Genomic DNA, 71820 nt, shown 5'->3' on the forward strand with positions numbered 1-71820 from the left:
GTCAGGGATGCTCTGAATCTGGCAAGGTCGCTCTAGTATTTTGTCCAAGTTGGATGGACCGTCCCTATTGCCTTTGAACGGCTTCTTCCACTGACCGGGTTTGGAGCCACTGAATCCAACATTTACTATTGTGTCCTCTGTTTCTTCTTATTGTTTTGATGGTTGTTTTTGTTGCACCGTGTCCTGCCATTGCCATCCCTGGCCTCAGAAGTGTCGGTGTTGCTAGTACTGTTGCTTCTACGAGCCAACCAGCTATCTTCGCCCGCACAAAAGCGCGTCATAAGTGCGGTAAGAGCCGCCATAGTCTTTGGCTTTTCCTGGCCAAGGTGTTGGGTGAGCCATTCCTCATGGACGCTATGCTTAAATGCCGCTAAGGCTTCGGCATCCAGACAGTCCATGATTTGGTTCTTTTTAATTAAGAACTGATTCCAAAGTTTGCAAACTGACTTTCCGGGTTGCTGGATTATGTGGCTCAAGTCATTAGCATCCGGTGGCTGGACATAGGTGCCCTGAAAGTTGGCCTGAAAAGCATCATCTAGGTCTTCCCAGCTTCCAATGGAGCTCTCTGGGAGGCTGTTCAACCAGTGTCATGCTGGTCGTTTCAGTTTTAGAGGGAGGTATTTAATGGCGTGGAGATCATCTCCGCGAGCCATGTGAATGTAGAGAAGAAAATCTTCAATCCATACGGCGGGATCCGTCGTGCCATCGTATTGCTCGATGTTCACGGGTTTGAACCCTTCCAGGAATTGGTGTTGCATTACCTCGTCGGTAAAGCACATGGGGTGTGCGACGCCTCTGTATCGGGCGACATCGTGACAGAGTTTGGACGACATATGTGTTCGGTGCTGACCCTAGAGTTGATTATGTCTATCGTGCTAGGCTTGATGGCCTTCATCTCGTGTGGGGGCATGTCCTCTTGATCCATAAATTGACCTGGTCTGGCCGACTCTATTGGTCAGGTCCTAGCGTGGGTTGTATGTGTAGCCTGGAGCTGTTGTCTCCTTGCCTCTATGGTGAGGGGGTGCGGGCCGGTGTTCGGCATAATTAGTCATTTTGTCCCATCCACGTGGTGGTCGGTCCTATTGATCAGCCTGATTGTATTTTGACGGTATTGGCGCAAGAGCCTCATCATCGAATTGTGGCAGTAGCCTGCATTTTGGGTAACTCTTTGCCAGGAACTCAAAGCCATATCCTTCTCGGTGATTGGGACCTTAGTCCATCTATCATTGAGCGTGTCCTGTTCGGCTTTAATCTGCCGATGTTTCTTTTTCAGGCTTCGCGTGGTGGCGATGAGCTGTCACTTGAAGCGTTCTTGTTCGAGGGGTTCCTCTGGGATGATGAAATCTTCGTCACTAAGGCTAACGTCCTCTTCGGAGACAGGTAAGTAGTCACTATCTTCCGAGTCTGTGTGATCGGCGAGTTCTTTGGGGCTGAATTGACACTCTTCCCTTTCATCTTGCTTGAACGCAGGCTCCACAGGGTTTTCGGGGTCTTCGGCATTGTACAGAGTGTCATTGTCTCTGGTGCCGGTGTTGCGTTCCCTTTCTCGACGCGATCGTGAGCGATGCTGCTGACGTCGGTGTTTTGGTGGTTCATCGACGGGCTTATCCTCATCTGGATCTTGAGTGCCATCGTCGTTCTTCTTTTAAGAGGTGTCCACCATGTATACATCGTAAGTAGAAGTGGCCGTCCAACGCCCGGTGATGGCCGGGTTTTGACCTGGTTCGGCCTCGACATCATCGTCCATGCCATCGATGTCTTCAGAAGCGTAGTCTAGCATGTCTGTTGAATTCTCGACAGTGGCTATTAAGTGGGTGGTGGGTGGGACGTAAAATTCCCTAGTCTCAGCCACCAGTTTGAACTGGGCGTAGTTTGGAGGTGACACCTCCGTGATGGTGAGAGATTGCATTAAGTCTAGCACCTCATTTAAGAGCGAGAGTTGGACAGACGTCTGGGGATCTGTGGAACTAGATTCAGCGATAACCGCTAGACCGATCTCGAAGGGCACAGACCGCAAGAGTTCGGAGTTGGTGCCCAACGGGGAGTCTGGCTTCTCAATGATGGGGGAGTCCCGTTTGATTCTGGATCCGTCGATGGCGTAGTTGCCTCTGGGTCTCCGGCTAGAAGCTCCACGATGGGAGTGAGTCCGGCAGGGTTCACCCTCCCGTCTTCAGACGAAGGGGTCTGCTCCGGATCTAAGGCCGAGGCGGACACGAGCGTCAACCCCTGGATGGGATCTGATAGTAGATCCGGGGGGGCTCCTTCGTGTGTGTGGGGAGCGGCAGCCGAGGCCATGAACCCCTCGAAGATCAGGTCTCCTTGGATATCGACGATGTAGTTCAAGCTTCCAAACCTGATCTGGTGACCAGGGGCATAGCTGTTAACCTGCTCAAGGTGACCGGTCGAGTTGGCATGTAGCACGAAGCTGCCAAACACCAAGAGTTGGCCAGGGAGTAAGGTCTCCTCGGAAATAGTGTCATCGTTGATGACAAGGCGAGTCATCGATCCTTCTGTCGACAACACAGCCGAACTCTCAATGAAAGCACCAATGTCGGTGTCAAAACCGGCAGATCTCGGGTAGGGGTCCGAAGATGTCTGCTTGATTATATTCGATGTGTATAGGGATTACAAGAGTTGATCTACCTCGAGATCGTAATGGCCAAACCCTAGCTGTCTAGCCTATGGTTGTTCTGATAGCCTCTACGGAGTAAATCCTCCGGTTTATATATATACGCCGGAGGGGCCTAGGGTTGTACAGAGTCGGTTTACAAGGGAAGGAAATAGTACAAACGGACACCAAATTTGTCGTCCACGCATATAGGAGTCCTATCCGGACACAGGGGTAGTATTTTGTTTTATCTTCACGGTCCATCAGTCCGGCCCATATCGAATAGACCGGACACCCAAGGACCCCCTACTCTAGGACTCCATCAGTGGTGTTTTTGCATTGTTGCCTTATTGAAGACATTGCTCATATTTGCCCCAACTTTTATTTTCAAGTGTAAATTAAGGATTTAACCTTTGGTAGTTAGATTCGATGAAAACGACACTTGACCGTTGTTCCCTTTCTGAAGGCATTGCTATTGGAGAGAATTTCTCATTGTCTTTGTAATGTCAAGAGATGGTTGGTGCAGATGATCGTTGTTGTAGTTTGTTGACCGCTGTTTTGATCGCTTCGGAGTTTTTTTTCCACCTAGGTAAAGTTTCAGTCTTGCATGACTTTGCTCCTTTTTGCGCTGAATTTTTAATCATGTAGGGTCTGGTGTGTTCTTATTATTTTTGTATTCTGATAACCCACAAGTATAGAGGATCGCAACAGTTTTCGAGGGTAGAGTATTCAACCCAAATTTATTGATTTGACACAAGGGGAGCCAAAGAATATTCTCAAGTATTAACAACTGAGTTGTCAATTCAACCACACCTGAAAGACTTAATATCTGCAGCAAAGTATTTAGTAGCAAAGTAATATGGAAGTAACGGTAATGGTGGCAAAAGTGATAGTATTAGTTTTGTAGTGATTGTAACGGTAGCAGAAGTAACAGTAGCAGTTTTATAGCAAGCGTAACAGTGGCAATGGAAAAGTAACTAAGCAAAGATCAATATGTGAAAAGCTCATAGGCAATGGATCAGTGATGGATAATTATGTTGGATGTGATTCCTCATGCAATAGTTATAACATAGCGTGACACAAAACTAGCTCCAGTTCATCAATGTAATGTAGGCATGTATTCCGAATATAATCATACATGCTTATGGAAAAGAACTTGCATGACATCTTCTGTCCTACCCTCCCGTGGCAGCGGGGTCCTATTGGAAACTAAGGGATATTAAGGCCTCCTTTTAATAGAGTACCGGAACAAAGCATTAGCACTTAGTGAATACATGAACTCCTCAAACTACGGTCATCAACAGGAGTGGTCCCGATTATTGTCACTTCGGGGTTACCGAATCATAACACATAGTAGGTGACTATTGACTTGCAAACTAGGATCAAGAACTCATATATATTCATGGAAACATAATAGGTTCAGATCTGAAATCATGGCACTCGGGACCTAGTGACAAGCATTAAGCATAGCAAAGTCATAGCAACATCAATCTCAGAACATAATGGATACTAGGGATCAAACCCTAACAAAAATAACTCAATTACATGATAAATCTCATCCAACCCATCACCATCCAGCAAGCCTATGATGGAATTACTCACGCACGGCGGTGAGCATCATGAAATTGGTGATGGAGGAAGGTTGATGATGACGATGGCGACGGATTCCCCTCTCCGGAGCCCCGAACGGACTCCAGATCAGCCCTCCCGAGAAAGATTAGGGCTTGGCGGCGGCTCCGTATCGTAAAACGTGATGAATCCTTCTCCCTGATTTTTTTCTCCCCAAACATGAATATATAGAGTTGGGAGTTGAGGTCGGTGGAGCCTCAGGGGGCCCACGAGACAGGGGGCGCGCCCCCACCCTCGTGGACAGGGTGTGGGCCCCTTGACGTTGATTCTTTCGCTAGTATTTTTATATATTCCAAAAATATTCTCCGTGAAGTTTCATGTCATTCTGAGAACTTTTATTTTTGCACAAAAATAACACCATGGCGATTCTGCTGAAAATAGCGTCAGCCCGGGTTAGTTCCATTCAAATCATGCAAGTTAGAGTCCAAAACAAGGTCAAAAGTGTTCGGAAAAGTAGATACGATGGAGACGTATCAACTCCCCCAAGCTTAAACCTTTGCTTGTCCTCAACCAATTCAGTTGACAAACTGAAAGTGATAAAGAAAAACTTTTACAAACTCTGTTTGATCTTGTTGTTGTAAATATGTAGAGCCAGCATTCAAGTTTTCAGCAAAGATTATAAACTAACCATATTCACAATAACATTTAGGTCTCATGTTTACTCATATCAATGGCATAATCAACTAGCGAGCAATAATAGTAAATCTCGGATGACAACACTTCCTCAAAACAATCATAATATGATATAACAAGATGGTATCTCGCTAGCCCTTTCTGAGACCGCAAAACATAAATGCGGAGCACCTCTGAAGATCAAGGACTGACTAAACATTGTAATTCATGGTAAAAGAGATCCAGTCACAGTCATACTCAATGTAAACTAACAGTAATGCATGCAAATGACAATGGTGCTCTCCAACTGGTGCTTTTTAATAAGAGGATGATGACTCAACATAAAAGTAAATAGATATGCCCTTCTCAGAGGGAAGCAGAGATTTGTAGAGGTGCCAGAGCTCGATTTTGAAATAGAGATGAATAATATTTTGAGTGGTATACTTTCATTGTCAACATAACAACCGAGAGATCTCGATATCTTCCATGCTACACACCTTATAGGCAGTTCCCAAACAAAATGGTAAAGTTTATACTCCCCCTACCACCAACAAACATCAATCGATGGCTTGTCTGAAACAACGGGTGCCTCCAACTAACAACAATCCTGGAGGAGTTTTGTTTGCAATTATTTTAATTTAAGCATGGGACTGGGCATCCCGGTTACCACCATTTTCTCGCGAATGAGGAGCGGAGTCCACTCCTCTTGAGAATAACCCACCTAGCATGGAAGATATAGACAGCCCTAGTTGATACATGAGCTATTCGAGCATACAAAGCAGAATTTCATTTGAAGGTTTAGAGTTTGGCACATACAAATTTACTTGGAATGGCAGGTAGATACCACATATAGGAAGGTATGGTGGACTCATATGGAATAACTTTTGGGGTTTATGGAAGTGGATGCACAAGCAGTATTCCCGCTTAGTACAAGTGAAGGCTAGAAAGAGACTGGGAAGCGACCAGCTAGAGAGCGACAACAGTCATGATCATGCATTAAAATTAATCAACACTGAGTGCAAGCATGAGTAGGATATAATTCACCATGAACATAAATATCGTGGAGGCCATGTTGATTTTGTTTCAACTACATGCGTGAACATGTGCCAAGTCAAACCACTCGAATCGTTCAAAGGAGGATACCACCCTATCATACCGCATCACAACCAGTGTAATAGCATGTTGGCATGCAAGGTAAACCATTATAAACTCCTAGCAAATTAAGCATGGCATGGGCAACTATAATCTCTAATTGTCATTGCAAACATGTTTCATTCATAATAGGCTGAATCAGGAACGATGAACTAATCATATTTACAAAAACAAGATAGGTCAAGTTCATACCAGCTTTTCTCATAGCAATCAGTTCATCATATATCATCATTATTGCCTTTCACTTGCACGACCGAACGGTGTGGATAATAATAATAGTGCATGTGCATTGGACTAAGCTGGAATCTGCAAGCATTCAATACAAGGGAGAAGACAAGGTAATGTGTGCTCTTTGTTAGATCAACAATAATGCATACGAGAGCCACTCAACATTTTCATCATGGTCTTCTCCTCTCGACCCCCAAAGAAAAGAAAAGAAACAAAACTATTTACACGGGAAAGCTCCCAACAAGCAAAAGAAGAACGAGAAATATTTTGGGGTTTTCTTTTAATTATTACTACTACACGCATGGAAAGTAAACTAGCAAAAAGCTACAACTAATTTTTTTGGTTTTTATTAAGGTTTTCAAACACACAAGAAGAACGCTTAAAAGAAGTTAAACTAGCATGGATAGTACAATGAAAAAGTATGAGCACCGACAACTGGAATGATTGTGTGAACATGAATGTAATATCGGTGAGAAATATGTACTCCCCCAAGCTTAGGCCATTGGCCTAAGTTGGTCTAGAGCCATGGGTCAAAGCTGCCCTATCCGGTGTACGGAGGAGTGTCCTATGGGTGCCCCTGGTTGGCAATCTCCTCCGGATCCCACTGATAAACAGACTACCGATAAGGGTCAAGGGGTGGCTCCGGCTCAGGCTCTAGAGCTGATGTGAGGCTCCAGTATGCATGAACAGCCTCTGGCAACACGAGGTATGTGCCTGAAAATATGTTAAACAAAGAGGGAGCAGGCAAGGTAATAATGTCATAGTAGTTTTTATCAAATATCAATCTATACTTAAGCATCTTCTTCTTATCCTTAACAATAAAATCATGTGCTACCACACTCTTATAATCTAGAAAAATAGGGAGCAACAACTTTTCCTCTTTCTCATAATGCCTAATAGGTATGTTAAAGTGTGCAGCAAGGCGCGAAGCAAAGATGCCTCCAAAGATGGGACCCTTTGTGCGGTTCAAATTTAACCATTTAGCAACAACAGCGCCTAAATAGAAAGTGGTATCACGAAACAAAGCATGGCGCAAAATGACAATATCATGAGCACTGAGATTTCCACTGTTCCCGCGGCCAATTAAGCATCTACTAGCAAATATTGCAAAGTAACGTAGAACAGGAGAATGTATGCTAGTAATTCTTGCATCGGAAACTTTCCTCGTTTCCCCCACAACAATCATATCAATAAACCCCTCCACATCATTACGATGTGGTTCCTCTATGCTGCCCGCAAAGGGTATCTTACAGACCCGACAAAAATCATATAATGACATCTCCTTAACCTCATCATATAAATGAAATTCCACTGAAGGTGGTGATTTCTTAGCATGAAAGTAAAAAATTTGCACGAAAATATTAGTGAGGAGATACTATTCACGCTGGTCACGGAGGAAGTCGATGAGGCCTGCATTATCAGCCAAATAATAGAAGTCCTCATATATCCCGGCTGCTTTCAAGAACTCATCACAAGGCCATTCGCACGGCCGAACCTCCGCAGTGCGAGGGAGATTATATTTGGGCTTCTTATTCTCTTCACTTTGCTTATTCTTCGAGCTTCGGCTCGAAGAGCCCCTCAACAATCTCTTCATCATTTCCTCTGAAAAAATCCTGAAATTTTTAGTGACTCAAAATAAAAGTGAAGCAAACTTAACGAGATTGATAGCAACTACTCCTACAAGTGCCTAGAGGCCATATCATGCATTAAAACTACTTTTGACCACACAAATTTGACATGTAATCTCAAGAACAGGGTCACCTAAGCAGCAAAAATTTGCAATAAATAAAGCACTAGAACAAAAACTAATTGGACCATTGGAGGAGTCGCATACCGAAGAACAATTCCCCAAAGCAGGTTTGTGAATGGAGCTTTGAGCAAGGAGATCGAAAATGGCAGCAAGATGAGCTAGAACTCGGGTTTGAGCTGGTGGATGATTTTTTCTGGAGGAAGACGGAGTGTGTGGGTGCAAGAATAAGTGGAGGGGGGCCACGTGGGGTCCATGAGCCAGCGGGCGCGCCCTGCACCCTCGTGGCCAGGTAGTGAGGCCCCTGTTGTGTTCTCAGTGCCAATAATTCTTAAATATTCTAGAAAAAATTATACAAAATTTTCAAGGCATTTGGAGAACTTTTATTTTCGGGGTATTTTTTTATTGCAAGGATAATTCAGAAAACAGACAGAAAATACTATTTTTGCTTTATTTAGTCTAAATAACAGAAAGTAAAAAGAGGGTACAGAGAGTTGTGCTTTCTAACTTCATCCATCTCATGCTCATCAAAAGGAATCCACTAACAAGGTTGATCAAGTCTTGTCAACAAACTCTTTTCAAATAACATGAAACCGGAGAATTTTTGAATAACACTAAGTTACCTCAATGGGATATGCACATCCCCAACAATAAGAATATCTTATTTATTCTTGACAGTAGGAAGAGGAAATTTAAAACCTCCAATAGTAATTGTTGGGATTTTTCCAATAGAATTTATACTGTGGACTTAAGGTTGTTTCCTCGGAAAGTGTACCATATGCTCATTACCACTAACATGAAAAGTGACATTGCCTTTGTTACAATCAATAACAGCCCATGCAGTATTCAAAAAGGGTCTACCAAGAATAATAGACATACTATCGTCCTCGGGAATATCCAGAATAACAAAGTTCGTTAAAATAGTAACGTTTGCAACCACAACAAGCACATCCTCACAAATACTGACAGGTATAGCAGTTGATTTATCATCTATTTGTAAAGATATTTCAGTAGGTGTCAACTTATTCAAATCAAGTCTACGATATAAAGAGAGAGGCATAACACTAACACCGGCTCCAAGATCACATAAAGCAGTTTTAACGTAGTTTCTTTTAATGGAGCATGGTATAGTTGGTACTCCGGGATCTCCTAATTTCTTTGGTATTCCACCTTTAAAAGTATAATTAGCAAGCATCGTGGAAATTTCAGCTTCTGGTATATTTCTTTTATTTGTAACAATATCTTTCATGTACTTAGCATAAGGATTCATTTTAAGCATATCAGTCAAACACATACGCAAAAAGATAGGTCTAATCATTTCAGCAAAGCGCTCAAAATCCTCATCATCCTTTTCCTTGGATGGTTTAGGAGGGAAAGGCATGGGTTTCTGAACCCATGGTTCTCTTTCTTTACCGTGCTTCCTAGCAACAAAGTCTCTCTAATCATAACATTGATTCTTTGATTGTGGGTTATCAAGATCAACAACAGGTTCAATCTCTACATCATTGTTATTGCTAGGTTGAGCATCAACATGAACATCATCATTAACATTATCACTAGGTTCATGTTCATTACCAGATTGTGTTTCAGCATCAAAAATAGAAATATCATTGGGCTCAAGTGTGTCAATAACAGGTTCACTAGAAGCATGCAAAGTCCTATCATTTTTCTTTTTCTTCTTATTAGAAGAACTAGGTGCATCAACATCAATTCTCTGAGAATCTTGCTCAATTCTCTTAGGGTGGCCCTCAGGATATAAAGGTTCCTGAGTCATTTTACCCCCTCTAGTCACAACTCTAACAGAATTATCATTTTTCTTATTATCCAATTCATTGAGCAAATCATTTTGAGCTTTAAGCACTTGTTCTGCTTGAGTGGTAACCATAGAAGCATGTTTACTAATAAGTTTAAGTTCACCTTTAACTCTAGACATATAATCACTCGAGTGTTCAATCATATAAGCATTACGTTTCAATTGTCTACCAACATAAGCATTGAAGTCTTCTTGCTTAACCATAAAATTATCAAACTCATCCAAGCATTGGCTAGCAAACTTAGTAGATGGGATTTCACCCTTATCAAATCTATAGAAGAATTTACCTTTTTCTACCTATGCCAGGTTATCAAGACCATGTATTTCTTCAATAGGTGGTAAATTCTTAACATCTTCAGCTTTAATACCTTTTATTTCATAGATTTCTTTGCCTCTTGCATATCTTCAGGACTGAGAGATAGAATACCCCTTTTCTTCGGAGTCGGCTTAGGAGTTGGTTTAGGAAGTGTCGAATCATTTTCATTACTCAACATGTTATTCAATAGAAATTCAGCTTGTTCAACAGTTATTTCCCTGCAAACACAACCAGCACAACTATCCAGGTGGTCTCTGAAAGTATTGGTTAGTCCATTATAAAAGATATCAAGTATTTCATTTTTCTTGAGAGGATGATTAGGCAAAGCATTAAGTAATCGAAGAAGCCTCCCCCAAGCTTGTGGGGGACTTTCTTCTTCAATTTGCACAAAATTTTATATTTCCCTTAAGGCAGCTTGTTTCTTATGAGCGGGAAAATATTTAGCAGAGAAGTAGTAAATCATATCTTGGGGACTACGCACACAACCAGGATCAAGAGAATTAAACCATATTTTAGCATCACCCTTTAATGAGAACGGAAATAACTTAAGGATAAAGTAATAGTGAGTTTTCTCATGATTAGTGAACAGGGTAGATTCAACTGAAGTAATTAACTCAGGATCGATAGAGAAATCATAATCCTTATCGGAAATACAGATAGGTGAAGTAGCAAAAGCAGGGTCATATTTCATTCTAGCATTCAAAGACTTTTCTTTCAGCTTAACTAACAGTTTCTTAAGATCATATCTATCATTGCAAGCTAAAAAGTCTCTAGCAGTTTCTTCATCCATAACATAACCCTCAGGCACAACAGGCAATTCATATCTAGGGGGAGAATCTTCATCATCACTTTCATCAATATTATCAGTTTTAATAATTTCATTCTCTCTAACCCTAGCAAGTTGTTCATCAAGAAATTCACCTAGTGGCACAGTATTATCAAGCATAGAAGTAGTTTCATCATAAGCATCATGCAAAGCAGAAGTGGCATCATCGATAACATGCGACATATCAGAATGAATAGCAGGAGTAGGTGTCGCAAGTTTACTCATAACAGAAGGTGAATCAAGTGCAGAGCTAGATGGCAGTTCCTTACCTCCCTCGTAGTTGAGGGATAAATCTTGGTTCTTTCATCTTTCAATTTCTTCATCGTGATCAACAGATATAAATCCCAAGTGACTCAAAGAATAGAGCTATTCTCCCCGGCAACGACACCAGAAAATAGTCTTGATAACCCACAAGTATAGGGGATCACAACAATTTTCAAGGGTAGAGTATTCAACCCAAATTTATTGATTCGACACAACGGAATCCAAAGAATATTCTCAAGTATTAACAGTTGAGTTGTCAATTCAACCGCACCTGAAAGACTTAATATCTACAACATAGTATTTAGTAGCAAAGTAATATGGAAGCAACGGTAACGGTGGAAAAAGTAACAGTATTGGTTTTGTAGTGATAGTAATAGTGGCAACAGAAAAGTAACTAAGCAAAGATCAATATGTGAAAAGCTAGTAGGCAATGGATCAGTGATGGATGATTATGTTGGATGCGATTCTTCATGCAACAGTTATAACATAGGGTGACACAGAACTAGCTCCAGTTTATCAATGTAATGTAGGCATGTATTCCAAATATAATCATACGTGCTTATGGAAAGGAACTTGCATGACATCTTTTCTCCTACCCTCCCGTGGCAGCGGGGTCCTATTGGAAACTAAGGGATATTAAGGCCTCCTTTTAATAGAGTACCCGAACAAAGCATTAGCACTTAGTGAATACATGAACTCGCCAAACTATGGTCATCTCCGGGAGTGGTCCCGATTATTGTCACTTCGGGGTTACCGGATCATAACACATAGTAGGTGACTATTGACTTGCAAAATAGGATCAAGAACTCACATATATTCATGGAAACATAAGAGGTTCAGATCTGAAATCATGGCACTCGGGCCCTAGTGAAAAGCATTAAGCATAGCAAAGTCATAGCAACATCAATCTCAGAACATAATGGATACTAGGGATCAAACCCTAACAAAACTAACTCAATTACATGATAAATCTCATCCAACCCATCACCGTCCAGCAAGCCTACGATGGAATTACTCACGCACGGCGGTGGGCATCATGAAATTGGTGATGGAGAATGGTTGATGATGACGATGGAGACGGATCCCCCTCTCCAGAGCCCCGAACGGACTCCAGATCGGCCCTCCCGAGAGAGATTAGGGCTTGGCGGTAGCTCCGTATCGTAAAACGCGATGAATCCTTCTCCCTGATTTTTTTCTCCCCGAACATGAATATATAGAGTTGGAGTTGAGGTCGGTGGAGCCTCACGGGGCCCATGAGACAGGGGGCGCGCCCTAGGGGGGTGGGAGCGCCCCCCACCCTCGTGGACAGGGTGTGGGCCCCCTGACATTGATTCTTTTGCCAGTATTTTTTATATATTTCAAAAATATTCTCCGTGAAGTTTCAGGTCATTCTGAGAACTTTTATTTCTGCACAAAAATAACACCATGGCAATTCTGCTGAAAACAACGTCAGTCCCGGTTAGTTCCATTCAAATAATGCAAGTTAGAGTCCAAAATAAGGTCAAAAGTGTTTGGAAAAGTAGATACGATGGAGACGTATCATATTCTTTTGTGCAACATTTTGAGTCAATAAAATCCGTCCTTTATCAAAATAAAAAACAATGGTATTTTTTAAATTGATTTATTTTTTAACCATGACAATCATTTCCTGTCTCCTACCAAAATTGTTAAATCTCGTGAATTTCAAGCAAAATTTCGAAAGTTTTCTCCCATGCAAACAAAGAGAGCATGTATGAAGTGTCAGTTTGGCCAACCCTAGCTTTCCTGTCCATCACAACTAGATTGTAAGTGCGGCTTGCCGCACCCCCGCACCCCTACAGGGTGCGGTCATACTGAACCTGGTAGGAAATACAGCTTGCCACACCCCTGCCGGGTGCAGCCATATCCAACCTGATAACAAAGAAACTTGAGGATTGCATATAAAATAGAACATAGCAAGATATAGGTTACATAAAAGCACCATCCATGAACCGACCCAAAAAAATATAGACATTTATAATGCCTCAGTTTTGATGGGAACTTAACCAAAAGAGGTATAGATAGTTATATAACAATAATGGTCCAGTACAAATAATTTTAGTTACATGCCACATGTCAACCCAATCAGGACCAACCCCAGATAGCTCAGTAGTACACCATATAAATTTCAGGATAGAAAGGTGTGAAGGCGATGACACATAAAAGGAACTCCATGGCCATTGATATACCTCAAAGAAAGCAATAACACATCATATGATCCCCATTTAGAAAGTCAAGAGGAAAGTGCAAAAGACTTCATGCGAGTCATTTCTACAGAAGAATTTGCACTAAGGTTCAAATAGCTGTCGGTGGAGGACGTCATTCTAGCTCATTGTATAATACAACATGAGAGGGTCATCGGTGTAGAGGCAAATGATTCCCAACAGCAATCGACATGGAGATCCTTCCGTCAGTAATCAAGTCAACAGTGAGATGCATGTGGAAAAAGCATCCAAGTATAGATGTTCACTTTGCTGAATAAAAAAACATATGCCTAGGTATTTTTATGTGAAGTGCAATATAAACTTCAAAGTATCCAGAGCTTGAAACTGATCTCAAAAGCCGAAACAATGCGAAGATGATTATCTCTCCATGGGAATTGAGCAAGGATATAGTCACAACATACTCTTTGCAGAGTTCTATGATTCCGCTGTCCAACTATTGTAGCTTTAACAATGGTGGAAGAATTAGCTAAATGTGCTTCCTCCTATTCATCAAAAATAAAAAATGCTACTCCCCAACCCAACACACAATCCCCTGTCAGACAACAAGCTTAATTTCAGTAGCCTAACTGGGCAGTTTAATTCATGCATACTCTGTAGATCTTAAGAAACTAGGCAATAAACATGGAACTCGAACGCGATCCTTAATCGCAGTTGTCAATTTACCTAAAAGCAAAAACACTCCCACTTGAGCTAAGTAGTATGGTTGCGCCCGCGGGAGGCGGGGGTTCTGGACGATGAGGTTAAGTTGTCAGTCTAAAACTGTCTCTCATGCGAAGAAACAATACATGCAAACTAAAGGGAAATAACGAAGAAGGTGCACAACATATAGAAGTGGTACACAACACAAGGCAAAGATTATATATTAAACATAGAAGATTCTTCTAGTAGCAGGGGTAGAGGAGAATATTAGACTTATTTGATTAAGCTTTAAAGAGGGAGTGGGCCATAAATTCTTCAATCAAAAATCGCCAATATATCAAATACAGTTTGGAGGCTTTCCCAAGACATCGATTATCTTGCTATATAAACACTGGAACAGAGCAAGCACAAACCAAGGTAGAGAAAAATGAAAAATAGATATGCTACCTGCAGGCTGCGGTAGCTGTAGCATGGGGATGATCACAGAGCTTAGAGCAAGTTTCTTGTTGCAAAATAAGAGAGCATATTCCTAAAACACACAATCGATGCTATTCATTCCCATCCAGTCGTGTATGTATCTGTTTTTCACTATGCGGTTTGACACACTGAGACTTCGCCTCCAATTCAAGCATAAGCACATGACAAATTGTATAGTGAACCTGACTTTGATTTTCTGAAACCTGTAGCCTTGAATATTTGAATAAGAGAACATAAAGAAACAACTCTACTGAGTAATCTTATATGGAGATCATATTATATTTCTAGAGAAGTACGAAATGGATTGTGGAGGGATAACTTCAACATGCAAATAGTAGCCCTTTGAGCAAAGATTCTAGAATCTCTTGAAACAATTACGTTAGTCTGGTGTATGCGTATAGCTTACCTTAGCGACGGGAGGAAGAGACAGTTAGAACTGCGCATGATTGCTCTCCTTCTTCCAACCTTCCTCTTCAGCTTGCCTCCTCTTTTTGTAAGCAGTGCCCTGGTCATGGGGAGAAAAAAGTAAGCATTTACTGCAATAACCTATGTAAATTTCTTCAGTCCAAAGAACAAACAAATGTTATCTTCTTCATATGCTTATAGAAGTTGAGGAACATGTTTAGAGCCGTCGGAAATAGAAACAAATATATTTGGACTATATCCAGTTGTAAATAGGAGGACTGGTAGCTACCACAATTTTCTAAATCTAGCAACATAGAAAAGGACCAGCCACCACTTGTATGTTACCGCTGAGTAAATCTAAAAGTTTTTAATATAGAAGGTTCAGGCACATTTTCACACATCATTTTGGCCATATGTAACCTGCACTAATGCAAAGAGCATAGATATTGCAATACCGAACCTGTTGCCAGACCGGATGGCGGTGAGGATGCTGGCATCCACCCGACAAATGTTTCTATGAATCTTCTACATCAGCGGCTTGACCACCAATAATGACACCTCTGCCAAGCCACAAGAAAACAAAAGCCATGATAAATCCCTGAACAGCGAAGCTCGAAAAGAGTGCATTGCAATTACATGGAAACGAGAAACAGATGGAGCTAGTATCAATTTCAGGAATATTTTTGCAACAACGTGTAGTCATGCACAACACTACCAATTCTAAGATGCCTATGGTGTCCAGAGATTCATCCACTTTGATCAAACAAAGACAATATTGCAAGGCAGAAGATGAGGTGATGACTGCAAAACTTAACCAAGGTTTAACTACGGAAGGAGGAGCGAGACAGATATATGCTGAGTAAGTGAATTTGGTATTTCATAAATTACACAAAAATATGTAATAACTCATGCTGCCTGTCAATGTAAGGTACTGCATGCCTTTCATTTGCTTCATATGAACTGGCCAACTCCACACACAAAATGGAAAAACCAATACAAACATTAGACTTGGTAAGCCACAGCACAAGCCAAAAAATGTAAAATATTACAGAACACACAGGAGATGATAATATAATTGGACAGAAAGCTACGGAGCACACATTTGTATCATATAGTATAAGCTACAGCGGTGCAATCCATAAGAGCTTTAGTTGTGAACAACAAAAATTAGCCACTACTAGGAAAAGGCTTATTAGTGGCGCACCTGTTTTGGCCATTAATGGCGCACTGCAGGTGCGCCACTATCATCACGCCACTAGTAACATATACTAATGGCGCACCCCTGGTGCGCCATTAGTATACCATACTATAGTGGCGCACCAGGCAGGGCGCCATTAGTAAGTCACACGGTGCGCCATTAGTATGCCTCCCAGGGGGGCATATATATTTACCTTGTGCTCTGGGTTACTAATGGCGCACTAACAGATAATGCGCCACTAGTATTTTATAGCACTGCGCCACTAATGTGATGTTTGGTGCGCCACTAGTATGAATATTAGGAATTTTTTTTATTTTCTGATATTTGCACAGGTTACAAAATATATTACTGCATAGAATATAGACAGCACAACATATAAACAGCAGATTCATCAAATACAATAGAAGATTAGTCTCCGAATTCAAAAGACCGAATAAAGTTAGAACATTACAAGTCTCGAGACCGCGAGTAGCGAGTTTGTCGAAAGTAATACTGCATTCGGAGATAATTGAGAGATGTGTTCTCTCTTATCTCCGTGCTACTCCTACTGCTATGCCTAAACATGACTTAGATTGAACTGAGGCAACATGTGGTGCATGTCGAAAGTAATACTAATCCTAACTTGATCAAGTTTGGATTGTACTACTTTCAACATGCACCACATGCATGTTGCCTTCACTTCAATCCAATCAATGTTCATTTCACCCGCAGATATATAATAACTCTTCATGCTTGCATCATGAATCATCATAATAACAAGTCCTACTAATCATCATCATACAACTTCTACTCGTTATTAATAACAAGTCATACGATCATCATCCTCATAGTCATCGAACCAACCCTACTTAAATGTTCTTAGCACATGATCATCAGTATTAGGTAGGACCTAAATACCCTCTTTAAGGTAAAATAGCATAAAACAAAATAGACCCTGACTCTCCATTATGGAGAGTGGAGATCATCCTGTCTCCAATTCTTGCGCTTCGCTTCCTTTTGCTTCCAAGAACCTCCTTACGATTGTCCATACATTTTTTCCATCCTTTGATTTGCATGTCTCCACTTCTTTTAGAAATCTGGTATGGACAGTTGAGATTCGTAGGATGACCTGGCTGTATGTTCAAAATATTAAGACTATCTTTCTGATACATCAAATGAGGCACACAATTCTCTGGATTATTTGTTGAAAAACATAGTAATAACTTCATAGTTAGCAATGATGTACTAGTTTTAGAAGTATGCAAAAGTTGCATGGATGTCGTAATAGTAAAAAATCTTACCAGGGTATCTCCATGGTAGTTATCGTAGTTCAACACATGCACTAGTACCACGCATTGACCATAATGTTGAGGAGTTTGATTGTAGATATTGTAATTCTCAATGTCAATACAAAATCCGACCAGATGATTTTTCTCCTTGTAAGTTAATTCGGAGCCATCGGTGTCGGTGTCAAAACCGGCGGATCTCGGGTAGGGGGTCCCGAACTATGCGTCTAAGGCGGATGGTAACATGAGGCAGGGGACACGATGTTTTACCCAGGTTCGGGCCCTCTTGATGGAGGTAAAACCCTACGTCCTGCTTGATTTATTCTTGATGACATGAGTATTACAAGAGTTGATCTACCACGAGATCGGAGAGGCTAAACCCTAGAAGCTAGCCTATGGTATGATTGTATGTTGTCCTACGGACTAAAACCCTCCGGTTTATATAGACACCGGAGAGGGTTAGGGTTACACAAGGTCGGTTACAAAGGAGGAGATATCCATATCCGTACTGCCTAGCTTGCCTTCCACGCCAAGTAGAGTCCCATCCGGCCCCGTGACAAAGTCTTCAATCTTGTATCTTCATAGTCCAACAGTCTGGCCAAAGGATATAGTCCGGCTGTCCGGAGACCCCCTAATCCAGGACTCCCTCAGTAGCCCCTGAACCAGGCTTCAATGACGATGAGTCTGGCGTGCAGTGTTGTCTTCGGCATTGCAAGGCGGGTTCCTCCTCCGAATACATCACGGAAGAATTTGAATACAAGGATAGTGTCCGACCCTGCAAAATAAGTTCCACATACCACCGTAGAGAGAATATTTTTTCCACAAATCTAATTTGCTGACTTGTTTTGGCAATACGACATTATGCCATGGCCTGGTGATTATTCGAACCATTTCCTTTAACTAGCCCCGCACATAACACGAGGCAGTTTTTTGACACGTCTTGTCAAAGCAGAGATCGTGTCCCCCTTATTACGGGATTCTCATCAATACGGGCGTGGGTAACCCAACCGCGCCATCGATTACGGTGCTTGGGGGATAAGCGAGTTTTACCAGGCTAGTGGGGGTGCATAGTTTCGGCCGCCCTTATAAAGGGACAAGGTTTAACCTTTTTCTACCCATGCCTTCTTCCTCCTTGCTCATCCACTCTTGCGCACTCGAGCTCCAACGCCCAAGTCCACATCTTTCTCCTCAACCTTCTCCAAACATGTCCGGAGCGGGAGGCAAGTGGATGGCTTCCTCCGTTACGGAGGGACACATCAAAAAGCTACGCGGAGCCGGATACCTAGCCGTGAATATCGCGCATCGGCTGCCCGCTGCAGGGCAGATCGTCCCTACCCCGGAACCTCATGAGAGGGTAGTTTTCCTCCACCACTTCCTCCGCGGACTGGGGTTTCCCCTCCATCCATTCGTCTATGGTCTCATGTTCTACTATGGGCTGGACTTCCATGATCTGGCCCCGAACTTCGTCCTCAACATTTCGGCGTTCATCATCGTGTGTGAGGCTTTCCTCCGCATCCGGCCCCACTTCAGCCTGTGGTTAAAGACCTTCAATATCAAGCCGAAGGTGGTGGGCGGCCAACAAGCAGAATACGGTGGAGCCATGGTGGGCAAGATGCCCAACGTTATATGGCTTGAAGGCTCCTTCATGGAGACCATAAAGGGGTGGCAATCGGCGTGGTTCTACATCACCGAGCCGCGCGACACCAAATGGGTGGCTGCCCCCAAGTTTCGATCTGGATTCCCCACATGGCTCACTTCCTGGAAAGAGAAGGGCTTGTCGTGGGGTTCATCAGTGGAGCTGGACGGACTCCAGAAATGTATCCTGAACATGGCAAGCAAGAAGGTCAAGCTTGTCAACATAGTACAGGTCATGCTCGTCCGCCGGATCCTCCCGTGCCAACAACGGGACTTCAACTTGTGGGAGTTCGACCCGGCCCAGCACCAGAATCTAAGAGAGCTCTTCGACACGACGCATAAGGACGTCTGGAAGGTGCTGTTCAAGGGCGCAGAGGTCCCTCCCTCTCTCACCGAGGACCGCGGGCTAAGCGCGAAGCATCGAGCGCATTCGGTGAGTTCTATACATCCGGTAGGATGTTTTATTTCCCCTAGCTTAATCATGCACGGGGTCTGATCTCCATGCATTCGACAGGACTGGGTGGACACGTTGGGGCAAATTAACTGTCCGGCCCCTCTGCCCGAAGACACTTCGGACGCTCTCCTTACGAAGATGCTGACTCCGGCCCCTTATAAGGTGCCGGAGAAGACCAAGAAGGCCAAGGGAACCCGAAAGAGTTCCCGACGCCAGGCGTCATTGGACTTATCGTCCAATAACTCCATGACGCACTCCTCCCCCGAAGACGAGGAGGGAGATGAAGATGCTCCCCCTCCAGTCGGGGGAGACAAGAAAAGGAAGGCCGCCCCTACTGGGGGGCGAAGGGTCCAAGAAGGGAAGGACTCTCCTTCCGGATTACTCCACCACCGCCGCCGAAGGCGAAGACGAGTGGCTGCTCAGGGCCAAGCCCCTGGCGAAGTCGTAAGTATTCGGATACCAGAGTAACTCATAGCATTCCTTTGTCACACTGCTTCTCCTAATGCCGAATTATGATTATGCAGACCGCCACGAGCCCGTATCGATGTATCATCGGACGGCTCCCTGGGCTCGTCGGATATGGATAGAGATCCACTTCCGACCGCCACCTCCCATTGCCTTACGGACAATGCCGAGGTATTGTCTCAAGAGGCACCGGGTCAAGGGGAGACAGTCCCGGAGGCGCCTCAAGGCGACCTTCCGGACTCCGGGAGCAGAGGGAGCAAGGCTCCCGAGGGCTCCGAGTTTGGCCCTCAGCCGAACACCGCGCCAGAACATCCAATGGTTCCGGACTCAGGCAGGCGGCCTCCTTCCAAAAGGGGGCAAGACGCCTGTGCCGGGGACCTCTGTCCAACCAGAGGCACCGGACAATCTGCTGGGAGCACTTCACAGCGCTTCCATCGACGAAGAGCACCGCACTATTATGAGTGCGGTGGTCCAGAAGGTTCAGTCCGCCAAGAGCGGATTGACTGAAGCCTGTGCCAGCCTTCTAACAGGCTTTGAGGTAAGTGTTTGAAATATAGGAAAAATATTACCGCATAGACAGTAGCCCCTGATGCTCTGTTTGGTGTTCAAAAAGAAAAGCCGAATAGAGGATCAAACAATATCGCAGGAGTCTAACACAAGTATGTCTACATGCGTATGCAGTCTTCGCTGTTGGCCGCTGCCGCACAGACTGTGGAGGTTGCCGCATTGAAGCAGGACCTCGAGGGGTCCAAGAAAGAGCTCGGCCTTGCCAAGAGGTAGCTCGAGGAGAACAAGGGTAAGTAATACCCTGTCTATAGATATGTATATATAAAAGAAGATGCGGTTGCAAAATGACAGGATCATCGTGATTTTGTCAGGGGCCACGACCGAGGTGGCGACCCTGAAGCAAGCACTATCCGAGGCCGAAAACAAAGCGGCCAAGGAGTGCACCGAGCAGGAAAGGCATGAGGCACGAGTGGGCGAGGTGCAGCAAGAGCTCCAAGCTCTCGTGATGAAGCACGAGGCGTTGGAGCTTGACTTGAAGACGCGAGAGTCTGAGCTTGCCGCGGCTCTCGAGAGCGCAAGGAGTGCCAAGGCCGAAACCCAAAAGGCCCTCCAGGAGATTGATGCGGTGAAGAAGATAGCGGCAGGTAAGGCATTCTATATGCAAAGCAAGCATGTGAAAGTAAATTACTTGTTACTTACCCGAATCCGAAGCTCTCCAGGAGCATTCACAGATTTTCCCCGCAGCATGTCGGATGCCGCAACGTTTTACCAGGTCGAGGAGGGAAGCTCATCGGAGAAGTTGTTCTGGGCCCAATATACTGGGACCGAACATCCAGTGCCTATGAGCGACCAGCTAAAGCAGCTGGTCGAGCTACACAAGGCGGCCGAACAGGCCATGAAGGGCTTTATAGTCCGGCTATGGCCTGGCGACGCCCTTCCGAACAACTACTTCGGCCTAGTGACGCGGCTTGTGGATGCCTGCCCATGGCTAGAAGTCGTCAAGCGGTCCGACTACATCGAAGGTGCACGCCGGGCTTTCGCCCGTGTGAAGGTGCAATGGGTCAAGCTAGACGTCGTGAAGCTGATCAAGGAAGGGCCACCGCAGGGCAAGGAGCATCGCCACCCCGAGATGTACTATGAGGGTGTCCTGAAGGGTGCCCGTCTCGTAGCGGACGAGTGTGCAAAAGATGTAATATTTGAATGAACTTGCTCGTGTAATCCTGTATTATGAAAACTTGTTCATAAGCGCTATGCAACGCTTGTTTGAATTTAAAATATTACCTTCTGTTCGGTTGTTTATCAAATCTGAGAGATGGCTAGTCGTCGGCTTCTGCCCCCATGCCACGAGTGCTGGGGTGTTCGGGATAAACCTGAGCACTCCTGTTCCCATTTTTGGGTCCTTCGAGGGAGGTGCTCAGCACAACGAACAAGGAAATCGGACTATAATGCATTATCACTCTCACTTAGCCATAGAATTCTATAATTTTAAATTTCGGCGAAGCCCCTAGTATTCGGAAGGCCGAATCTGGGGCGTGATACACGCCTTAATCCGGACAGGGCTGACTCCTCGCTCTAAGCGGCATAAGTCTTTAAGGACTCGAAAACCACTCGAACAGCGACCAGTCTCTCGCCTTATCATGATAGTCAGTTTTAGCTTTCTCTGCTGAGGTGCTTAGCCCAGCAGAACTGGGCACAATTGCAGTAGTTCTCCCAGTGCTACCTTAGCCGATATAGCGGAACGTAAGGTACCAAAACATGGGAGCCGGGCAAACCCAACTATTGACCAAAGACATGATTCGGAGCTGATGCATATAATGCTATAAGTTCGGAGTGCCGCACTTATGAAAGTGTTCAGACTTCTCACACCATATTATGGGGTACTTAAGCCCCTGGTGTATTGGCCGTACCAGAGTGTACGGGTGCTGGATGTCACAAATGAACATATATATATATATAAAGAAGAATGCAATAAAAGCCTTAATGCAGTGCATTGTTTATTAGAAAACGTGCGTTGGAGCAGAATGATACAGGTAGTGCGATAAGCAAAAAGTAGGACTATGTCCCCTCCAAGGGCAAGCTGAGGAATAATATTAAAGCAAGTATTTCACTCATTATTGTAATCCACCTAGGAGTTCCGTGGTGTGACGTAGCTTTCTGCCTCCTTGGATGCTGCATCATGTGTTCGGCAATCACGCTGCCGGACAGGGTTTCCAGGGATTGAAGTCCTGAAAGAGGAAAATAACAAAGCGGGAAGCCCCTAGTGTGGTTTAAGCCGCGACTTGGGGCATGCCACCGTCGTGCCCCCCTCCCCGCCTGTGCCCATGGTATTTTTAATGCGTAATTATGTACGTGTGGCATGGATTTCATCGTTTGGCTGGGACCGGGCTGGGGGCCGCATTGCTATGCGAGCTCGGAACGTGCCAGGCGGTCCTGTTGCCGATTACACCGGGCGCGCTTGAAGGTGTCCGGGTCCTTAAACGCCGAACTAGTGGATTGCCTTAAGAGGCTGCTTTGCGCCTCCACTACGAGGGCCGCAGTGTGCTCCTCCGTTTGGAGAGAGCGCTCTATGTTTCCATTAACTGTAATGACCCCCCGAGGTCCTAGCATCTTGAGCTTGAGGTATGCATAATGCGGTACCGCATTGAATCTCGCAAATGCGGTCCGCCCAAGCAGTGCATGATAGCCACCACGGAACGGGACTATATCGAAGATTAACTCTTCGCTTCGGAAGTTATCCGGGGATCCGAAGACCACTTCCAGTGTGACTGAGCCTGTGCAATGGGCCTCTACACCTGGTATGACACCTTTAAAGGTCGTTTTTGTGGGTTTGATCCTTAAGGGGTCTATACCCATTTTGCGTAATGTGTCCTGATAAAGCAGGTTCAGGCTGCTACCGCCATCCATAAGGACTCAAGTGAGGTGAAATCCATCAATTATTGGGTCTAGGACCAGTGCGGCAAATCTGCCATGACGGATACTAGTGGGGTGGTCCCTGTGATTGAAGGTGATCGGACAGGAGGACCATGGGTTGAACTTTGGGGTGACTGGCTCCAACGCATACACGTCCCTAAGCGCACGCTTCCGCTCCCTCTTGGGAATGTGGGTTGCATATCATGTTCACCGTCCGCACTTGTGGGGGGAACCTCTTCTGTCCTCCGGTGTTCGGCTGTCGGGGCTCTTCCTCGTCATCGCTATGTGGCCCCTTATTTTTGTTTTCGGCAATTAACTTGTCGGCCTGCTTGAACACCCAACAATCCCTGTTGGTGTGGTTGGCTGGCTTGTCTGGGGTGCCGTGTATTTGGCACGAGCGATCGAGTATACGGTCCAAACTGGACGGGCCCGGAGTGCTTCGTTTGAATGGCTTTTTCCGCTGACCGGGTTTAGAGCCTTTGAATCCGGCATTGACTGTCGTATCCTCAGTATTATCGTTGTTAATGCAGCGCTTATGTTTGTTGCGCCGTGACCTGCTATTGCCGTCCTTGGTATCCGACGTACCATGGTTCTTTCATATGTTATTACTGCGAGCCAGCCAGCTGTCTTCTCCCGCACAAAAGCGGGTCATGAGTGCCATGAGGGCTACCATAGATTTCGGCTTTTCCTGACCAAGGTGTTGAGCTAGCCATCGTCGCGGATGTTGTGCTTGAAAGCTGCTAGAGCCTCTGCATCCGGACAGTCGACGATTTGATTTTTCTTTGTTAGGAACCGTGTCCAGAATTGCCTGGCCGATTCCTCTGGCTGCTGAATTATGTGGCTCAAGTCATCGACATCTGGTGGTTGCACATAAGTGCCCTGAAAGTTGTTGAGGAATGCGGCTTCCAGATCTTCCCAACAGCCAATGGACTCTGCTGGCAAGTTGTTGAGCCAATGCCGAGCTGGTCCTTTAAGTTTGAGTGGGAGGTATTTGATTGCGTGTAGATCATCACCACGTGCCATGTGGATATGCAGGAGGAAATCCTCGATCCATACCGCAGGATCTGTTGTGTCGTCGTATGATTCTATATTTACGGGTTTGAAACCCTCTGAGATTTGATGATCCATTACTTCGTCTGTGAATCATAAGGGGTGTGCGGCGCCTCTGTACTGGGCTATATCGCAACGCAGGTCCAATGAGTCTTGCCCGCTGTGTTCGGCCCGGCCAGATTTACTTTTACTGTATCCGGCGTGACGTTTATCGTCTCGCGTAGCGGCGCGCCCTCATGATCCGTAGATCGATCTTGCATGTTTTGCTTTGTCCTCTAGTACGTCTCAAAGGTCTGGCGTATTTCCCCATGCCTTTTATTTGAATGGCGTCGGGGTGCAGGCTGAGCTTTTGGCTGGAATGCCTCTCTATCGCGGCCACGAGGTGGCCGATCAGCCGCGTCATACGCTTCTTCCTCCAGTCGGGGTAGCAACCTGCATTTTGGGTAACTCTTGGAGGGGCGTTCGAGTTTATATTCCTCGGCCACGAGGACTTCGGTCCATCTGTCAGCTAGCAGATCTTGATCAGCTTGAAGCTGCTGCTGCTTTTTTTTAAGGCTATTTGCCATGGCTATAAGCCGGCGCTTGAAGCGCTCTTGTTCGACGGGATCCTCTAGCACGATGAATTCGTCATCGTCGAGGCTTGCCTCGTCTTCGGAGGGAGGCATGTAATTGTCATCCTCCTCCTTTGCTGCTCTCTCAGGAGGGCTGGCCTCTCCATCCTCCTGCCCTAAATCGTGCTGGAGGGGATTATTGCCATCTTCGGCACTATCCGGAGTGCTATTATCTCCTGTGCCGGTATCACCGCTTTTGCTTTGGTGGGACTTAGAGCGGCGCCGCTGACGTGGGCGCTTAGGTTGCTTCTTGGAGGGGTCATCCTCCACTGTCTCGTCGCCATTGCCTTCTTTGGGTGTGTCCACCATGTATATATCGTATGATGAGGTGTCTTTCCAGTGCCCTATAGGCGCTGGTTCCTGTTCGTCTCCTGCATCGTCGTCCATACCGTCGATGTCTTCGGAGTCAAAGTTGAGCATGTCAGTCAAATCATCGACAGTGGCTATGAAGTGGGTGGTGGGTGGGCGTCGAATTTCTTCGTCGTCCGCATCCCAATCCTGCCGGTCATAATCCGGCCAGGACTCTCCTGATAAAGAGAGAGACCTTAGTGAATTTAGTATGTCGCCGAAGGGCGAGTGCTGAAAGATATCTGCGGTCGTGAACTCCCTGATCGGCGCCCAATCGGATTCGATTGGCGGGGGCACGGATGGTTCAGAGTTCGGAGGAGAGTCCGGCAATGTGGAGTCACGGGCCTCGCGAAGGATAAGGTTGGTGTTCGGCTCGACCGCCGTTGAGGCTGCAGCCTCCGCGGCGGGGTCTAGCCACCCGCCCTCGGTCGGCGCAGTTGGCTCCGAATTGAAGGTCGGAGTAGATGCGGGTGCGGCCTCCAGGGCACTGTTCGGCGGCAGAGCTAAATCATGCCCATCGTGACAGTGCAGCGCACCCGGCAAGGGCTCGAATCCATCGAAGATCAAGTCTCCGCGGATATCGGCTGTGTAGTTTAAGCTTCCAAACCTAACCTGATGGCCAGGGGCGTAGCTTTCAATCTGCTCCAGATGGCCAAGCAAATTGGCCCGCAGTGCAAAGCCGCCGAATACAAAAATCTGTCCGAGGAGAAAAGTCTCACCCTGGGCTGCATTGCTATCGATGATCGTAGGAGCCATCAAGCCTAACGGCGACGACACAGAGGAACTCTCAATGAAAGAACCAATGACGGTGTCAAAACCGGCGAATCTCGGGTAGGGGGACCCGAACTGTGCGTCTAAGGCGGATGGTAACAGGAGGTAGGGGACACGACGTTTTACCCAGGTTCGGGCCCTCTTGATGGAGGTAAAACCCTACGTCCTGCTTGATTTATTCTTGATGATATGAGTATTACAAGAGTTGATCTACCACGAGATCGGAGAGGCTAAACCCTAGAAGCTAGCCTATGGTATGATTGTCTGTTGTCCTACGGACTAAAACCCTCTGGTTTATATAGACACTGGAGAGGGTTAGGGTTACACAAGGTCGGTTACAAAGGAGGAGATATCCATATCCGTACTGCCTAGCTTGCCTTCCACGCCAAGTAGAGTCCCATCCGGACACGGGACGAAGTCTTCAATCTTGTATCTTCATAGTCCAATAGTCCGACCAAAGGATATAGTCCGGCTGTCTGGAGACCCCCTAATCCAAGACTCCCTCAATCGGTGTAGTGGGTTTTGTCTACCATCTCCCGCACATTCTTTGAAGAATGAAAATAAGCTGTCAATGGAAATAAGATGTCAACTATTTTGAACTGAACAATATAAATTAGTTAATAATTAACTATGTTTGAGAAACTCACATAGCGATAGAACTGGAGCCGTATCAATAAGGACCCAAATGTCCATATTGTCTTGGTCGATGTCAGGATCACCAAGATCCATGGTGACAAGCATACCCTCATCAAAACCATACATCTTGCAAAATGCTTCCCAATTTTTGCAACCAAAATGGGTTACCCTCCCAGAATTATACAGATTACTTCAAAATCCACATCATGATGAGTCCTGAGGTGAATTTTCTTTGTTTCATAATAACTTTCATGGTCTTCAAAATCCATCCTCTCCAAGACATAGCGTCTTGCATGGCATGGGATAAACTATACTCAAATTGTAAAAGATGAAAATTACACGTTGAAATAGTTGAAGTCATGCTTATTTATGAAAAAAACGCTTGTCGTCGTTGTGTACCGTTTCAACTTCGAAGGTCTCCTCGAGCTTAATGCTGAAGCGCCGATCATCGTCCAGGTGAGGCCTGTCGCACAGACCTCAATCGTCGTGGCAGCAGCCGCACACCCCCGGGAGATTTTTGTCGTCCGATGACGACATTTCCTATGTTCATAATTCAAAACTACATCATCTCTTGACATTAGTAATAACTATGAGTTGATATCACACTTCTATATGTATAACACAAGAGTCAGTTGATCCTACTTAATTAAGTACTAAGATACCCAGGCCCATGCATTAGTCGCAAGTACCCCATATGTCCTATTTTTAGCAAAGTCATGCTAAAATTCACGGAAAATTTCAGCATGACCTTTGCTGAAAATAGGACATATGGAGTACCTGAATTTGCCAGAACGGAAGTTAATCGACATTCCGGCAAACTCAAGGGCCTCTCGGGGTACCTGCAAAATCATTATCCCACCCCCACCCCGCTGCAACCCCACAACACCCCACAATATCATCATGACACGATGGTCGGAGACAAAACCCCCCAATATCATCACGACACGATGGTCGGAGACGAAACCCAGCAATATATCTTCTAGCCATGAAACCCTACCCTGATTCTCCTTTCTTCCTCTTTTTTCACTTAAACCTGCAAACATGTAGGGAAAGCAATTAATACAAGGCACAAAAATGGCATGCTATGTAGCCTTAATGCTATAGAACATATGAAATACATGCTTGCAATATATATGATATAAAATCCAATAATTATTTAATAAAAACAGTAGCTAAAAAAGTAGCAAGCAAGCAATTCATTTGACTAACTATTTAAGTGTTCTGGACTCCAACAACCACTTTGCAGACAAGCAGGAAAGTGGTTCTTCATCGATAGCTGAAAGTGGTTCTTCCTTGAGGGATGTGTGATCTATGATGGTGTTGTCTTTTTGCTTAATTGGCTTTGCTTAATCCTATGAGGAGGTGGTGGAATCCACTTGTTGTCTGGCTAAGGGGTTGAAGTTGGCACTGATTAGTGCTGAAGTTGGACTCTTTAAATTCAGAAAAGAAAAGGCACCACATAATATTGATGGACAGGGGAAAGCTTTGCAATTGCACCCACAAGTGTCAAGCACCAACTTAATAGCCACTCCTAGTAAATCCTTCCCATGACAGTACGACGCTCACTCTCGGTTTGACACATAATATTATTCTCCCGCATTAGCTAAAATGGCTAAAACAGAATACGATAATCCTAGTGTTCTCTTGTGGTGGTGGTGATATGCCCATATCATGCATTGGTGGGCAACGATGATTAGATTAAACTTTAACCAGGCACATACTTACAGGTGTTTGCTAATATGAAAAAGCAGTGGACCTTTGGGTACAAAGGAGTGGACCTGAACGGTGCAAACAAAAAGAAACTAATAAAAAAGATGAGTGTTGTGTTCCCGGGGGTGGAAGAACATGACGGGGCCAGCCGACGATTACTACCTCGATCAAAAAGTGATTATTACCCATGGAAATGGCACCAAATCCCTCCAGATCGTTAACAAGGGAGGATGCAGACAGGGGACTTCAATTAATCGAGCATCAGTAGCACAGCGGCGTAACCAGATGGAATGGAATCGGGTTGGAAGGGCAACTAGCAAGCAACAGGCAGAGCAGTAGTGTGGCGACAACAGAGAGCAGCATCAGCAGCGGGAAAGAGCAACGCCAAGGCAGCAGCAAGCAGCGACCAAGCAGCGAACATCAATAGCAGCAGTAGTGCAGTCAGCGGAGCAACAGCAGCAGCGGGGGCGGCGCGACAACAGTCAGCACGGGCGCACGCGAGCGACAACGGGCGGACGAGCACGGGCAAGGGATGGCCAGGGGCATGTAGGCGGATGCGTGCCCAAGGGCAGGAGCAGCGGGGAGGGTGTGCGCCGGGGCGCGGCAAAGGAGCCCGGGGCACACGGGCCGACTATGGGGTGAGCGCGAGGTCGACGGCGGTGGCTTACGGCGGCCTATGGAGGCGGATCGAGGGGGGGAACGGCTGAGGGACTCACCGCGGAGATCGTGGCAGGCTCGGTGAAGGCCGGGGTGGACCGGAGAGACGTTGGCGACCGCGAGATGGCGACGGCTAGAGGAAGAAGAAGGACTCCTCCTCCTAGTGCTCCGGCGGCGACTCCGGTGGCGGAGCGGGCGCGGGGGTCGTCGGGTGCGGGGGGCGTCGGCGGCGGTGGGAGAGCGGGCGCGGGGGGTTTGCTCGGCGGCGGTGGAGAGCGAGAGCGGGCGAGGGGGATCTAGCGAGGGGGAAAGGTTAGCAATGGCGCACCTCCTAGGGGTCCCTGGTGCGCCATTACTAACCTTTTTTGGATTTTTAGTTGCATCTAATATTTTTTAGAAAATGATGATCAAATTTGAAAACATTTATGAATGTGAAAAAATATCATCAAATTTGTTATTTGAAAATATTTATAAATATGAAAAAATATCACCAAATTTGTTATTTGAAAATATCATCAATTTTTTTTGGAATTTTAGTTCCATTCATTTGTGAATTGGTAAAACATTTTATGAATGTGAAAAAATATCATCAAATTTGAAAAAATATTCATGAATTCAAAAAGTGCCCATGAAATTTAAAAATATTCATGAGTACAAAAAATATTAATAAATTCAATACTTTTTGTGAGTTAGAAATTCAATATCAGAATAAACACATAAATAAATATTCATGAGGACTAGAATAGAAGAAATATCATTACTAGTTTCGTAAAACAAAAAATATATAATTGTTAGTTGTGGCGCACCTTGGTTGTGGTGCGCCATTACTAGTTTTGGAAAAAAAATTGTTAGTAATGGCGCACCTTGTGTGTGGTGCGCCATTACTAGTTAAAACTATTAATGTCGCACTGTGCGCTGGTGCGCCATTAATAGTTTTGGAAAAATAAAAAATAAAATTGGCTAGTAATGGCGTACCGTGTGTCTGGTGCGCTATTAGTAATGAGGACACTAATGACGCATCACATTCAGGGTGTGCCATTAATGTCCATATTGGTTATAGCTCTTTTCCTAGTAGCGAGCTCTCTGCAGTGAACAAAGCATCTAAATGAATATAAAGAAAGATGCAACCATGCCAATATTGTAATTGGTACATGCACCAAAGACACGATCAAGAAATAGATTGCCCACATTCATAATCATCATCTAATCCCAAACAGTGTACCAAAAGCTCAAGATTAAGACACAATTAGAAGAGAAAACCATAAGTATGTCCAAAACAAAAAATTGATGGAATACCTTGTAATATAACTATATTAAAAATACTTTTATGGTATTTTTATAGACTCCTATGGAGGCACTCGGTGTGTACTACTGTACTGCAGAATTAGGGATGAGCAGGCATGGTGCCCTCTGTTCTAGCCAAATTAGGGAGCTCACTTTTCTAGGCAAGTTAAGGAGATCACTGGGCCATGGTACTGCACTGCTGCTCAAGTGGTCGCAAAGGTGCATAGTCGAAGAAAGGACACGGCCAAGCACATCCCATGTCTAGCCCCATATCTGTGCAACATCAAATAGTCAGATTGAACACTTACAACTAGACTTGCTATAGTTGGTTCGAGCTAAATTTCAAATAAAAGATAAACAAATTACCAAGTAAATAACAGAGCACAAATATTTCATATATTAATCTTCCTTTCCAATCTAAATCATCATAAATTCGTCATACAAACATCCACCCCCCGTTCATCACGCAAACACTAACAACATCCATACAGTCTGTGAAGTACATCGTATAGTGGAGCTCACCCACAAATCTGCCCTATGGACCGGCACCTCTTCCTCCTCCTATTGAGCACCATGGAGACTGAGACGACATCCATCTCACTGCAGCATACAAGTATGTCAGTTGACAAAAAACAAAGTGAACACCAAGCAAGCAGATATTCACCGGGGCTTACCTTGAGGTCCTCGTCCTTGAGGTCCTCGTTGTCTCTGCATCCAATGCTCAAAGGAGGCATTCTGTGTTCCCCCACAACCAAACAACTTAGTGGCCGAGGCGAACTCGACCTCCAACCGTCCAGCGCAGCGTCCTCGGTGGCAACTTGGTGACTTGCGAGATGGCGGCATTAGGCACCAGATCCGGCGCCTAGAAGGGGAGGTGGATACGATGAGGGCCTGGGGTCGAGGAGCGGCGGCGGCTTCAGCCGCACGTGAATCGCCGACGCACAGCGCCAAGGAGGCGAGGAGGTGATGAATAGCACATCCAGGAGCACCAAGGGGCGGAGATGACCGGGGCAACGAGCAGGTGGCCGTCGGAGGCGAGGCCCACCTCCACCACCGAAAACCTGGCAAGGTACATCGATGGGGGCGACCACAGGAGGCGAGGAAAAGTAGATCGGCGAGTGAAGCTAGTAGAGCTCGTCGAGGAGTAGCCATGTGTGTGTTGGGTGGCGCCGCAGCTCACCGGAGCAGCCGGAATCGGCCGGCGATCAAGGCGGCAACAGTGGGGTTCGAGCGAGAGAAGTAGAGTACGAGAGAGGGAAAAGCTGGGCGAGCGAGAGAGTTTCGTGAGTGCGTTAGGCACGCCCCCTCTCTCCTCATCCAACCACGGGCAACCACGCACACGGGCAAAAGGTGGAAAGACGAAAATACCCTCGACGGGGTTACGAAATCACAGGCGGTGGCACAAGATCTTTTACTGTTGGAGGGCGACGACGGGGCACACAAGACACCATGCCAGCCACGGCAACAGATAGGTGCGGCCCACCAGGAATCGACCCCACGCATCAGCGAGGCAGCAAAGTAATTCCGGAGTAAACAAAACCATTAAGAAAAAACGGATGGAAGCTACTATTCATTGTAGCAGTGATCCGGTTTGATCCAACGGCCAGATCTCTCCCGAGCGAGATCATACGGCCAAGAACGCATCAAGACAAAGATCCGACGGCCAGGAATCCGGAGCGGTGAGGAGGCTGGGTGGCTCCTGCTATGCTTGTTTCTGGATTCACTCCCTACCTCCCCACTCCATTCCCCATTTCCCCATCCGTGCGAGTGCGCCGGCGGCCAGGAGCATTGCGGCCAAATCTGCCGTCCCGCTAGCCGCCGGCCATGGAGGCCGCCGCAGCGCCCGTGGCCAACCAGGGGGAATCCCATGGGACCGCAGCGAAGACGGCGCGGTGCGGCGACTCCGACGAGAGCGCCGCGGATTACATCAGCAGGGTCCCCGATGCCGTCCTCTGCACCATCATCTCCCTCCTCCCCACCAAGGACGGCGGCCGGACGCAGATCTTCTCCCGCCGATGGCGCCCCCTATGGGCCTCCGCGCCTCTCAACCTCGAGGTCCGCACCCGTCACCCCGGCCCCGGCGTCCCCATCCGCACCTCCTCCGTCTTCCCCGATGCCGCCTCCAAGGTAATCTCCAAGCATCCTGGCCCCGCCTGCCGATTCTGCTTCCACGGCCTCTGCCCCGGCGACCTCCACGACCAGGCGGAGACCTGGTTCCTCTCCCGAGCCCTCGCCAAGCTTCAGGAGCTCGATGTCGGCTACGCGTTCTGCGATGAACGTAATCCGGGGAGAAACCCGCTGCCGCCATCGGCGCTCCGCTCTGCGCCTACCCTCCTAGTTGCCAAGATCAGCTGTTGTGATTTGCCCCGAGAGATGGTGCCGTCCATGGGCTTTGACCTCCTCCAGCGTCTCTCCTTGATCTCCGTTTACATCTCAGTGGACGTCTTCCGTGGACTGCTCCCTGCTTGCCGTGCCTTGGAGAGCTTACACATGTCCAACGTTCTTGGTACGCGTTGCCTCCATGTTCGCTCGCCGACTCTTAGGAGTATATGCTTCCGTAACACCTCTGGTAGAGCAGAGCTGGTCATCGAGGATGTGCCTCGCCTTGTGAGGTTACTAATACCTTTTGGTTGCCGAGAAAACTGTGGTACTATCCGGGTAATTTCTGCGCCTAAATTGGAGATATTGGGCCCTTTGTTACCTGTCGTCTCCAAGCTCCTCCTAGTCTCCCAGGTAGCACCAGCAGCATCCTTGAACCTTGCATTTGGCATTCCTAGTTTCCTACACGGAGATAATTATTTTTCCATGTTCATTGTTGTTTTCTTCAGGGAGTAAGTTCAGCCGACTTGGCAAACTCGATGCACACCGTGAAGATTTTGGCTCTCAGGTGTTCTGGATATGAATTGGACGGAGTTCTTAATATCCTTAGGAGGTTCCCCTGTCTCGAGAAGCTCTATATCATTGTGAGTGCTCATCTTTGCTTGCTTTATAACTTCTTGACATTTTATTGACATCTTGTTTGTAACAGCTGAGACGCTTGACAGAATCTTAATATCCATTTTGCAGTTTCACAAACACTACGAGATGGATGCCAAAATCGAGCCTCAGTATGACCGACGACTATATCCAATTGAATGCCTTCAAACCCATCTCAAAACAGTGGTGTTTGAAACATTCGTGGGCCATGATAAACAGCTTGAGTTTGCCAAGTTCTTTGTTTTGAATGCAAAGGCGCTAAAAGAAATTGAATTTGAAGGAATATATGGTGCCAAAAACGATGTATCGCTGGCTTACCAACACACGCTGCTACGAGTGGAAAACAGAGCTTCTCGAGATGCCCAATTTGAATTCAGGAGCAGATATCGCAATACTGCGATTCATCTCCTCAGGCATATCCATGATTTGTCAGTGGCCGACCCCTTCGAACAGTTATAGACACGGTTGATGCCTGAAGATTGCGCTGTTCTTAGTGTCTTGTGCTTGTTTTGCAGGCAATGTTGATGTCAAATGATTGCACTGTCTTCCGCATAGACCTGCTCTTTTTTCTAGTCTAAGGTTCCTCTGTAATTCCAGTACCTTATGAAGTTGCTCCTGTTAAAACTGCAAGAGATGCTTTTAGATGCAAAAAGAATGCACTGTGGAAAATTTCTTATGTGGAGGGATGCAAATAATATGACTTTGAATTTGTACCTGGAGACAGCTGGTAAGCACAATTGTTTATGGCTTTGTTCTGCCAAAGCTGTGCTAGGAACACATCCCTGTGTCGGAAACTTCAATGTCTTATCAGTTATCATATAGAAAAGCGCGAGATGTTTGATTGCTGATTTAGTTTTCTTCGAGTGTTCATACAGAATCTGTTTGATTCTTACAAAGGTCAACCTACAGGCTAGGCCCCTATGCATTTTTAGCTAGGAAGGAGAGGTTTCTGTTATTTTCTATCAGGCTCAAGTTTATTGCTACTGATCCTCATCAGCCCTGGCCCCTGGGGGAGTCCAGGACTGAATGCTGCATCCTGGTAATTGATCTTTTATCCAAGAAACAGCATTAGATTGGGCTTAAGGACCTGCATCTTGGTAATTGATCCTCCTCGCTCCCCTCACCCCTGCCCAGCATCTTGGTATAGTCGCCTACTCGCCTGGTAGTTGATCTTTCATCCAAAGTCCGAGTTTACTGAAATGATTCGATTGCCATCTTTTACAAATTTGCAAAGTAAATTTACCCTTTCCTGTACCAAGAAACAGCATTGGATTGGGCTTAAGGACCTGAAGATGATGTTGGTTTTGGCAGATGGTTATCCTCGTGTCGTGTGACGCGCATCAACTTGTTTTTCTGCATTGCTGTTTGCCAAAAGAAAAGAGAAAGTTTTTTTTTTTTTTTTTTGCGTTGCTGACAGAGAGATTTAGTTTTTGTAGTTTTATTCTTGCAAGACTAGGCTTTTGCGGTAGCCTATTCTCTCAAGGGTCTTGCAAGTAGTGTTCCGATGAGATTGACTTGGAATTTGCTATGGGTAAAATTTGCCATCTTTCCCACAGGCTGAAAGAATTTGCAGGAAGCCTTGTCACCTACTGTGGAGCTATGGTGTTTTCAGAGCAAGTATATAGGGTGGAAAAAACATGTGGTGTTAGGCCATGTGGCTTTTGTTTCGCTCAACATTGCCTGTACCCTTAGTTCAGCAAAAGTGCATGACACAATCCGCGTGGTCAGAAACCGCCGTGGCTTGGAGCCGAAACGCCACAGGCTCTTCGGTGTCGAAACCACGGGCTCTTTGTGACGTTTAGACTGCCCATAATGGGATTAACTTCAACAGTAACTAGAGTCTAATTCGACAAATTTGCTTATGTGGCAATGATTTAATAAGAGGAGAGATGCTTTGAGTAACATATGTAGTTAGTCATGTTATGGGTAACATCACACATAACAAAACAAGATGAGTCTATAACCTGATAAATGAAGTGTTGGATAACACCACACATATGTTAGAGCATCTACAGCCGGACTTGGCAAATCCGGCCTCCTATATGTCCGTGGACACGCCCGGTCGGCCTGCGGACACTGACCGGGCACTCCCTATATCCGCGCCTCCACACCCGTGTATATCATATTTCATCTTCCGTATTCATACTAAACCATATTATTTATATCCGCGCCTCCACACCCGTGTATCTCATATTTCATCTTCCGTATTCATACTAAACCATACAAATAATAACTACGCAGATAATGAGCCGACATACAAATGCACATTCGGTTCATCAAAAGATCACAACCGGATCTTCAAAAGATAGCCAAAGTTCACATAATACGCATAATACAGTGGACAAGTTCAAACTACATCTAAAAACTTGAAATAAGACGGATGTTCACCACTTCCTCGCTGGCCCTTCGCCCTTCCGGTCGCCGGCGCAGTTGTAGGAGTCCGCGGCAGGAGGTGGGTCCCGATCTACTCCCATGTGAAATTTCGTGAAAAAATACCGAGGAACGTATTCGTGACAAAAGAGACAGAAAAAATCCTATGTATAGAAAAAAACTGTTTGGACAGATTTTTGTTCGGACAGTATTTCCTTCGCCACAGATACGTTTTCTGGTATTTTTACATAAAATTTCACACGGGAGTAGATTGAGAACCCAGGTTTGATATCCCCAAATTTCAGATTTTTTTTTGTATTCTTTACATTTAATATTGTCTAGGGGTGTGGAGCACCCAGAAGCTCCTATGTATTTTCCTATATGCATTTTACTACTTTAAGTTACTCCCCACTATGGATAGTTTTGAGCGTTGCTCGGAGCCGAAGGACGTATTTACTAAAACCATCACATTTGAGGATAGGGTAATAACTTGATATCACTTTTCACACAACTCACGAGCAAGTAACGAAGAGCACAACCATCAACTTTGCGCCTAACAAGTAACGGAGAGCACCGATCGCCTGATTTGCTCATGAAAACAACCGTTTTGACTTATTAGGCCCACCCGGCCACCCGCCGGGCTAACGTAGCTGACAGTGTAATACACCGAGGATGGTGTCACATCCCTGTGTTAGTCATGCATTAGGATTGGTTGAACATGTGCATCATGCTTAAATTCCCAGAAAACTGAAATGGGGATGACAGAACCCCCAGCACCCCCCCCTGAACAACTAGGGTTTATTAAAAACATTTTCAATGAACCTGAAATGCCCTTCTAAAAAGCCCACCCTTTTTGTTTTGGGTTAAAAACCTTTGACAAAAATGGTGCACATTTTTCTAGGACATCTTAAGGTCATTGATTAATTCTTATAGTATTTGCATTTGGGCATTTAAATGCTATAAAATATTTTAAATGCTCAAATAATCATAAACTGAAATGTTTGCTGTTGGATATATTCTAAGCAATAGCCATGATTAATTTTATGATTTTTGGAAATGCCCTGGCATTTTAATAAAGCCCTGAAGTTACAGAAATAATAGAATAAATATAAAAAAACAGAAAGAAAGAGAGAGAGAGGAACTTACCTGGCGCAGCCCACCTAGCCCACCAGCCGGCCCACCTGGCGGCCTAGCACTGTGCTGGTCCGCGCCAGCCAGCTGCTTCTTCCCCTCCAGGCAGGCAGGGAGGTGACGCCGGCGTGCCTGAGCTCGCCACGGCGCCACCTGCTTGCCGCCCGCGCCCCTGGACGTCTGGACGCCTCCACGTCGCGCACTGAAGCCCCTGGACACGCCATTCCCCCTGTCTCTCTTCCTCGCCGTTCCCCACCATGGCCGACGCCCCTGTCGCCACACTGTCGTGGTAGCCGCGCCCTCCGTCGTCCTCGCGCCGCGCCATCGTGTCCACGAGCTCCGCCGTTGTCGATTACATCGAGTAGGCCGAGCCCCGAGCGCTCGCTCGCCCCGGAGACGCTGCACCGAGCTCGTCTTCAACTCCGGCCACCGGAGATCCCCTTCGCCGTCCCCGCCGCATCAGCTCGTCCCCGACCTCGCCGACTGCCTCGACGTGACCCCCGTGAGCTTAGCCACCTCCCCACCCTCTTCGTTCCCTCTCTCGAGCCCCGTAGTGACAGCACGTAGCTCACCCGCACGCACCGCCGCGGAGCTCGTCGCCGACGAGGCTCCGGCCACCCAATGGCCATGCCACCCTGTCCACTAGCCCTACCGCACCCCCAGGAGCTCAACGCACCAAACCACGCGCCTCCCCGTGCACCCTAGTGACTAGTTCAACCTTACCCGAGCTCCGGCCGCCGCCAAACTCGTCGCCGGTGACGTTTCCGGCCACCCCAGCTCCACCCACTGCCACCACTCGACGCGGCTCCCTCACCGCATCACGTAGATGGTCTCCGCCGTCCTTTTGGTCGCCGGAGTGCAAAACCCGCGCTGCTCCGCCGCGTCTGGCCTCGCCGGCAAGTTGACCCTGTTTGACCCCGTGGGGCCCAGGTTGACCTCCCCCTGAGCCTATGACAGGTGGGGCCGACCTGTTATTTAGTTTAGGATTAATACTAACTAATTTTAATTAGTTTAGTCACTGACATGTGGGCCGAGGCCCCACTGACAGTTAATTAGTGTTAATTTAATCCTGTTAGTTAGCTGAGTCACTGACAGACAGGGCCCACTAGTCAGGTTTGACCTGGCCGACCCAGTTGACCGCTGACGTCACACCTATGTCATGCTGACGCATTAATTCAATTACTGGAATTATTCTTATATAGGAAATTCCAGAAAATAGCCAAAACTTCTAAAAATCATAGAAAATCAACCATAGCTCCAAATCAAACAATTTATATATGAAAAATGATCAGAAAAATTCAATCTATCCATCTGTAATGGTTTCATGCATGACAAAACAAGTTAACCTTGCTGTTTAAGCAAAATAAGATAATGCACTAATAAGGCTATGTTAAATGAGCTAACATTTGAATCTTTGATTCAAATGAGTTCATTCCTTCCTGTTTTAGCTTGCATTAGGCCAAGACACATTCATTTTTGCCATGTCATAGCATGCATCATATTGTTGCATATTGTCATGTGTTGATTATGTTTCAGTGTGTCTTTCGTGGTAGGTTCTGCCTCCGAGGATAACCCCGAGTATCCGTCTGAAGGGCAGTACCCTACTACCACTACATCAGGCAAGCAATCCATTGATCATTCCGATACAAACCCATGTTCTCGCTTCTGCTCTTGCTTACTGCATTAAGACAACGTGATTCAAAACAGCTGTGTGCTACGGTAGTTGAACCCTTATCCTCTGCATGACCTGTCATTGCCACAGTAACTAGATGAAACCCACTAGCATGTGTAGGAGTTGATTGAGCCATGTATGTGATTCCTACCTTGCTACGCCTGCTATGCTTAGAGTTGTGTTCATCTGGGTGATGGGCTAGAGTGAAATGATTAAGTCGGTAATGTGAGGGATGTGTTGAACATGTTTTGGTAAAGGTATCGATGAGAGGCCATGTAGGAGTACATGGTGGGTTGTTTCATTGAGGCCGTCCCTAAGAACTGAGATCTGTATGTGTGATTTTAAGAATCATCTACTACCATGCATTGGGATCCTTAATTGACCCTCTCGGCTTCTTAATCACCCTAGTACTCTGTCCAGGAGTTGCAATTAGTTTCTGGTGTTTGTAGGTTATGTGTTGGCGGCCGTGCGTAGCGCTGACCCTAGGAGTGGGCTATGTTGCGATAGATACACCATGGCACGGTGTACCGAGTCACCCGTTTGGTGTCTCGGGAACCCTGTTCACATTGTTCGGGGCCGTATGTGGAAACCTCGGCTGGACTCCCTGTGGATGGAACCTGGATAGGCGATAAACCTGGATTAGAGACTTGAGTGTTTAGGTAGGCCGTGGCCGACACCCTCGTTGGGCTTCTGCTTGAAGGTTGCCGAGTACATGTCGTGTAAACGGCGGTAAGTGGTGAAAGCGTGTATGACGAAGTACACCCCTGCAGGGTATAAAACTATTCGAATAGCCGCGTCCGCGGTAAAGGACTACTTGGTTGCCTATACAGTTCATAGACAAGTTAATGATTACTACTAAAAGACTCAAGATAAGTGTGAGTACCGAGGATGGCCCTCTCGTAGGATAACGAGGGAGGATCCCCGGTGGGGTGTTGTGCTGGTGAGTAGTGGACTCGTAGTGGATAGCTTAGCCAAGAGTCAAAGCTGGCTTGCTGCAATAGCCCCACCACCTTCTTGAGAATGAGCATGTATAGTAGGTTCTGTTGTAAGACTTGCTGAGTATCCTTGTACTCATGTTTGCTTAATTACTGTTTTCAGACGACAACACCGCCCCCTCCGATGGGTTCTACGTAGACCTTAATGTCGATGAGTGACTAGCCACCCAGGTGGTGATCCTGGCCATGGAGGGCCCTATGTAGATAGACAGGCTTCGAGAAGCCTTCTTTCTTTCTAGTGTCTGTACTCAGACTAGTTGCTTCCGCATGTGCTTGTATGATTGTATGATTTGAGTGTCGGGTCGTGTGACCCCTACCTGTATGAATATGTTATGTATGGCTCCTTGGAGCCTTTTTAAATAAAGTACTTGAGCTATAGAGTTTTGTTGTGATGTCATGTTGTATGTACTCATATTGGGCATATTGTGTGTATGATTGAAATGCTTGGTATGAGTGGGATCCGACAATCTAATTGTTTATCCTTGGCAACTTTTCTTATGGGGAAATGTAGTCGGGTGTTCCTCGAGCCATAGTAGTCCGCTACAGCCCGGTTCACCGGTGTCCTGCTAGCCCAACACTACTGCTCAGGACACTTGACTGGCCAGCATGTGTTTCACTTCGTTCCTATGTCTGTCCCTTCGGGGAAATGTCACGCGGTGACATCCGGAGTCCTGCCTAGTCTGCTACAGCCCGGTTTCCCCGGAGTCCTGTTAGCCCAGTGCTACAGCCCGAATTCACTCGCTGATGACCGACATGTTCGATGTGATTCATGTATGCCTGTCTCCATAGGTCTGTGCCGCTTTGGGTTCACGACTAGCCATGTCGGCCCGGGTTCTCTGTCATATGGATGCTAGCGACACTATCATATACGTGTGCCAAAAGGCGCAAATAGTCTCGGACCATGGTAAGGCGACACCCGTGGGATACCGTGCGTGAGGCTGCAATGTGATATGAGGTGTTACCGGCTAAATTGATGTGACTTGAAATCGGGGTCCTGACAGATGGCCTCTCGGTGGGGAGCTTGGCAGGCTTGCCTTAGAGCCCTGGCAAAAGATGACTACATGAGAGAGCTGCAGAGCCCGGTTAAAAATCAAGAGATCATCTTGGCGTACAAGCCAAGATGGCAGCGATCAGATCAGTTCCATCTTCTGTAAAACCTTACCCCTATCACCTATATAAAGTAAGGACTATGGCTAGCCATCCCATCTACTCCTGTAGAAACATGCTCTCATTAGTTATATATCATCCCCGTTGTACCCCTCGCATGAGGTACTTCACCATGGATACAAACCAGAAGCGGATGTAGGGTGCTACCCCTCTAAGGTGGCCTGAACCTGGGTAACTTCCTCGTGTGACCTTGGTACATCCGTCTGTGCTGGCCACTTTACAGAGGGTGCCGGCGGTTCTATGTATCGTCAATTCACGCGCGAGGCATGGGCTGCGCTGGCCGGAGACCGAATCCAGATCAGATCTCCCCTCGCTTCCGACGGCCTCCCACCAGGAGAAAAGCCTCACCTTAGGCTCCTTCAACTTCACCATGGGCTGGGCGGGCCGAGCCGACATCAACCCATCGGCCTCCCTACCCTGCATCGTCTTCTTTGGTGCACTGGCGTAGTGGCGTTCGTCATCGACCGCCATGATGACCTTCGCGTGGGCGTCTCGCCACCCAAACAGATTGCGTCAACGATCTCCTCGAGGTCCACAACATCTTCACCGCTGACCTCCTATTCGGAAGGTGACGATCTGGCACCAATAGACCGAGTGCTCGAGGCCCTCCGCGTTCGCCTTGAGATCGGACCACTGCATCAACCTAATAGTGAGCCACCGCCCCACCTCAACGTCACACCTGGTCTCTATGGTATGCGACAATTGCTTCATTAACCATATCATAGTTCTTCATCCTGAATTGGTACACCCTGGATTGCAGCCTCAGCGCTGCTAGCCTCAAAAATAGAAGACGAGGAGGCAGGCGTCATCTCCATCACCGAGTCTGGAGATAGCTAGGTAAACTTGGCACCAGCAACTAACGGCGAGGGCGTCCCAGAAGCTATCACTTTGGAGCAGGTCTTGATGATAACACCAAGTGGCCCTCCAAACAATAGCTCTTCGGCACGAGGCACGACCCCACTCACCAACCTCATTAGCGAGGCTGCCGCAAACACACATGATTCCACTCGCGGCAGTGACACCGGCTTCAGACCCGGTAATCTCCACAAGTTTCCCGCCTCCGGCTCCCGCTCCATTGGGGCAATACCCCAATGGTTTCACCATCTCCAAGAATGGACCCCCGAGGTTCATGACTCCTGGAGCCAACGTCTCTAGCTTCGTTGACAGAAACAGCATTGGATTGGGCTTAAGCACCTGAAGATAATGTTGGTTTTGGCAGACGGTTATCCTCATGTCATCGTGTGTACCGCTCGAGGCACATCAACTTGTTTTTCTGCATTTGTTGTTTGCCAAAAGAAAAGAAAAACTTGTTTTTTCTGCATTGCTGAGAGAGAGATTTAGTTTTTATAGTTTTATTGTTGCAACACTAGGCTTTTGGTGGACCTCTCACTGAGCGTGGGATTTTGCTGCTGGACATGCGATCTTTCCCACAGGCTGAAAGGATTTGCAGGAAGCCTTGTGACCTACTGTGGAGCTATGGTGTTTTCAGAGCAAGTATATAGGGTGAAAAAAATGTGGTGTTAGGCAAAAGTGCAGGACACAATCCGCACGGTCGGAAACCGCCTTGGCTTGGAGCCGAAACGTCACAGGCTCTTCGGTGTCGAAACCACGAGCTCTTTGGTGACGTTTAGACTGCCCACTGTGGGAGTAATTTCCATAGTAACATAGAGTCCAACTCATCAAAATTGTTTATATGGCAATGATTTAATAAAGGGAAAGATGATTTGAGTAACATATATAGTTACTCATGTTATGAGTAACATCACACATACCAAGACAAGATGAGTTTACAATCTGATAAATGAAATGTTGTATTTTTTTAAAACCTGATAAATGAAGTGTTGTATGACACCATACATACAGTCGGACTTGGCAAATCCGCCTCCCTATACGTACGCGGACGCGCCTGGGCGTGCCCGCGGACACTGACCAGGCACTCCCTATATCCGCGCCTCCACACCTGTGTATCTCATATTCCGTCCCCTATATTCATACTAAACCATGCAACGTAGATAAAAACTACGTAGATCATGAGCGGACATACAAATGCACAACCGGTTCATCAAAAGATCACAACCAGATCTTCAAAAGATAGTCAAAGTTCACATAATACATATAATATGGCGGACAAGTTTAAACTACATGTAAAAACTTGAAATTAAGACGGATGTTCATCACTTCCTCGCCGACCCTTTGCCCTTCCGGTCGTCGGCGCAACTGTAGGAGTCCGCGACAGGAGGTGGGTCCGTGTCGGAGCTGTCGGACCCGTCGTCGAAGGAGGAATTAAAGATGACGATGTAGCGTTGCAAGCGCCAGACGACGCGGTCTTGCTTGCCCTTGAGCTTGGCCACCTTTGCCACCTCTGCCGCTGCCTCCTGCTCGGATTGCTCAATGTGAGCCGGAGCTGCTTGGTGTTGATCCTCCAGAGCCATCGGGCCTTCGTCTCTGCCTCAGTTAGTGACCAGCGGCACACCCACTCAAGGAGACGGCCGTCCTCGTCGGGCATCCGGCGGCAGCGAGCAGACTACGCAGACACGTTGGACCCGCCCGCAATCTCCCTTGCCCTTTGCCTCTCACGGCGGGCGGCACGTGCCTCCGACTCCGGAGTCCGCATCCGCAGCTGTGGCGAAGCGGGCACTAGAACCCAGCGCTGCCCGCACGGAGTAGCGGCTGGAGGTGGAGGAGGCTGTCGAATGAGAGGAGCAGACCGGGCAGGCCTCGCTGATCCGCGCGTGGGGTGGGAAGGGCCGGCGTCAGGGTCGGTGTTGCGGTGACGGGCGACAGGTGGCGTAGCATCAGACCTGGAGCTGCCGCCCGTATCGATCCGCGAGCGCTCGAGCGCGATGCGGAGCGCTAGCTCCTCCTCGTCTCCAGAGCTACCATCGGAGTGGCTGCCGGTGCTGGACATGCTCACCGGCGCCAGAGATTTGGCGGATTGGGAAAATGAGAGCGCCGGGGAGGGGAGCGAAGTGAGTTAGGGTTTCTGCCGGACGGGTTTTTTTGTAGGGTCAGGGTGGGCCGGCGGTGGGTCGGGCTGACGTGGCGGACGCGCCCGGGCATGCCCGGGCCACCTCATGTCGGCCCTACATTTGAGACGGACATGATGGGTGTTGGTTAATCCGGACGTTTGAGTCTCGTTTGAGAGCTTCGGACGGGTCGGGTTTTTATGATCCGTCAGTGACCGGACGGCTTGCCCGGGCGTTTACACTGCTCATAGTGGGAGTAACTTCTCTAGTAACATAGAGTTGATTCATCAATTTTGTTTATGTGGTAATGATTTAATGAGGAGAGAGATGATTTGAGTAACATATGTAGTTACTCATACTATGGGTAACATTATACACATATCAAAGATAAAATGAGTTAGAGCATCTTCAGACGTTGTGCCTCTCAGGACGCGTTTTTTCGGCCTTCTGGGTTGCCCCGGCATAATTTTTGCATTGGGGGTGATAATTTTTTGCATTGGGGATGATAATTTTTCCCGGATGCGCCGAGGTGTGCACCTAGATGCCGATGGGGTACAACCCGGGGGAGCCGTAGAGCGTGAGGGAGGCCACGCGACGTAGGGGTAGGCCTCCAGCCGGTGCACCACGCGACGGGCCAGCGTGCGTCCACACCTCCTCGTCCTTTCTTTGCCTCCTTGGCGCGGGCGCCGGCGCCGGCATGGCGCAGTCTTTGCCGCCGTCGCTGGTACCGCAGTCCGGGGCGGCGGTGGCAGCGCCGAGGCCCACGTCGTTCGGGCGCACCATGTGGACGGTCATCACCGTGGCCATCAGCGCCTTCTTCTTCCTGCTCTTCTTCTGCAGCTACATCAACCAGTGCCTCCTCACCGAGAACGCCGCGCCGCAAGGGGCCAACGCCGCCGCGACCGGGCCGGGGCGTCCAGGAGGGGAACGCACGGGCTGGACCCGGCGATGGTGGCACAAGATCGGCAGGGGGTGTGCTGGAGTGCGTTGTCTGCCTGATGGCGTTCAAGGAGGCCGACGACCTCCGGTTGCTTCAAGCAGTCCCATCTGTCTAGAAGCAGCGGCAAGCTTATATCTTCTTCTCTTTTCTCGTCGTGCTCTTTATCGGTCGATCGCGCGCAATAATCCATACAAATTGGTTTGCGATGCATATATGACATTTTTTAGAAATTTCCAATCTATTCATCTCAAATCATGATAGTATAAAAACGATCAGAGGTAATAAAAAATTACAACCATGTCCGTGGATCACCGTGTGACGATTACAATCACTGATTGAGCCGAAGACACGCCACCGTCACTGCCCCTCCTTTTTTTGCGGAAAAAATATCTGATCTATTCATCCTCAATTATGAGAATACAACAAACACCAGAAATAATAAAAATTACATTCAGATCCGTAGACCACCTAGCAACGATTACAAGCACTGAAGCGAGTCGAAGGCGTCCCGCCGTTATCGCCCCTCCCTCATCAGAACCGAGCATTCTTATTGTAGTAGACAGTCGGGAAGTCATCGTGCTAAGGACCCGTAAGACCGGCGCACTAGAGTAGCAACCATCACCGTTGAAAAAAGGCGTATATCGAAAGTATCAAACCTACAACACCTAAATCAAGACGAACGAAGACCGAATCCAAATAGATCAACTGAAGACCAGGACTGACCGAATCCCGCGATATGCGACGGAGACACACCTCCACACAACTTCCGACGACGCTAGCCACATAATCGGGACGAGGATAGAACGTGGGAGACATTATCTTCTATATCTAAATAGCTAGCCCCCACTAACATACTTCTCTCAACATGCAAGCATACCACCTCATCATTCAACTTGCATAGAAAAGGCCCACCTCAACATGCAACTATGCGTATTAAAAATCCACTTCAACATGCAAACATGCATGCATGTAAAATTCCATTCTATTATGGTATTAGATATAATTCTTATATAATTTTAAAAACTATTATTTCAAATATTCATATTCCATATAACCAAAATCTCACTAAAATACTGCAAAATATTCCCGCAACAACGTGGACATCGAACCCTAATAAGAACGAGAACAGGGTCCCTCCGGCTGGCGGGAGGTCGAGATTCTCCACCCTCCATAGCCCAAAAGCCATCACAGATGGGGTGGACCGGCGACAACGTCAACGTGAGGAAGAGAAAAACTTGGATGTTTTCTTGACTAGTAAGATGTCCGTGCATTGCACGGAGCACCGAAATCCATTGATCCGGGAGTTGTTTATTTGACAAAATATGTGGGGTCATCTCATGTGTAACAAATATCGATATGTTTCTTCGGATATTCATTCTTCTCTAGAGCTCACAAGCATCCGGGTGAATAGTAAATGTAGGCAAAATAGATAAAACATATATATCTTTTGCAAACAAAAGCGTTCAAGTGTTCAACCTGCATCCAAAACTTCATGAAGAAATAACACTTGTTGTGCTTTGCGAAAAATGATCTTGAAGAATTATTTTTTGAGTATCAATCTTGTTTGTTTTTTAAAGACTACCATGAATGTAACTCGGGATGACTTGGAAGGGGGCGGAGGAGATGGCGAGGAGGATGGGGTCGTGGTGGTGGTCGGCAATACGGCCTGAGAGAAGGCATCAGAGGCGTTGGGGGCAGATGGTGCCGAGAGCAGCGACCTCTCCAGATCCTTCTTATTTTTTTTCTGAGATGGCTAGATGAAGTGAGAGGGAGAGATGGCTGAACGTGAGAGGCAGGGGGTATCTACAAATGAGGTGTGGAGTGCGGGGGTCTTTTTGCAAAACTGACATAGTTTGTCTCAGATGCGTTGGATATAAATCGAATGGTTGTAAATGAAGGATGGCAGGCACACCATTACCACCAACTCAGCTTTTTATAAGAGTAGAGATACATATAGGACTTTAGATCTTTATATTAATTAAGTACTCTCATAGATGATACATGGATTGATACATATAATTTTTCAAAGTTGATTGATTTTTTTAACCGAGATTACCATTTCTCGTCTCCTAGAAATTCATAAATTACGTGAATTACCATCAAGATCTGGCGAACCCTAGCTGCCCTGTCCATCCCAATTCACTCCCGACCTCCCCATTCCGTCCCCCATTTCCCCATCCGTGCAAGTGGAGCATTGCGGCCAAATCTGCTGTCCCGCTAGCCGCCGGCCATGGAGGCCGCCGTAGCGCCAGCGGCACCCGCAGCGAAGACGGCACGGAGGGGCGACTGCCACGAGAGCGCCGCCGATTTCATCAGCAGGGTCCCCGACGCCGTCCTCTGCACCATCATCTCCCTCCTCCCCACCAAGGACGGCGGCCGGACGCAGGTCTTCTCCCGCCGATGGCGCCCCCTGTGGAGCGCCGCGCCTCTCAACCTCGAGGTCCGCACCCCTTACCCCGGCCCCGGCGTCCCCGTCCGCACCTCCTCCGTCTCCCCCGATGTCGTCCCCAAGGTAATCTCGCAGCATCCTGGTCCCGCCCGCCGATTCTGCTTCCACGGCCTCCGCCCCGGCGACCTCCACGACCAGGCGGAGAGCTGGTTCCGCTCCCGGGCCCTCGCCAACCTTGAGGTGCTCGAAGTCGGCTACAAGGTCCACGGTGAAAAATACTTACAAGAACTTATTCTGGCAAGAATTTCGCTGCCGCCATCCGCCTTCCACTCTGCACCTACCCTCCTCGTTGCCAAGATCGGCTACTGTGATTTGCCCCGAGAGATGGTGCCGTCCATGGGCTTCGACCTCCTCGAGCTTCTCTCCTTGATCTCCGTTTCCATCTCAGCGGACGTCTTCCGCGGACTGCTCTCTGCTTGCCGTGCCTTGAAGAGCTTACACTTGGCCGAAGTTCGTGGTGCTCGTTGCCTCCATGTTCGCTCCCCGACTCTTAGGAGTATCTGCTTCCGTGACACCACTGGTAAAGTAGAGCTTGTCATCGAGGATGCGCCTCACCTTGTGAGGTTACTAATGCCTTTTGGTGGCCGAGATGATTGTGGTACCATCCGGGTAATTTGTGCGCCTAAACTGGAGGTATTGGGCCCTTTGTTACCTGTCGTCTCGAAGCTCCTAGTCTCACAGGTATCATCATCATCCTCAAACCTTGCATTTGGCATTGCTACACGGAGGTAATTATTTTTTTCATGTTCATTGTTTGTTTTCTTCAGGGAATAAGTTCAGCCGGCTTGGCAAACTCGGTGCACACCGTGAAGATTTTGTCTCTCAGGTGTTCTGGATATGAATTGGACGGAGTTCTTAATATCCTTAGGAGGTTCCCCTGTCTTGAGAAGCTCTATGTCGTTGTGAGTGCTCATTTTGCTTGCTTTAAAACTTCTGATTTGATTGACGTATTGTTTGTAACCGCTTTAACACAGAGACGCTTGACAAATTCTTATTATCCATTTTGTAGTTCCACAAACACAAAGAGATGGATAAGAAAATTGAGCCTCAGTATGACCGACTACATCCAATTGAATGCCTTCAAACCCATCTCAAAACAGTGGTGTTTGAAACATTCCTAGGCCATGATAAACAGCTTGAGTTTGCCAAGTTCTTTGTTTTGAATGCAAAAGTGCTAAACAAAATTGAATTTGAAGGATTTTATGGTGCCTACAACAGTGTATCGCTGGCTTATCAACACAGGCTGCTACGAGTAGAAGACAGAGCTTCTCGAGATGCTCAATTTGAATTCATGAATAGACATCGCAATACTGTGAATCATCTCCGAAAGCATATCCATGATTTGTCAGTGGCTGACCCCTTCGAACAGCCATAGACAGGGTTGATGCCTGAAGATTGCACTGTTCTTAGTCTCTTGTCCTTGTTTTTAAGACAATATTGATTCCTGAAGATCGCATCATGTTCCGCATAGACCTGCTCAATTTTCTAGCCTAAGGTTCCTCTGCAATTCAAGTAACTTATGAAGTTGCCACTGTTAACGCTGCAAGAGATGCTTTTGGATGCAAAAACAGTGTGGAAAATTTCTGATGGGGAGGGATGCAAAAACATCACTGCTGAAAGTTGTAACTGGTGACAGCTGGTAAGTGGTAACCCCATCTGCCAAAAGTCCTACGGTCTTATCCTGTGGAATCGTTCGTGGTTTGGCTCTGCCTAAGCTGTACTAGGAACACATCCTTGTGTTGAAAACTTAATTGCCTTTTCAGTTAGTACATGGAAAAAGCAGGAGATGTTTAATTGCTGATCTGTTTTTTTTAATGTGTGTGCATATATCATTTGCTTGATGCTTACAAAGGCTTCATTTAGCACCTGTAGGCTGGGCCCCTATGCTTATAAAGGCTTTTGCATGAAGAATTTGTCTTTTTAGTTATTACTATATACAGAAGCACAAGATGTTTGATTGCTGATGTGTGTGTGTGTGTGTGTGTGTGTGTGTGTGTGTGTGTGAGCATTCTTAGATGCTTAGGAAGGGCAACCTGTAGGATAGGCCCCTTATGCTTTTCTAGTTAGGAGAGTTCTAGTGATCCTCAGCAGCCCCGGTGGGGAGCCCGGGACTGAATGCTGCAATAGTCATCATCTCTCTCCAGCTGGAACATGTGATGATCTCGTCGTATTCAAAAGTTTTAGTTTACTGAAGTGAATTCAATTGCCACCTTGTACAAATTTACAAAGCAATTTTACCCTTTCCTGTTGCAAGAACCAACATTGAATTTTGCTCGAGTACCTGAACACTCATCAACTTGTTTTTCTGCATTGATGTTTGCCAAAAGAAAAGAAAAGGAAAGAAGAAAGAACTTGTTTTTCTGCATTGCTGACAGAGATTTAGTTTTTTATATATAGTTTTATTGTTGCTACACTAGGCTTTTGCTGGGCCGCTAACACTGAGCGTGTGGTAGCCTATTTCTTTTCTCAATGGCGTTTGACTTGGATTTTGTTGCTGGACATGTGTATTTTTCCAACAGGCTTAGAATTTGCAGGAAGCCTTGTGGCCTATTGTGGAGCTATGGTGTTTTCAGAGCACAAGTATATATAGGCCGTGTGGCTTTTGTTTCGCCCAACATTGCGTGCATCCTAAGTTAGCGCAGGACATAATCCGACAATGCTTGGGACCGAAACACCACAGGCTCTGTGGTGTCAAGGTTTTTTTTTTGTTTAAAGGCTCTCTGTTGTCAAGGTTAAAACTATGGCGAGCCTTGTGATTTCTATTCCGCGCAACCTTGCCTGCCCCGCAAGGACACAAAATCTTTAAAACAGATAAGGAGAAAAAAATTCAGAAAATGAAGCCTTTTATTTTTTTGAGAAAATTCAGAAAAGAAAGCTGGAAATGCACTTGAAGCTTGTTTCTTGTGGCATTTTTCCTGTAAAAAAATTTACTTCGAGTTTTTTTAGAAACATTTTGAGCTTGTTTTTTTCGGCCGAAAGGCTGGGCTATTTCCGAGCCTGCGGTGCAGCTTTTGTTTCGCCAAACATTGCGTGCACCCTAAGTTTGGCAGAAGCGCAGGACACATTCCGCAGGGTTGGAAACCGACAATGCTCGGGACCGAAACACCACAGGATCTCTGGTGTCAACGGTATATTGCGTGCAACCTTGCCTACCCCGTAATGACTCACTCTGTGCATATGAAAACTGAACTGAAAAACCATACCGAAAATAAACCGAACCTAACCAATTTTATGGTTTTTATGGTTTCTGGTTTCGATATGGTATGAACTTTTCATACCGATTTGAACTTTGGTTTTTATGGTATATACCGAAAAACCGAACGGTTAACCGAACAAACCAAAGAAAAAAATAAATTTATATTTCTTGAGATGAACAGCCATACAAGTTGTCATTTTCTTGTACATGTGTAAAATTCCCTACTAAGCACATAATTTTTCTTGCAACATAGTCATTTTTCTCCTTTTAAAATGCTAAGCACGTCCATAATCATCAATAGATGAATCAATGCATGCACATATACTTATATATATAGTTATATACTATCTATGTAAAAGAGTATGTACTTTGAGTCATAAATTTGCAAATTATTATTACGTCCTTTTCAAATTTGCGTCAACTTTGGTTATTATGCTATATACCGAAACCATACCGAAATAATTTGGTATATACCGAAACCGAACCGTATTTTAATTTCATACCGTATTTACCAAAGTATTAATACCGTACAAACCGAAAAATCGTATAAACCGAACCATGTAAACCGAATAAACCGAACGCACAGAGTGAGTAATGACGCAAAACCTTTAAAACAGACAAGGGAAAAAGACCAGAAAATGAAGCCTTTTATTTTCTGAGAGAATTCAGAAAACGAAGCTGGGAATGCACTTTGAGCTTGTTTCTTGTAAAAAAAAATTACTAGCAAAAAGGCCCATGCATTGCAATGGGAGAAAAAAATAAATCCTCTCATATCTCTAGCTGCATTAGTTGGACAAACTGTGCATGGCCGGTTCACAGGATATGAGACCAAACCCTCCCGCCGGCAATTTTTTTTTTGCCAGCTCTCCGGACCTGGGCCTTAATGCGCCGCCAGATGGGCTTTCTTCGTTGGGCCAAAACGGGTGGCAAGTATAACAAAACCAAATAGCGTATGTGAAATTAATTGAAGCATGACCAAACGAAGCGGGACGAAATCAAGAATATCACCTCCCTCTAATAGTACGTATAGATATAGATTTCGAGTTTTTTTTTTTTGAGAAACACTTAGAGCTTTTTTTTTTGGAGCAGTTTCTAGCTTGGCTAGGCTGCTGGGCTATTTCCCAGAACCTTTCTTCTGAGGTTCGAGCCGGGCTGTTTCCGAGCACATCATAAATGACCCATTCGAACATGAGCGATAAGTCGGGCTGGCCCAACAACACATATGTAATGGTGGCCCACCGGCCAGGCCCATCCGTGTCTCTAGAAGCAGCGGCAAGCTTCCACCTCCTTCTCCTGTCTTCTCCCGTCGGTCCTGCCGCTCTTTATCGGTCCACCGATCATCATCAGCAGAAGAGAGAGAGAGAGAGAGAGACGATGAGGGGGTGGAGAGAGGAGGTGGTGGCGCTGTCGCTGGAGGCGCACGGCCCCGGCGACGACCGGCCGGAGAAGCCGCGCCGCTACGGGGTCACGGAGATGAGGAGCCCCTGCTACACCTTCCGCCCCGCCCACCACGCGCTCCAGGTCCGCCCGCCCGCCCATTTCCTACTAGCGCTGCATGCATTTCTCAATCGCTGTTGGGGGTCGCGACTCGCGATGCGCGAATTTGAGTCCCGCGTAGCTCGATTCCGCCGAGCTCTGTGTCGTGTGCACGCGTCCCGTTCGCAATCGGCAGTTTGCCGCTACCAAATTCAGATCGAAGCCCCGTTTGTGAAGAAGTTGGTGTGCAGAATTAGCTGAGGCATGCGGAGAAGTTGGAGTGTACGACGGTCACGGGTTCGATTTACACATCATTTTTAGTGGTTTCAGTCTGTTCAACTTGGCTGGACGACCGTTGTTGCTGAGTGGTACTTTGGTAAGAGCATATATGCTACAACTCAGATTTGCCAGCGTCTTAGGTCTATTAGCTGCGGGTGTGATTGGCATGTAAGGGAGAGCCACTATGAAGATGGATACGACAAATTCCGCCTGCAGTCTGCAGAGGGGATGTGGATATGTGATGGTGAAATGAGGAAATGTGGCTGTAGCATTTTGTGCTCAACCTTTTCCCTCATGTCTCCATCAACACCTCTTTGTGCAGGTTAAATTTCTTCAGAATCCCTGTTGTACCACCCTTTTGAAGGAAGAAATGCCGCGCACATTCTTAGAATGAAAGATGAACCATTCTGAATTTAGAGGAAACTCTGAAGATACAGAGATAATTATCAGAACAAAGACACATAGCTCCTTACCGGGTTCCCACTTTAATAAATCTTTGTGCCGGTTAATCATAATGCTGCTTATTTTTCACTATCTAGACATTTCTGATAGCAGATTCTCAAGCCAGCCGTATTTTATTTCAGGAAATTTTGGATAATATCGGCCCTTTTGTTGACGGTCTGAAGTTTTCCGGCGGATCTCATAGTTTGATGGGAAAGGAACTGATCAGAGAGATCACTGATTTGGCGCACAAGCATGACATGTATGTGAGCACTGGTGACTGGGCAGAGCATCTTCTGCGCCAGGGACCCTCTTCCTTCAAGCAATATGTAGAGGTATGTAGAATAGATATCTTACTGTCCTGGTTGTATGTTATATGCGCACAAATTGTGTCTGAAGCCTGTACGTGACATAAAATGTATTGTTGCAGGAATGCAAAGAGTTGGGATTCGACACCATTGAGCTCAACGCTGGATCTCTCAAGCTCCCTGAAGAGGCTATCCTGAGACTAGTCCGCCTCATAAAGAACACTGGTCTGCGAGCCAAGCCCCTGTTTTCAGTGAAGTTCGACAGCTCTGATATCCCTGCGGCTGGTGATAGGGCGTTTGGGGCTTACATAGCTCCAGTGAAGCAGAGCTCAGGTAAGCAGAAGCACTACCGTTCCACTGTACTCATATAGTATATGCAGTGCTATTTCTCCAGTTGTACAAGTCATAACTTGGTCATTCTCAATCGTCGGTGTCTTATCCTCTGTTCTTGAAAAAAATACTGTCGGTGTCATGTTCCTCTGTGAGGCTGCGAACATAACTTCTTTCCTTTCATAAGATGGCTACATTGCACTCCCTTATTTATGTGCCTGCATTTTGTGGTGTTCGTTTGCAGAAAGAGTCGAAGACATTGACCTGCTGATCAGGAGGGCCGAGAGATGCCTGGAGGCAGGTGCAGATATGATCATGATCGACGCCGACGACGTGTGCCAGCACGCGGACTCTCTCAGGGCGGACCTCATCGCGAAGATCGTCGGCCGGCTCGGGCTGGAGAGAACCATGTTCGAGACGTCCGGTGCCAACACCTCCGAGTGGTTCGTCAAACGATACGGCCCGCGGGTACGACGCTTCCCTCACTCAATCCCTCCCTGAAACTGCAACTGCAGAATGTTTGCATGCTGTGTCTTTCGCGGTCTGATCACTGACATCGATTCACTGACGCAGGTGAACCTCTTCGCCGACCACTCCGAGGTGATGAACCTGGAGCGCCTCCGGGGCTTGGACGTGCGCAGGAGCGTCCGGCCCCTGCTCCCTTCGCCGTTCTTCCTGATGTGATGACGGCCTTCCTGAGCTCTGACATGAGCCTCAGCTGAGACCCAAGCGAGAAGTGTTGATGGAGTTGAGTTCCTACTGGCTACTGCCGTGAGTTGTGTGAAGTGTTACTGAGAACCTAAGCACTGTTGATGGAGTTGTGAGTTGTGGAGCCGAGGCAGCGTGTTGGTAGCAGCTAGCAATAAGGCGAGAACTTGTGTGTGTGCGTAAATTGTACTCGGAGTAACTAGTACAACTTGTTTCGTATGTACTCTTTCCGTTCTAAAATAGATGACTTAACTTTATACTAACTTTAGTATAAAGTTAGTATAAATTTGGGTCATCTATTTCGGAACGTGATGATCCATGTAGAGCAAGATTGCCTGAATTGCCGAGATGAACACAAGAGAACGTGTGCCCTGGTTCCTGAGGACACGGAAACGAATACGTGCCTTAGGTCATGCATCGTGCTTCTTGGCGACGCGACGCGACTGCGTTGAATTGCCGGTTTGCTGCGCCTGCGTCTCTCTTGCACCAAATTCCGTTTGGAGCGTCTAATCATCAGATGCTTGAAAAACCTGTTCAACAGTCATTTTGTTTCATGACCGTCTGATCTGCAGACAACCGCCCACAGTTTTATCTGTCTTCCTCTCAACCGTCTTTTTCCTCGAGCCATGATCTGACCCATCAACCGCCGGCCACCTCTCGGCTTCCTCGTTCGCTAGCGTCCTACTACACTGGCGCTGTCGCCATCGTCATTCTCTCTCGTGTGTTGTTGCACTAGCGCCATCGCCAGCATCGTTTTTCTTAACCTTCTATCCCATGTCTTACTACACTCGCATGGTCGTTGTTTCTCTCGGTCTACTCTCTCATGTCCTGTTACACTGAAGCTATCGTCTGACGTCGTTCCTCTCGGCTTCCTCGTTCACGTCCTACTACACTGGCGCATCGTCATTGTTGTTCTTTTCGGCCTCCTCCTCCGCGTCCTACTACAGTAACACTGTCATGGCACGCACACTGCATTTTTTCTCCGTCATCCTCTTGCCTTAATGCCCTCTTATTCGTTACTTCACACAGACTTTTCTCTGTGGCGACGACGCTACCAACTAGTTCATCTTGCTGTCAATGGGCTCGCTGGCCCATGACTCCGTGCTCGTCATGTCGGACGCGGCGCTGCGACCACTACCCACCGATGTGTGTTATGTGCTGAAATTTGAGATGGGCTTTAGGCCCATATAGCAATTTCTGAAAATCTCTAAAGGCCCATGTGGGTTTTATTGACACTAGGTGTAATGGGAAGTTTAGTTCCACCCCGCTAATGGAGAAGGAGTTGGAACTCTTTATAAGGGATTGTCTTCCATATGCTATTGAAGCTTAAGAAGAGAAGAGGCCCTCGCGCGCTCCTCCTCCGCCGCCCGCCTCGCCACGCCTCGTCACGACGGGTTGCGGGATTGAGCAGAGCTGAGCTCACACCTACGCGCTTATTTTTGTCAGTCACTAACGGAGGGTTTCTGACAGCTGGGCCACGATCTGATATGTCGGATCGTCGGCTGTCACGGACTCGGACGTGGGTCGAGCCCACGTCTCTCCACGCGGCTGCGCCTATATAAGTGTGGGGTGTCTCCCAACCCTAGCCGTCACGATAAGATCGCATCTGCTCACGTGCACGCCCACCGTCGTTCTTTTGCTATTGCTGCCGCCGTTGACTCCTCGTCACGACGCGCCGCGGGTTGCGGGATTGAGCCGAGCCAAGCTCACACCTACGCGCTTATTTTTGTTAGTCACTAACGGAGAGTTTCTGACAGCTGGGCCACGATCTGAGACGTCGGATCGTGGGCTGTCACGGACTCGGACGTGGGTCGAGCCCATGTCTCTCCACGTGGCTGCGCCTATATAAGTGTGGGGTGTCTCCCAACCCTAGCCGCCACGATCAGATCGCATCTGCTCACGTGCACGCCCATCGTCATTCTTTTGCTGCTGCTGCCGCCGTTGACTCCATCCCGTCCGCCGCGTACACGGTCGACAGGAGAGCAGGTCTCCGAAACCCCGTCCCTCCGGTTCCTGTATGGAAGAGGGACGAATAGGTTTTTGGGAAGCGACTACGCGACTGCTTGCTGTTCGTCTACTTCCTCTACGTCCGCGTCGCCCTCGTCATCATCATGTCCACCGACGCTGAACGTGCCACCGCCGAGAAGCTTGAGGCCGACAAGAAGGCCGTCGAGGACACCGCCACCGCCGCGGCGGCTTCTGCCTGGCCCACTGGAGGGTATAACACGTTTATCCCGCTCCTGTTATTTTCATATTAGCAGTACTAGCAGTATGTGTAGATTTGTCTACTGTTTGCTTAGTATGTGCATGTTTAGATCAGAGTCAGTACGTCGTCAATTCAGTCAATGCCATGCTATTGATTTATTTATGGATTAAATTAGTCGAAAAATTGCCTATTTACTCGTCAATCCAAAAACCTATTATGTGTAGGAATTTTTCGGCAAGTGGCTTTGCGCTGCACTAAAATCAGATAAGTTTATCGGTACGTATTTTAAGCGTTGGCAGAGTAAGACCACTTTATGGCTCACGGCTATGAACGTGTTCTGGGTCACCGGTGTCTCCACGGGAACGATTGCTCCTAAACAGGAGAAGGCGTTCAAGGAGGCCACCGTTGTGTTTCTTGCAGCAGTTCTTAGCGTGATCGGAGATAAACTGGTCGACGCATATTTACATGTGCATGTCGCCAAGGACTTGTGGGAGGCGCTCGAATCTAAGTTCGGGGCCGCCGATGCCAGGAGCGAGATGTATATTATAGAGCAGTTCCACGATTACAAGATGGTTGAAAACTGTCCTGTACTGGAGCAAGCTCATTAGATAATATGCATTGTTAAGGAGCTTGAGCTTCTTAAGTGTGAGTTACCGGGCAAATTTTTCGCGGGCTGCATAATCGCTAAGCTCCCTAATTCCTGGAGGAACTTTGCCACCACTCTGAAACATCAAAGGCGTGAATTCTCCGTGAAGGATGTCATTGGCCATCTGAGTGTTGAGCGGAATTCAAGGGCAAAGGACTCACATGAAAAAGGGGTCAAAGGAACTTCTGTTGCCAACATGGTTAACCAGAGGAACCATAACTCCCACAAGCCCAAGGGAAAGAACGGTGTCCAATACAATACCGACTTTAAGAAGAAGGGTAAGAAGACCTTCAAGAAGAACAAGAAGGATGAGGGCTGCTTTACTTGTGGTTCGGTTGAACACTGGGCAAACAAGTGCCCTAACAAGTACAAGAAACCAGGACAGGACTCCAAGTCTGTCAACATGATTGTGGGCAACAATGAGAATGGTGCATCTGGGTATGGTAATTTATTTACTGTTTTTTCAGTGTTTCAGTCCACCGATTGGTGGGTGGACACAGGTGCAGGTGTTCATGTGTGTGCTGACATTTCATTGTTTTCTTCTTACCAGGTCACAGGCCACGGGTCCGTATTGATGGGGAATGGCGCGAGTGCTTCTGTTCATGGTGTTGGCACGGTCGATTTGAAGTTTACTTCGAGAAGGATCGTGCAGCTGAAGAACGTGCAGCATGTCCCCGCCATCAAGAAGAACCTCGTTAGTGGCTCCCTTCTATGTAGAGAAGGGTTTAAGTTGGGTTCGAGTCTAATAAATGAGTTGTTAAGAAATATGGACTCTTTGTTGGAAAAGGTTATGAGAGCGGAGGGATGTTCCGCCTTTCCCTCGCAGATTTTTGTAATAAAGTCGTGAACCATATTCATTCAAATGTTAATGAATCTGAAGTTTGGCATTCACGTCTTTGTCACATTAGTTTCGGTGTTATGACGCGGCTAGCCAAGTTGGATTTAATCCCGAGTTTCACCTTAGCCAAAGGTTCTAAGTGCATACCATCTCAAACACCATATGATCCTAGCGTGTTGATTCGAAAGTCCAAAAGCACGGCTATAGATCAATTGAGATACTCTCAAATCATTCGTTCACTGATGTACCTAGCGAGCGCAACAAGGCCTGACATCGCGTTTGCTGTGAGCAAACTGAGCCGGTTTGTTTCCAAACCGGGTGATGTACATTGGCATGCTGTTGAAAGAGTTATGCGCTATCTGAAAGGTACTATCAACTATGGACTTCACTATACTGGAGACCCATCGGTACTTGAAGGGTATAGGCGAAGTGGATCTCTGATGCTGATGAGATGAAGGCCACAACTGGGTATATGTTTACTCTTGGAGGTGGCGCTATTTCCTGGAAGTCTTGTAAGCAAACGATCTTAACAAGATCGACAATGGAAGCAGAATTAACAGCATTAGACACATCTGGTGTTGAAGCAGGATGGCTTCGAGATCTTTTGATGGACTTGCCATTGGTTGATAAACCAGTACCGGCTATCCTTATAAACTGTGACAATCAGACTGTCATCACCAAGGTGAAGAGTTCAAAGGACAACATGAAGTCCAACAAACACATAAGAATGAGATTAAAGTGGTCGAAAAATTAAGAAACTCCGGAGTGATAGCGTTGGACTATGTAACTATACTAACCCACTCCGTTGGAGATGCAATACTCTCAATACTGCATGATAGGATGACTATTGTCTTAATGTATTCCAAAGCTTATGTAAGCAAGATGCTATCCTACAGAGCGATCTTTGGAGGAACACACCTATGTGAGCCCGACTACTACTCACAGTCTATGAGATTGGGGTGATCTCTAGTAAGCTCATGAATAGGCCAGGAGTGTGACTTATATCCTTCACCGAGGGGTCAGCCTTCGGCAGCCCAATACTAGTAAGACATGTCGTGAAGCTTCTTTACGCCAAACTAAAAATTCAAGGCATAGTACATTGTTTAGTTGTGAAGGAGTGTAGCTACTTGCTCTAGCTGAAGCTCAACCTTAACAGGTCTTCACTGAAACACTGGTATATCGAAACAACAATTGGAACAGAGTACACAATGGGCCCTCGAGATCTGGTGGGGGGTTGCTAAAATTTGAGATGGGATTTAGGCCCATATAGCAATTTTTGAAAATCTCTAACGGCTCATCTGGGTTTATTGACACTAGGTGTAGTGGAAAGTTTAGTCCCACCCCGCTAGTGGAGAAGGAGTTGGACCTCTTTATAAGAGATTGTTTTCCACATGCTATTGGAGCTTGAGAAGAGAAGAGGCCCTCGCGCGCTCCTCTTCCACCGCCCACCTCGCCACTCCACGACGCGCCGCGCCACGGGTTGCGGGATTGAGCCGAGCCGAGCTCACACCTACATGCTTATTTTTGCCAGTCACTAACGGAGAGTTTCTGACAGCTGGACCACGATCTGAGACGTCGGATCATGGGCTGTCATGGACTCGGACATGGGTCGAGGCCACGTCTTTTCACGCGGCTGTGCCTATATAAATGTGGGGTGTCTCCCAACCCTAGCCGCCATGATCAGATCGCATCTGCTCACGCGCACGCCCGCCCTTGTTCTTTTGCTGCTGCTGCCCACTAGTAGAAAAGGGGGCAAAGGTCCAGGCCGGGTCAGCCCATTAGTCCCGGTTCAGTCCAGAACCGGGACCAATGGGGGCACTGGACCCGGTTCGTGAGCCCAGGGGGCCGGCCGGGCCACGTGGGCCATTGGTCCCGGTTCGTCTGGACCTTTTGGTCCTGGTTGGTGGGACGAACCGGGACCAATGGGCCTCGCTCCTGGCCCACTACCATTGGTCCCGGTTGGTGGCTTGAACCGGGACCAAAGGCTCCCGTTTAGTCCCGATTCATGCCACCAACCGGGACCAATGAGGTGCCTATATATACCCCCTCGCGTAAGAGCAGAGCACACTGCTCTGTTTTTTCTGGCCGAGGGGGAGAGGGCTTGGTGGTGCTCTAGCTCACCTCCTATGCACACAAGGTGTTCGATGGAATGCCCGAGCCACACTACTTAAGCTTTCTCCTCTCCAAGCTCGACCTCCAAGCTCCATTTTCCTCAATATTGTCTAGGTTTAGCGGTCCGTCACTCCCCGTCCCCGTCTTCACCGCCGTCGATCACCCGCGCCGAGCTCATCGTCGGCACCACCGTGGTGAGCCTCTTGTTCTTATCTTCTTTCTGAAAGGAAAAAATATTCTTACTTGTATGTTTACATAGATACTTGTATTATTTTCTTACTTTTATTATTGCATCTTATATAGTGCGATGGTTTTGGTATCCGCCCCCGTCGGCCCTCGTCCTGTCTATGATTCGGATGTGGTATATATATTATCTTTATAACTATTGGTTCATTTATTGTTTATGAAAATTATGCCGACCAACGTGACATAGATTTTATTTATCTAGGATGTATGTGAACGAGAAATTCCAACCGACCCTATTGTCGAGAGGTTAAATTTAGTTGAAGAAGAAAACAATTTCTTGAAGGAAAAAATAAAAAAATTGAGGAGGAGAAGATGATATTGGAGTTGCATGTTGCGGATGTCGTCGATGATCACAAGATCAAGATGGATGCAATGCGCTTGAAGATTAGAAAGATTAGAAAATATGCCATTCATACCGAGGCTTGGTATCATTATGCCGTTGGATCAATTTTACCTTGGTTGCGATTATGATCGCATTTGTTTTCGCATTGAAATGTTTTACATAGTTTCAATGTATGGTTTAATTAATTAGATGCTCTGGAGAGCTATATGTTGTTAGATGAGAACTATGTATGTACTTTGGTTTTAATGTGATGATGAACTTCTATTAATTTGGACACTTAATTATATATAATGCACGCAGATGAACCGGCAATGGATGTACGGTGACAGACACACCTCCGAGTACATTAAGGGCGTGCATGAGTTTCTCGATGCGGCTGAGGCAAACAAGCAGAATGGTTTTATGTGTTGTCCATGCACTGAATGTGGGAATACGATGTCTTACTCTAACCGGAAAATCCTTCACTCCCACCTGCTTTACAAGGGTTTCATGCCACACTATAATGTTTGGACGAGGCACGGAGAAATAGGGGTTATGATGGAAGACGGCGAAGAAGAAGAGTACGATGACAACTATGTGCCCCCTGAATACGGTGATGCTGCAACGGGGGGAGCTGGTGAAGATCAAGAGGAACCAGACGATGTGCCCAATGATGCTGCAACGGGCGAAGCTGCTGAAGATCAAGAGGAACCAGACGATGTGCCCGATGATGATGATCTCCGCCGGGTCATTGTCGATGCAAGGACGCAATGCGAAAGTCAAAAGGAGAAGCTGAAGTTCGATCGCATGTTAGAGGATCACAAAAAAGGGTTGTACCCCAATTGCGAAGATGGCAACACAAAGCTCGGTACCGTACTGGAATTGCTGCAGTGGAAGGCAGAGAATGATGTGCCTGACAAAGGATTTGAGAAGCTACTGAAAATATTGAAGAAGAAGCTTCCAAAGGATAACGAATTGCCCGACAGTACATACGCAGCAAAGAAGGTCGTATGCCCTCTAGGATTGGAGGTGGAGAAGATACATGCATGCCCTAATGACTGCATCCTCTACCGCGGTGCATACAAGGATCTGAACGCATGCCCGGTATGCGGTGCATTGCGGTATAAGATCAGACGAGATGACCCTGATGATGTTGACGGCGAGCCCCCCAGGAAGAGGGTTCCTGCGAAGGTGATGTGGTATGCTCCTATAATACCACGGTTGAAACGTCTGTTCAGAAACGGAGAGCATGCCAAGTTGATGCGATGGCACAGTGAGGACCGTAAGAAAGACGGGAAGTTGAGAGCACCCGCTGACGGGTCGCAGTGGAGAAAAATCGAGAGAAAGTACTGGGATGAGTTTGCAAAGGACCCAAGGAACGTATGGTTTGCTTTAAGCGCGGATGGCATTAATCCTTTCGGGGAGCAGAGCAGCAATCACAGCACCTGGCCCGTGACTCTATGTATGTATAACCTTCCTCCTTGGATGTGCATGAAGCGGAAGTTCATTATGATGCCAGTTCTCATCCAAGGCCCTAAGCAACCCGGCAACGACATTGATGTGTACCTAAGGCCATTAGTTGAAGAACTTTTACAGCTGTGGAATGGAAACGGTGTACGTACGTGGGATGAGCACAGACAGGAGGAATTTAACCTAAAGGCGTTGCTGTTCGTGACCATCAACGATTGGCCCGCTCTCAGTAACCTTTCAGGACAGACAAACAAAGGATACCACGCATGCACGCACTGTTTAGATGACACTGAAAGTATATACCTGGACAAATGCAGGAAGAATGTGTACCTGGGCCATCGTCGATTTCTTCCGACCAACCATCAATGTCGAAAGAAAGGCAAGCATTTCAAAGGCGAGGCAGATCACCGGAAGAAGCCTGCCATGCGTACCGGTGATCACGTACTTGCTATGGTCAATGATTTACACGTAATCTTTGGAAAGGGTCCCGGCGCACTAGCTGTTCCGAATGACGCTGAGGGACACGCACCCATGTGGAAGAAGAAATCTATATTTTGGGACCTACCCTACTGGAAAGACCTAGAGGTCCGCTCTTCAATCGACGTGATGCACGTGACGAAGAACCTTTGCGTGAACCTGCTAGGCTTCTTGGGCGTGTATGGAAAGACAAAAGATACACCTGAGGCACGGGAGGACCTGCAACGTTTGCACGAAAAAGACGGCATGCCTCCGAAGCAGTATGAAGGTCCTGCCAGCTACGCTCTTACGAAAGAAGAGAAAGAAATCTTCTTTGAATGCCTGCTCAGTATGAAGGTCCCGACTGGCTTCTCGTCGAATATAAAGGGAATAATAAATATGCCAGAGAAAAAGTTCCAGAACCTAAAGTCTCATGACTGCCACGTGATTATGACGCAACTGCTTCCGGTTGCATTGAGGGGGCTTCTACCGGAAAACGTCCGATTAGCCATTGTGAAGCTATGTGCATTCCTCAATGCAATCTCTCAGAAGGTGATCGATCCAGAAATCGTACCAAGGCTAAGGAGTGATGTGGCGCAATGTCTTGTCAGTTTCGAGCTGGTGTTCCCACCATCCTTCTTCAATATCATGACGCACGTCCTAGTTCATCTAGTCGACGAGATTGTCATTCTGGGGCCCGTATTTCTACACAATATGTTCCCCTTTGAGAGGTTCATGGGAGTCCTAAAGAAATATGTCCGTAACCGCGCTAGGCCAGAAGGAAGCATCTCCATGGGCCATCAAACAGAGGATGTCATCGGGTTTTGTGTTGACTTCATTCCTGGCCTTAAGAAGATAGGTCTCCCTAAATCGCGGTATGAGGGGAGACTGACTGGAAAAGGCACTCTTGGAAGTGACTCAATAATATGCGGGGACGGATATTCTTGGTCTCAAGCACACTACACAGTTCTACAGAACTCTACCTTGGTGACCCCGTATGTCGATGAACACAAGAACAGTCTGCGCTCCAAACACCCGGAGCAGTGCGACGACTGGATTACATGTGAACACATCAGGACTTTCAGCAGTTGGTTGGAAACACGTCTCAGAGGTGACAACACTGTTTGTGATGAGCTGTACTTGTTGTCCAGGGGACCATCTTTGACTGTATTGACTTAAAAAGGATACGAGATAAATGGGAATACATTTTACACGATCGCCCAAGATCAAAAGAGCACCAACCAAAACAGCGGTGTCCGCTTTGATGCAGCAACCGAGAGGGGAAAGGACACATATTATGGTTACATAGTGGACATATGGGAACTTGACTACGGACATGATTTTAAGGTCCCTTTGTTTAAGTGCAAATGGGTCAATCTGTCAGGAGGCGGGGTACAGGTAGACCCACAGTACGGAATGACAACAGTGGATCTGAAAAATCTTGGGTACACTGACGAACCGTTCGTCCTAGCCAATGATGTGGCACAGGTTATCTATGTGAAGGACATGTCTACCAAACCGAGAAAAAGAAAAGATAAGGAAGCGAATACATCATACGATGAGCCAAAGCGCCACATAGTTCTTTCAGGAAAAAGGGACATCCTGGGAGTGGAGGGCAAGACAGACATGTCTGAAGATTATGAAAAGTTTCATGAAATTCCTCCCTTCAATGTCAAGGCTGACCCAAGCATCCTGATAAACGATGAAGATTATCCATGGTTACGGCGCAATAAGCAAATGACACAAGCGAAGAAAAAGTGAAGACTTTCTCCCGCAACTATTATGATGATACCATGCCAACTTTGTAACACACGAGTATGCTATGCCAACTTTTTCAGAGTTCATTTGAAAACTATGAATTTAGGTCGAATTTTCTCTATAGGTGCATCTATGTTCATTTTTTAGTAAAGTTAATCACAAACTTGTGATTCACACAAATTTCAAAGAATTCAAATTTTAACTATTCAAATTTGAAAACTAATGGCACTAACAGAAAGTTTATAATTTTTCTAAAACTAATGGCACTAACAGAAAGTTTATAATTTTGCTGACCTAAAAGAAAAAAGAATTAAAAAATAAAGAAAAAAACAAAAGAAAATAAATAATATAGAAAACAAAACAAAAAACTAGAAAAAAATAAAAATAGCAACAATAAGTATTTTGTTGTAAGTAGAAACAAAATAAAATAAATAAAGCAACAAAGAAAACAAAAAACTAAAAAAGTGTTTTCAAATTTGAAAACTAATGGCACTAACAAAAAGTTTATAATTTTTCTAAAACTAAAAGCAAAAGGAATTAAAAAATAAAGCAAAAAACAAAAGAAAATAAATAATGCAGAAAACAAAACAAAAAACTGAAAAAAAAATATGGCTCGCCCCTGGCCCATGACCATTAGTCCCAGTTTGTGCCACAAACCGGGACTAAAGGGTTGGTCCTCGTTGCGCTCAGAGTTTAGTCCCACCTCACCAACCGAAGGGCGCCCACACCGGTTTATAAGCCCGTCCCTCTCTGCCTTGTTGAGCTCCTCTCAAAGTGAAAATAGATGCCCCTATACAGGGAATTTGACCTAAATTCATAATGAATTTCTCTAAAATTCATAGAAATTGATTATGAATTTAGGTCGAATTTTCTCTATAGGTGCATCTACGTTCATTTTTTTAGTAAAGTTAATCACAAACTTGTGATTCACACAAATTTAAAAAATTCAAATTTAAACTATTCAAATTTTAAAACTAATGGCACTAACAGAAAGTTTATAATTTTTGTGACCTAAAAGAAAAAGAAATCACTAAAAAACTATAAGTATTTAGTTCTAAGTAGAAATGAAAAAATAAATAGCAAAAAAGAAAAAAATGCCTATAATATTTATTATGACTAACTAAAATTACCAAATTGAGTATAATGATAAAATACAGTAATATTAAATAGCAGGAAAAAGAATGACTCAAAAATCAATTTTTATAGTAAAGTTATTCATAAACTAGTGATTCACACAAATTTAAAAAAATTCAAATTTAAACTATTCAAATTTTAAAACTAATGGCACTAACAGAAAGTTTATAATTTTTGTGACCTAAAAGAAAAAAGAAATCACTAAAAAACTATAAGTATTTAGTTCTAAGTAGAAATGAAAAAATAAATAGAAAAAAAGAAGAAAAAAAATGCCACCTACTGGGCCAGCACGGCCTGAATACGACTAGAAACCCAATCATGGGCCAGGATTCAGGCCCGCAGCAGGCCCAGTATACCCACAGGCATTGCAGTGTCCCATTAGGCCCGTAAGCCTGCAGTTCAGAGGAGTTCGAAAGAGAACACAGAGCAGGGCTTATAAACAGGTGTGTGAGCTCTTCAGCTAGCGAGGTGGGACTAAAAATCCCACCGCACCGCACCACGGCGCAGGCCATTGGTCCCGGTTAGACGCACGAACTTGGACCATAGGGGGGCATTCGTACCGGTTCGTGGCACAAACCGGTACGAATGCCTACCTATGGTTCCGGTTCATGCGACGAACCAGGACCAATGGCCTCTGCTTCCCGCCCTTTGGGTTGCCGAAATGAGACCTTTGGTCCCGGTTGGTAGCACGAACCGGGACCATAGGGGGCATTAGTACCGGTTCGTGCCACGAACCGAGACCAATGCTTCATGTATATATACCCACCACTTAGCGGTTTCAGTTTACATCGCCCATTTTCCCCCCGACGCCGCCGAGCTCATCGCCGCCAGGCTGCCTCGCCGTCGCCGCCCACACTGTTGCCCCTGCCCCGCCCCCAAGCCCACGCCGACGCCGTCCGCCGCCCCCGAGCGTGCCCTACCGCACCCCCTGCGCCCCCGAGCCCGTCCGCCGCCCCCGAGCGCGCCCTGCCTCGCCGTCGTCACCGAGCGTGCCCCGCCGTCGCCCTCGCCGACCTCGAGCCTGTCCCCGTCGCCGTCGCCCCCGAGCCGGCCGCCCGTGTCTCCTCCCCGATCCCGCTAGGAGAGGTAGCTACCGCCCCATCCTCCCCTTCCTTCCTTCCCCTGCTCCTTCGCAAAATATTGATATGATGAAATTTTTGTTCATATATACTGTAGAGTTGGGGAGAATATAGCTCCTTTGCAAAATATTGATATGATGAATTTGATATGATGAATGAGGGGGGTCACGTGTATGTATGTATGTGTGTATGTATATGCAAATATTGATATGATGAAATTTTTGTTCATATATACTGTAGATGTATGTATGATGAATTTTGATATTTTTTTGTTCATATATAATGTAGATGTCTATGTATGTATGGAATGATATCGATGGATGTATGTATATAGAACATTCGTAGAAAATATGACGAATCCGATATGACCAATGTCCCCCTCCGGTTCACTCGGGAACACTAACTCTCTCGGAGAAAAAAATGTTATCGGGGAGAAAAAAAAGTTCTAGGATCGTCAAGGGGTCGAGGGTCGCCGAGGGGTCGAGGGTCAAGAGGGGGTCGAGGGTCACCGAGGGGTCGACGGTCGCCGAGGGGTCTAGGGTCGAGAGGGGGTCTAGGGTCGTCGTGGGGTCGAGGGTCATCGAACATGAGAGGAAGAAGAGGATAAAAAAGAAGAGGAAGAAGAAAAAAAAGAGGATAGAGGAGTTTCCTCTTTTTTTTATCAGGAACGAGGGTCGTCGAGGGTAGCCGAGCGGTAGAGGAAACCCTAAATAGGAAGTATCGTCGGTGTGAGATACATGTGGCTGCCGATGTCGGACACTACATCCACGTCCCACATTTTTAAGAAGGAAGAAGAAAAAGAATGAGAGGAAAAAGGAAATAAGAAGAGGAAGAAAGGAGAAGAAGAGGGGAGAGGAAGACGAGGAGAAATAAATAAGAAGAAGAAAAAAGAAGAAAAAGAAGAGGAGAAGAAGAAAGGAATAGAGGAGAAGAAGAGAAAATAGAATATATTCTATTTTCTCTTCTTCTCCTCTATTCCTTTCTTCTTCTCCTCTTTTTTTTCTTCTTCTTTTTCTTCGACACATGGGGGGGGGGTCGATATACCCCCTCCCGATAACTTCAACACGAGGGGGGGGGTCGATATACCCCCTCCCCGATAATATTGTTTTCCCATGTACGTATGTCGTGTCGACATAAACTCCCGATAACTTCAACATGAGGGGGGGTCGATATACCCCCTCCCGATAACTTCAACACATGGGGGGGGTCGATATACCCCCTCCCCGATAATATTATTTTCCCATGTACGTATGTCGTCGTTGTCGATATACCCCAAACCCTTGAAGCGTTGTCGAGGCCACCCCAAACCCTAGAGAAGCAGCGTCGAGGCCACTAATTAATATTAGTTCCACGTTTGCCACTAATATATCCATCTGTCATGTTTGAATAATAATTGCCATGTTGTAAATATTTGTAGAAACTATGGACACCGCCCAAGACGAAGTACAAGAAGAGTTGTTGGGAGACATAATCGCACGAGGAAGTGATGCCGTCTGCTCATTGTTTCTCAACGACACCGATGGTCTGGAAGCAGCTGGCTATGATTATGATGGCTCCGGTGACCCAATGCCGGTGCAAGAAGGAGACCGTGAGGACGGCTCCGGTGACCCAATGCCGGTGCAAGAAGGAGACCGTGATGACGGCTCCGGTGACCGAACCGAGTCCGGTCAGGTATATATATTAGTTAAGCCTGTGCTGACTAGCTAATTGATGCATTCATTGTTTTGATATGTACACATATTAATTAAGTCTTTGTTCTTTTTTCTAGCCCTCCGAATCAAGCACAACTTTGGTAAAGAGATGAGGCCCGAAGAAAAAGTTGAGCTCGGATAAAAGGTTTGAGATCATAGTAATCGCGCTCGACGGCCAACCGATTGAACCCATCCGGACAAAGAATGCATTTGTTGCTCAGTGCGGGGTTTTGGTTAGGGACAAGATCCCGATCAGCATCCAGCAATGGTTAAAGCCGGCTACCGAAGACCCTGAGGTGTCTTATGTCAATGATATGCAGAAAAATGATCTTTGTACTGAGCTGAAGTCAAATTTCACCCTACCGCCAGAGGATGATCCGGAGAAGCCAGTTAAAGAGCAATTAATCAAGTCTTTTGCTCTTAAGAGGATGACAGACCTATTCAGGAGGTGGAAGAAAGTGCTGAATAAGTTTGTCGATAAAAAAGAGACACCAGAATTCAAGGGCAGATATGAGAAGATCAGAGATCACTGGCCCGCATTTGTGGCCCACAAGACATCGGAAAAGAGTAAGAAGATGTCGGGGACAAACAAGCAAAATGCTGCGAAGAAGAAGCATCACCATCGCACGGGGTCAGGTGGCTACCTCGTAGCCCGGCCTAAGTGGGCCAAGGCTGAGAATGATCTGGTTGATAAAGGGATCGAACCAGAGACAATTAATTGGCCAGACCATTGCCGGACTTGGTTCTTCGGGGCTGGCGGAACCTTGGACCCTGTATCAGGGAAGTGCATTTGGACAGACGAGCAATTGGAAATACCAGTCAAGAGGCTTCAGCACTATATCGAAGCAGCGCAGCAAGGGACATTCGTTCCAGACAGAGAGAATGACGAGCTCACAATGGCCCTCGGGAATCATGAGCACCCTGGACAGACACGAGGCACGCCAGGCTCCATTCCGTGGAAGGCTGGGTTTCCGGACGCAGGCGGTTACAAATGTCATGAGAGGAGGAAGAAAGTGGAGCAGACCCAACTGCAGGCGCTGCACGCTAGGGTACAAGTGATAGAGGAACGAGAAGCAAATCACAGCAAGCGAACTGCCGAAGCTTCCCCCGAAGCTACCCCGCCATCTCAGCGGAGAAGCAGCGTGGCTTCCACCGAGCTGCTTCAGTCGGAGCATGTCTTGACGGCTCCTGCCAGCTATCCCGTGGATGCTATCACGGAGTCTCAAAATTGCCACCTTATGACACAATGGATTAATATGAAGGTCAAGGCGACTGTTGGCTCTGTTTTTCCTACTGAACCCGGTGCAAATTTTCACTGCCGGCCGATTCCAGAAGGATATGCTAGGGTGATGGTGGATGAAATAATGGAGGGATTTGATGACCTCCAGCTTGACCACCCTACCGGTGAAGGGGAGACTCGGCTAGGTTCTGCTCTGAAGACTCCATGCCTATGGCGGAAGGAGCTCATCAAGCTTCCGAACTGGATGCCTCCGCCTCCTCCTCCTCCTCCAGTGAGTCAGGGCACTCTGCCTCCTCCACCGCCTCCTCCTCCGGCGAGTGACGATCAGGGCATTCGACCGACTCCTTCTCCGGCGCGTGGCGGCACTCCGCCTCCTTCTCTGCCTGCACCGGCGCGCCCGAGCAGCCAGCCTCCTCCTTCTTCGCCTCGTCAGCAAGGGCGGAAGAGACCTGCCGCCATTCCGGCTGCTCCGGCGCGTCATAGTCCTTCTCCTCCGCCTCGTAAGCAAGTAAAGAAGACAATCACTCCGTCTGCTCTGCCGGCGTCTAGCAGTACAGCCAGAGGCGGGAGGCAATACAGATTCGGTCCTTCTCTGAAGACTCCAGAGAAGTTACCATACGAGAGGACCCCGGAGGAGAACACCGACAACGCGTGAGCCGAAGTGAGGAACTTCTTTGAAGGGGTGAAAGCAAAGAAACATCCACCTCCGGAGAAGAAGGTAGATCCGGTGAAAGCGAAGCGCACTCTGGCTGCCCTGAAAAAACCAGCAAAGTCTCCACCGAAAGGCAACTATGAGCGCATTATTGAAAAGTCATTTGTTGAAGCGGAGCAGTCGGGAAGTACTGTGAGTGATCAAAGGTTAAAAGAACGACGAACTGGGAAAAAATTCCCCAGCTCGGTGAACAAGCGAACCAATCGTGCCCCCCGCTCAAGGTGCCTACTAATGATCTGAGGATGGTGCCCGGTTATAGCAATCTTGGAGATTACCTGCCTGACAATGCACATTATGAGTTCTTGGAGGTGGAGGAACACAGATACGAGTACGGGAAGCCTCTCATCAAAGATGAAAGATCTCTAACAACGATGATGCGAAGATTCCATGATTGGTACATGAAAACCTACAGAGAGTCTGGGGGGAGGAATACTTTGCCGCTGAGAGTTAGAGAGGAGCATGACCTCGTTGGAATTGAACTGTTGAATGTTTCATTTGAGGAGTTCTTCCAGTTTTTCAATCAAAAGGCCCTCGATAAAGCAACAGTCACTTGCTACTGTCTGTAAGTAGTACTACTTCTGTCATTAAGTCTCTCTATATAGGTCAACTCTTTCATTGCATGTATTTATAATTATCCTCACTATATTATGCAGATTGAAGATCGCCGAATTGAAGAAAAGACAAATCGGTGATATTGGGTTCATTAACACAAATCTCATAGATGCAACTGAGGTTAAATATCGTGCCAAAGATACCGAGGCCAACTTGCTACGATCGTTGGTAATAAATGAAAACAAAGATATAATACTCTTTCCTTACAAATTCAAGTGAGTGTTACTGTCTTGTGCATATTCGGTTTCCCTTATTAGTCCAGGTTATAGTAATGTAATTGATGAGTTATGCATGCGTGCGCAGCTTTCACTATATTCTCCTAGAGATTAAGCTTGAACAGGGACTAGTAACCGTCTTAGACTCGAGACGAAAAGATCCCCAGGACTATGCGGACATGACTCAAATGCTCGAGAAGTAAGTTAAATCGATCATTATTCACCATATCAGCAACTTTGATAATTTCCTAATATATCAAGTAATTGTTTTCTTTGTCCGGCAGGGTTTGGAGAAAATTCACCAAAAAAGCTCCGGGACCGCCGAAGAAGCTGCAATTAGACACCCGAAAGTAAGTACTATATAATAACATGTTCCACGCATCTCCTAGTGATTCAAGTGCTAGTTTCATCAATACCATTTGGCATGCTTCCTTATCAGTTTGATTGACCTCTATTTCTTGTAAAGTGGTTGTGGCAGGAACAAGGGAATGATTTCTGTGAATACTACGTTTGCGAGTCCATTCGCCACACGACCTGTGAACGAGGGTACTCTGACGAACAATATGAAGTGCGTAAGCAATAATATTCACAATTTTATTTTATTACCATCATTTGTCTTGAGTTTCATTTATTCATATATATATATATATATATATATATATATATATATATATGAATAAATGAAACTCAAGACAAATGATGGTAATAAAATAAAATTGTCCCGGTTCATCTGTCCCGGTTCTGGACTGAACCGGTACTAAAGGGACAGGGCATTAGTAACGACCTTTAGTCCCGGTTCAGGAACCGAGACAAATGGCCCTTATGAACCGGGACAATAGGCCCGTTTTCTTCTAGTGGCCGCTGTTGACTTCATCCCGTCCGCCGCGTACACGATCGATGGGAGAGCAGATCTCCGAAACCCCGTCCCTCCGGTTCCTATACGCGAGAGGGACGAATAGGTTTTTGGAAAGCGACTACGCGACTGCTCGTTGTTCGTCTACTTCCTCTACGTCCGCGTCATCACCATGTCCACCGACGCTGAACGTGCCGCCGCCTCGAAGTTTGAGGCCGACAAGAAGGCCGCCGAGGACACCGCTGCTGCCGCCACCGCCGCGGCAGCTTCTGCCTGGTCTACTGGAGGGTATAAAACGTTTATCCCGCTCCTGTTTATTTTCATATTAGCAGTACTAGCAGTATGCGTAGATTTGTCTACTGTTTG

The 71820-nt window shown here is 46.7% G+C and overlaps 3 protein-coding genes across 3 annotated transcripts; all 3 read left to right on the plus strand.

The window, feature by feature from the left end:
* Positions 1 to 32169: 32169 nt before the first annotated feature.
* Positions 32170 to 34112, plus strand: LOC123148954 (putative FBD-associated F-box protein At3g50710). Its single transcript, XM_044568480.1, has 3 exons — positions 32170 to 33193; positions 33289 to 33423; positions 33527 to 34112. Exons 1-3 carry the CDS (start codon positions 32285 to 32287, stop codon positions 33893 to 33895), a joined length of 1413 nt encoding a protein of 470 aa, XP_044424415.1. The 5' UTR covers positions 32170 to 32284; the 3' UTR covers positions 33896 to 34112.
* A 12662-nt stretch (positions 34113 to 46774) lies between these two features.
* Positions 46775 to 48920, plus strand: LOC123148955 (F-box/FBD/LRR-repeat protein At4g00160). Its single transcript, XM_044568482.1, has 3 exons — positions 46775 to 47807; positions 47894 to 48028; positions 48136 to 48920. The coding sequence occupies exons 1-3, from the start codon at positions 46908 to 46910 to the stop codon at positions 48499 to 48501; spliced, it is 1401 nt and encodes a 466-aa protein (XP_044424417.1). The 5' UTR covers positions 46775 to 46907; the 3' UTR covers positions 48502 to 48920.
* A 2683-nt stretch (positions 48921 to 51603) lies between these two features.
* Positions 51604 to 54087, plus strand: LOC123148956 (protein HEAT-STRESS-ASSOCIATED 32). The gene is made up of 5 exons (XM_044568483.1): positions 51604 to 51843; positions 52662 to 52853; positions 52949 to 53159; positions 53401 to 53624; positions 53730 to 54087. Exons 1-5 carry the CDS (start codon positions 51697 to 51699, stop codon positions 53838 to 53840), a joined length of 885 nt encoding a protein of 294 aa, XP_044424418.1. The 5' UTR covers positions 51604 to 51696; the 3' UTR covers positions 53841 to 54087.
* Positions 54088 to 71820: the final 17733 nt, after the last annotated feature.

This window comes from Triticum aestivum, chromosome 7A, assembly GCF_018294505.1.
Source record: "Triticum aestivum cultivar Chinese Spring chromosome 7A, IWGSC CS RefSeq v2.1, whole genome shotgun sequence".
Classification (NCBI taxonomy): domain Eukaryota; kingdom Viridiplantae; phylum Streptophyta; class Magnoliopsida; order Poales; family Poaceae; genus Triticum; species Triticum aestivum.

Coding starts and splice junctions, on each gene's coding strand:
- LOC123148954 (XM_044568480.1), top strand. CDS start 32,285: ATGGAGGCCGCCGCAGCGCCCGTGGCCAACCAGGGGGAATCCCATGGG. Junction 33,194..33,288: donor AGCTCCTCCTAGTCTCCCAG/GTAGCACCAGCA, acceptor TGTTTTCTTCAG/GGAGTAAGTTCAGCCGACTT. Junction 33,424..33,526: donor TCGAGAAGCTCTATATCATT/GTGAGTGCTCAT, acceptor TCCATTTTGCAG/TTTCACAAACACTACGAGAT.
- LOC123148955 (XM_044568482.1), top strand. CDS start 46,908: ATGGAGGCCGCCGTAGCGCCAGCGGCACCCGCAGCGAAGACGGCACGG. Junction 47,808..47,893: donor CGAAGCTCCTAGTCTCACAG/GTATCATCATCA, acceptor TGTTTTCTTCAG/GGAATAAGTTCAGCCGGCTT. Junction 48,029..48,135: donor TTGAGAAGCTCTATGTCGTT/GTGAGTGCTCAT, acceptor TCCATTTTGTAG/TTCCACAAACACAAAGAGAT.
- LOC123148956 (XM_044568483.1), top strand. CDS start 51,697: ATGAGGGGGTGGAGAGAGGAGGTGGTGGCGCTGTCGCTGGAGGCGCAC. Junction 53,160..53,400: donor TCCAGTGAAGCAGAGCTCAG/GTAAGCAGAAGC, acceptor GTTCGTTTGCAG/AAAGAGTCGAAGACATTGAC. Junction 53,625..53,729: donor TCAAACGATACGGCCCGCGG/GTACGACGCTTC, acceptor TCACTGACGCAG/GTGAACCTCTTCGCCGACCA.